Source organism: Tamandua tetradactyla, chromosome 21 (genome assembly GCF_023851605.1).
Source record: "Tamandua tetradactyla isolate mTamTet1 chromosome 21, mTamTet1.pri, whole genome shotgun sequence".
Classification (NCBI taxonomy): domain Eukaryota; kingdom Metazoa; phylum Chordata; class Mammalia; order Pilosa; family Myrmecophagidae; genus Tamandua; species Tamandua tetradactyla.
Genome location: NC_135347.1, coordinates 10,084,761 through 10,156,849, shown reverse-complemented (window position 1 = coordinate 10,156,849; position 72,089 = coordinate 10,084,761). Strand labels below are relative to the sequence as shown.

At 38.8% G+C, this 72,089-nt stretch overlaps 3 long non-coding RNA genes across 3 annotated transcripts in view; 1 reads left to right on the top strand and 2 right to left on the bottom strand.

Annotated features, from left to right (window-relative positions):
* LOC143665270 (uncharacterized) overlaps nucleotides 1-2,498 on the bottom strand; it is a 5,272-nt gene extending 2,774 nt beyond the window's left edge. The window contains exons 1-2 of the long non-coding RNA XR_013166822.1: nucleotides 2,283-2,498; nucleotides 1,033-1,228 (exon numbers count right to left, since the gene is read on the bottom strand). This is a non-coding gene — a long non-coding RNA (uncharacterized LOC143665270). The remainder of the gene's footprint in view (nucleotides 1-1,032; nucleotides 1,229-2,282) is intronic.
* A 36,080-nt stretch (nucleotides 2,499-38,578) lies between these two features.
* Nucleotides 38,579-48,128, bottom strand: LOC143665272 (uncharacterized). Its single transcript, XR_013166823.1, has 4 exons — nucleotides 47,596-48,128; nucleotides 44,161-44,260; nucleotides 43,508-43,565; nucleotides 38,579-39,105 (listed from the first exon to the last, which is right to left on the bottom strand). It is a non-coding gene; the product is annotated as an uncharacterized LOC143665272 (long non-coding RNA).
* Nucleotides 48,129-51,198: 3,070 nt separating this feature from the next.
* Nucleotides 51,199-56,791, top strand: LOC143665269 (uncharacterized). The gene is made up of 4 exons (XR_013166821.1): nucleotides 51,199-51,454; nucleotides 54,310-54,383; nucleotides 55,149-55,278; nucleotides 56,669-56,791. It is a non-coding gene; the product is annotated as an uncharacterized LOC143665269 (long non-coding RNA).
* Nucleotides 56,792-72,089: the final 15,298 nt, after the last annotated feature.

The following is a 72,089-nucleotide window of genomic DNA, read 5'->3' as shown; positions in this document are numbered from 1 at the left end:
ACAGATACTATAGGCTTCGAGGATGCAGTTAAGAACTTGAAACACTTAAATTGCCTTAACACTTGCTAATATATTTCAGTTTCACTTGCATGAAGAAACAAATAGCCAGGGTCCTGTTAGAAAAATTATTTTGGTAATACTTCTGATTTTTCCGCCTGGCTTTTCTTACAAATTCTAAAGCTATTTTCATCTGTGAATCACTGTTTCCAATACCAACTAATGATGATGGTTATTCTACCCACATAGGAACACTGCGGAAAACGTGCCAAATTAGTACCTTGCGTGGTTCAAAGGAAAATGGATTTGCATGCTTTACAGTTATACCCACTCAGATTTTCAGCATTTTTATATCAAATGCAGATCTTAGTATTGCAGGCCTATGAAAGGGGGACTTGTGCTTGGGATTGTGCTGTGAAGTCAACAGCAAGTATAAAGAGATGTCTCTTACCTCAAGAAGCTTTCAAAGAAGAAGCTTTCAAAACAGTTAAAGAGAGAAAGCTACACTGACATGTACCTATACTCACTGCTCCTCACATAATGGAGACCCTCAACACCTCTTGTGGACAATTGCGAAGTTTCATAATGGTTTTCTCATCAAATATTCTAATACTTTCCCAATAATTTCTCTGCCAACTAGAGCTTTGAACAAAACATTCTGTTTTGGATTACATCACACCCTTGCTTAAAACTGTTCAGTGACACAGAAAACAAAGAATAAAATTCAAACTCAGTAAAACATTCAAGAAATCCACATCCTGGTCTCTGCACGTCTTTCTAGTCTTTTCTCTGGTTATCCCCCTTGCCCTGCTGATTTACCGCATCCCTTCAACCAAGTCAAGGTATCTACCGTCTTGGATCACATGTGGCTGTGTTGTTTCCTACCCCCATCCCGTCTTGTTGCGTGGATTGTTCTCCTTTTGGGGCCTCTCCCAAGTCCCCACTTTCCTGATCCCAATCTGCCTTGTTCCTTCCAAATAGTTGCTCATCTTTCAGAATTAAATTCCCCATAAATTCTTTTCTGCTCCCACTCACCCTTACTCCAATTTCCAGTGGTAGAATAGATCATCCTGTCCTTTCTGTCATCACAGTATCCTCTGTAGTCTTCCATCAGACCAGCTATGCTAGGTTAGGAGATCCCTTTCTTTTCGTATTTGTAACTCCTCCCTGAGTTAGAGGCCACATCTTCTTTGTATTTTCCTAATCAGTCTTGAAGAACATTAAAACATTGCTGGAAATACGAAACGCAGACATGAAACAAATGTAGATACCAGGCAACAGTACACAATGGGATGTGTATCCTGTAATATGCACATTGAAAGTTCTAAAAATTAAATGGTGTGGTGGAAAGAGGACACACCTAGGCTGACATCCTGACTTTTCCGTCTCCTACCTGTGACCTTTGGAGACATCAGTTCATTTCTCTGGGCTTCAGTTTCTCTATATGCTAAACTAGGATAATGGTACATGCCTCACAGAATAGTTGTCTACATTAGCAATGAAGCCATTTCTAAGAAAATGTTCAGCGTTCTCTGTTTTTGCTGAGAGAAAGTATATGTTAAGCTACTCAAGTACAACTTATTAGAGGAAGTGAGATTTGAGCTTTTGACCCTGATTAGCAAGAAAGGTTTGGATAGACAGATTTTGACAAAGAGTGCCATGTATGGGAAATAATTTGAGCCAAGGCAATTGACCTGCTTAAAACCATTCCCAGATTCATCTGAGATCTGGTATTCAGATGCTGTATCACCCTCCAACTCAGCCCGTCATAGCAACATGAGAATATTTATACATGAACATAGCCCATTTTCAAAACCCAAGAATATTGTAAGTCAGAGAGTAGACATAAAGTAGCAGAAATGATATTTAAGAACTCCTTCTTTAATGGGGGAATGTTTCCAAAAAATGACGTTGGAGGGTATTAGGCTGTTCACTCATTTATACAGAAGTAAGCATTACACTAAGAGCAGAGCTGGTACAAAGAGCATCTACCAAGATTTAAACAAACACAGGGTAGGTAATAATTTCCATGTGGGATGGTTCGAATGTTAACAGAGTAGTCTAAAGCAATCTCATTTACTTTTATGGTTAAGCATTCAAGATTATCTTTTTTTTTTCACATCTCAATGTTTTCATGGATGAAAGGAAGCCAGTATAGCCTGGAAAACAATTTACAATGATGTGTAAAGTAGTTACACATTCCAACAAGTCTGCTTGTTCAATTATTCCACCTATATCAATAGCTTTTAGTGGCATTTGATGTATAATAGTTTCAATCCACTCACCCACTTCAGTTGGAGGAGACCAGGTACTATCCAAATAGAAAAAAGTTGAAGTTTGATTACAAACTCAAGACTTTGTCCTGAATGTTTCCAGCAACAGCTTGTCATTGAGAAAGGGTGCTGTTAGAACACTGACCTGCTATCACTCTAATGCCAGTTCATTTTGTTTATATCTGAAGTTAGGTCTGTGCTATCAGAAAACCAAAGGAATTGCTTCCTTTCCAGTTCTGTTGAGATAAATAGAACAATATGTAATTTGATTTAGATAGAAAAAAATCTAAGTTGTAGGAAAAAGCTTAAAGACACAAATGACAATTTACACAGTACATGGAATATAGTAGGAATTTAATAAATTTAAAGAGAATTACAAATAATTAAAATTTTAAAATCCAAAGATAGGAATATGGAAGGGAAAGAGTACAATGTTGATGAAACACTTATTTTCTTTATCATTCCTGTTGGCTTTTCATCACGTGAAAAGATTCTGAAATGAGCTTCATGTATTACATGTAGTCTAATCTACATGCAATATCCACATTGATTCTCTTAAAATGTTAAGTGAGATCTTTTCAATTCCCAATGCCTGCCCATGCAAAAAAAAAAAAAAAATGTTAACTGAGATCTTAAAATGTTAACTGAGATCCTATCACTCCTCCGCTTAAAATTCTCTGATGGAATCTGACCTTACCCAGAATCAAATCCAACATCTTCAACCCAGGCCCAAAAGCCTCACCTGAATGTGTCCAGTCTCACCTCCCACCACCTCTGCATGCTCACTCCATTCCAACCACACCCAACTTCTTTCCACACACCAAGCCAGCTCCCACCGCAGGGCTTGGCTCATGCTGTCCCCTGCCTAGCAGGCAGTCTCTCAAGGATCTCATGATTCAGGTCTCTGCTCAAATGTCATCTACTCAGAGAGGCCTTTGCTGCCCACCAAGTCCAACAGAGAACCTCCACTGCTGTTTTATCTCCTTGCCCTGATTACTTTTCTTCCTAGCATTGCATTTATCACTACAACACATTAGGTTGCATGTGTGCTACTTAGCTGTTTCTCTGTCTCACCCATGAGAATGTAAGCTGCAAGAGGTGAGGTGCTCTATTCCAGAGCCTGGGACATTGGATTCCACATAGCAGATGCTCAATAAATGTGAAAGGGAAGAAGGGAAGAAGTCTCCCATGTGTTCTAGTCAAATGTTTGTGTCTTTGCTTCCCAAATGATTGGACACGTATATAGTTTGGACAGCAAATTTTCATCTCCCTTGATTGGTCTGCTAGAGACTGTAACATTAAGGGAAGGAACATGGGCTTTGGAGTCCAGAGCACCAGGATTTAAATCCCAGTTCTGCCACCAAGTTGCTTTTGAACTTTGGACAAGTTTTTAAACCTCTCTATTCAAATTGAGTTGATAAAACTTTATTAAATACACACAAATAATGGGTTAAGTACTGGGGATACTACAGAAAAATTAAGAGGATTAAATCAGCTAACCCCCATTTTTAAAAAGAACTTGGCAAAATATGTATACTTAATAAATGTTAACTCTCTTCCCTCCGTCCCCTCTACCCCACCATCCAGCAGAATTATATGGTATTATGTCCAATAAATGCACCTAGGATAAGTGAGCAAATGAATGACTCATGTGTATATGGAAGCCTATGGTGATCAAACACAATAGCTCACTGTAAATTTACAAAGAGAAAGCACTTTGAAAACTGTAGCACAGTACACAAATAAACTGAAGGGATTATCATTACCTTTGCAAACAAATTATTTTAGCCCTGTGTGTCTATGTCTTGAATTTCTAACCAAGGCAATTAGCTTGACTACAGCCTAAGGAGAGAGGGAGCCAGAGTAAATAATAAGCCAAAGGTGAAGATGGAGTAGGAAAAAAAAATAACAGTTTCAAGGAGAATGGTTACACATGAGAAAGCATTCCAGGTTTCAAACCAGATGCCTGAATGTTAGATAGGGTTTGGGCTGGCCAGAGGATCCAATACCTGTGCCATCAGACTCACAATGACCAGAGTTTCCATCTTTGTAGGAGATGAAATTGATGCAAGCAACATTACACACAAGCACAAACTGCTCATAGCCATCTTTCCCAATGCCATGGGGCCATGATTAAGTGCCGGGAAGAATGAGACAAATGATATAGTAAAAATCACCCTACCATTGACAGAGGTGAGAGAAATATAAGTAACAGGAGAGCTCAGATCATGTTTATCATCAGCCTACCATGGGCTGAGCCTGAATTGCCTCCCTCAAGCACATGTTGCTGCAGGGAAGGAAGGTAACATTTTTCTGAGTTCCTGCAATATGTCGAGTCTAGTCACATATATTATCTCAGTTTTATCCTCACAGTAATCTCAGTAAGATTTATTAACCCCATTTTCTAATGGACAAAACTGAGACTTGGAAAATGGTTGAAGGCAGTAAAGCTTGAAAACAGCATTTAGCCCCCCTCATTTTAGAAAGAACCAAGTCACCCTTCACATTTAAAATTTTATAATTATAAACTTATAAAATCTTTACAATTGTATGCACTCTACATGTTTGCATGAGCATTCTCCTAATTTGAACTTCACATACACACTACAAGGAGCATACCATATCGTATTAGCATTCCCATTAGATAACTGAAGAAGCTAAGGATCAGACTAATTGAGTGATCTGCATGAAATTTCACAGCTAGCTAGTGGAAAGGCCGGGATTTGAACCCACTACCCTGATTCTGAGACCGATGTTCTTTACTCTAATAGATAATTCTCTATTTTTCAAAAGAGGATGAATTTGGTTTGAGTAAGATACATGTACTTTAAATGTGAGCTGGGAAAGGAAACGGTTTCCACCCAAAAGAGAAATTGAGAGTCTTCCTAGTAAAATCCCAAACCCCATAAATTATTGAGGTAACAAAAGCTCTAAAACCTCCAAATCTCAGTGGCTTGACAAGCATAAGGTTATTTCTTTCTCAGGTAAAATTCCAAAGCAGGCTTCTGGGACATGGTGAGTCGAGGCCCAGGCTCCATCTACATCTTGCTTAGGTCTCATGATTCACTGTATTCAAGTAGAAGGGAAGAAAATGTTCATACATCCCCTCAGCTCCATAGTCCAGACCATCCCTATACAAGTGGGCCAAGTAGTCCATGGCTGGGCCACCACTTCCCAGCAATAATTCCATGGTATGTGAAGGGAGAGCATGAGTATTCAATGAATAGCGAACCATCTCTGGCATACCCTACTAATATGACTGGTGATGAAATGGAGAGTGGCTGTGAAATAATGTCCTTAAAGTCAGAAGTCAGCTTAGATGGTTTTATAAAGTCAGAAGTCAGCTTGGATGGTTTTTTAAAATTACTTGCTACTGTTTTGTTTTCTTCTGAACCATACAAATGATAATAAATATATACTTGCCCCAATGATAATGTACTCTTATCCATCGGGGAGTATGAGATCACCTGGGACACATGTTAAAAACATAATAATAGAATTAGATTCCCAGAACCCAATCCGGCTGTTTTTACACAGTAAGTCTTCATTTTTCATATCATCCCATGTGATTCTGATGCCTCAGGTCCACAGACCGTACTTGACAAAGTATTGCTATAGAACCATAGTTATATCATGACTAATGATCACAGGATGACTGCTTAATGTTAGACTGGAAAGAGGAGAAATGCAAAGTCATCCAAAAACCTCCTCACAAAACACCAGCAGGAATTGGCAATAGAAGGAGCAGGAAATCTATGTGGTTTCAGATTTTCCACACTCAAGCATATGCCCACTCCCACCAAAGGTTCATTTTGCTCTCCAGGTTCTATTTTCTGGTCTCCTTGACAATGTAGAAACAATTTGGCTATTTACAGAGATTTAGCTAACTCAAAATGGCAGGAGTTACCTCACAAGGACAAAGGAGACAAAGATGGATTGGGTGGATATAAATTCTAGAAAAATATAATGTCTGTATTTAATAAATTCTATTTTACCTACAATACTGCAGCTCTCTCCAGAGCAGAGGAACTAGGGTACGCAGCATGGGTGGCGCTCAAGCTATGAAACAGTTGTTGCTCATTAACCTTGTAAAACATGACATCTGATTCCTCCTTAACATGGGAAACAAATCACTTCTCCTATCAGGCAGTAGCCCCAGAAGCCTTCATACTATTTTAAGCCTAGCGCTGTGTCCCAGAAATCATCCTGAATGATATCAGTGGTGATCCTGAGGAATTCAAGAACAGTCAGTGAAAGTAATTCAAAATACTTTTCACTTTGGGTATTTTTAAAAGACCTTTTTATTGGAAAAACAGAAAAGTCTGTAAATATCTAGAATGCTTAGCTTCATCCTGATTTCCAGGTTTTGCAAGTATTTATTGAATGAGATAGGATCAAAGGAAAGAAAGACATTGAGAGAGAAGATGGGGCAGGAGGCTGGAAATAAAAGTGAAACCAACCCATGTCACTTCTCTGGACATGCTAACAATGCTTCCACCTATCTGGGGTCTCCTCAAGTGTGATGATTAAGATGAGGGTCCAGGCTGGAGAACCCTGGAAGACAACCCACTAAAACATATTCATCCACCTCAGAGCCCCAGAAAATTCTCCAACATGGTGGATCCAAATTTTTGTCCATGAACTTCTAGTTCTCATGGCATGTGGACTTGCCACACCTCTAGCACTCACAACCATTATCCTGCCACATCCCTCACAGCTCTATTCTCCCATCTACCTGACCTGCTCATGTTATAACACTTCTCTCTTTTTTAGCAACTAATCTCCAGCCCTTCACTTACTAGGCATGACGGCATTCCCTGTCTGTTATGGTCTCAAGCAAACTCTAGGTCTCAGGTACTTTGGCAGGCACTTTATATCTCTCATTTAATAATCTTCACAATAACACTGCAAAATGGATATTATCACCATTTTACAAATGAACAAAACAATATTAAATAAATTATCCAAAGTCAAATGGATTGTAAGAAGTGGAACCAAGATTCAAATTCAAAGGCCTTTTCCAATTCCAGAGATCCTAGCCTTTCTTTTATACCAGAGCCGCTAATATATAAAACCCCATCCTTAGGTGGGGTTGGAATGTTCTGCTCTGCCACAGTCAGATGTACCAACCTGTCCAAGAACAAGCAAACACACTCTAGGAGTGTGGGATGTAAAGGTGCGTAACTCATTCCCAAGCAGAGAGCCTGAGTTAGTAGGGCTGACAAGGTCCTGAGGACGGCCAAGATCTTACAGAAAGTGGCTTTTTCTTACTGCTCATGTGCAGGTTCTCTTTTTACTACTTCTCAATTACCTACAGAGAGATACATAGGTATGGATATGAGGACAAGAGAATAACTGTGCCTCAGCATCCTCATCCATAAAATGGGCCTAACGAAAGATGCTTAACTGCCTCTATATGATTGTTGGGGGATTAAATGAGTTAATATATTACTATTATCATACTTCTCACCTTCATCATCATCATCATCATCTTCATCCAGATTTTAGATTTATGCCACTAACAAGTCAAAAAAATAAAGCCCAGGAGGTCTCCATATACAGGAAGGGGCTCTAGAATATGTCCCCTAGACAAATTACCTCTTCATGTTCCAGGCCTTCTTTCTCCTCAAACCCAACACTGGTTGGAAAATGAAAACTCTTCTATTGAATTTTCATTGCTTCATTACACATCTTTAATGTTATGTTTCTCCTGTAGGCATTCAAGATAATCCAATTCCCAACCCACACTTCTTTTAGAGTTATCATTGCATAATTTCTCTTACAATGAAAAGACATATTGTACCCCACTTTTAGGAATATCTTATAAATGCAATGCAGCCTTCTTTATAAGAAGGTAACTCAAAATATATCATGCTACTTAGGGTTCTATCCAAACTCTTTTATCAAAAATGGAAGGAACTCACGTTTAAACCAATAATATGTTTCAAACCCCATTTTTCTCCATCTCTTCCAGACACTCTTTGTTGCACTTATTTCCATCCTAAATGTTTTCTTTGGAATTTTGGCTGTGCTTTTATTTTATTCCCTTCATTGTCTCCGACTGCCTCCAAATTTTCCTAATTTTTTTGAACACTTAGGGCCAGCTGTTCTATTTCTTTGCTTATGCTCCCTATCTCTCCTCAGCGAAGCTCACCCTGCTGCTTCAATTGTCTTTGTGAATTTCTTCCCCTCCCTCCTGCAGCTTTCTTTCTCCTCTCATGATGACTCCCTCTGCTCATTCATGCCCCATATGCTGCCTCTCTCTCATTTCCCCCTTTAGCTGTAGAAGTAAGAGTTGGGCTAACACTGCTTATCTCCCTTCTTCTTGTCAGCACACAGTTTCATGCCTCAATATAGTTGAAGCAATTTCAACCCTTCTTTTCCACTAGTGTTTTGTGATTTTCATCCTTCTGTTGTGTCACTTCCTACTTCCTCTGCTGCAAAGCTCCAATCTCAGCCTAACTGAGATTCTCCTCCATTTCATCTTTGTCCCTTCTCTGGGAGCTACCAATAACTCTCACTACCTAAAGTCTGCAATAGAATCCTCTCTACTAGGCTTATAATGTAATTAATTTCTTCATGGCTTACTATATGAGGAGAGTATTTCTTTCTTAGAATGTGTGTCACTTGAGTACAGAGGCCTGAAGTCGGGTCTTAGCTATGCAAATATGCAGGGCAGATGTCAAGAGCTACGAATAGTGCATGGGTTTAAGTCTTAAGCCCAGGGTTTAACACCTCTGATTTATTTAACCTCTCTGGGAATAAGTAATCTCCAAAATATAGTATTCAAATTATTTTCCCTTATTCCAATTATTTTGCTGCATAACAAACCACTCTGCACTCGGTAGTATAATAAAATAATAACCATTTTACTATGCTCATGGATTCTGTGCATTAGGAATTTGGAAAAGATGCAGCAGGGCAGCTCTTCTCTGCTCTATGATTTCTTGGACCTCAGAGGGAATACTCAAACAGCTGGAGCTAAAAGAGCTGTAACTGGAAGATTCAATCAAAAGGTCTTCTTCACTTAGATGTCTGGTGACCTCTCCATACGACACAGATTTCCTCACAGCATAGCAGTCTTATTTTAGTTGGATTTCTTACATGGTGACTCATGACTCTAAAGTGTGATGCTCTTGTCTGATAAGGTAGAAGCTGCATGGCATTTTATGACCTAACTTTAGAAGTGAAGCATTGTCCCCACCACTGTATTCTGCAGGTCAAAGTACTACCCAGATTCAAGGGAGAAGAATTATACTTTACCTTTTGCTGGGAAAATGGCAAGGTCACAGGATAAAAGAAAATGAGAGGGCAGTGTGATGGTGGCTCAGTGGCAGAGTTCTCACCTGCCATGCCGGAGACCCAGGTTCGATTCCCAGTGCCCTACCCATGCGAAAAAAAACGAACATGAGGGATGGGAGATACTGTGATGGTCATCTTGGAAAATATGAGGTCACTTCCCTATTTTCCATTTTAGCTCTAAAAATCTGATTCTAAACTTTACTTAGACTCGTAATAGATGCTCAATTAAAACTTACCCTCTGTTTTCTAGAAGACAGCTTAAGAAATATGGGCTATGGGTTTTTATAATTGCCCTTCTATGATGTGATATATATATATATATATATATATATATCACATCATAGGTGGACAATTCAAAACCATTCTTGTTCAGGCAATCAGGTCCCTGTCACAGACTGATGTCTCATAAATGTAATTTGAATTCAAACAAAGGAGGCTTCATTATCAGGGCAGTCAATGAGAGCCTCACAGAGCAGAACTAAATTTACTTACCACTAACTGCTTATATTACCTCATTTAATCCTCATAATAATCCTGAGCAGCAAATATCACAATCCTACTTTTAAAAGTATGAAGCCATGCCACAAAGAGTTAACAAAACTGACTTAAAGTCAAATGGGCTAGTTATACCATTCTCGGTACCCCGATAGAGGTCGTGGTACTAGAATGAACTGGGTTTGAGGGCGGGCTGACTGTGTAGGATTTACCATGATGAGATGAATGGAAAGCATGTTCTTAGTTTAGGGAATGATATCACAAAACAGCAAGAAGTAAGAAAGAGCGGGATAAATGAGGAGGGCAGCAGTGGGGCTTGGGGTCAGTGCCAGGGCTATTTAAAGAGGAGAACTACTCTTGGGTTGCAGTAAATCATAATTTCTGTGCAGCACAGCAATGCCGGCATGTAGCAATATATCACCTCAGGGTGCTCTACCTCATCAGAGAAAAAAAGCATTCCCACACTTTGGCATGTGCCACTCTCTCTAAAGGTTCCCAATTGTGGAATGTCCAGACTAATTTTCTTGTTAATCATTTTTGCCTACGGAGTATAAACAACTGGCTCCTCACCATTACCACGCAAATTGCTATTATGATTTAGTTTGGTATTTACAAAATACTTGTCAATAATTCAACATCTAGCTACAACTCTCTATCCCCAAAGAGGAAGTGGATAATAACTGGTCTCATTTTCTTTTGCCAAATGCAGATGTTGGACATTAAAGCAAAGACGGATATTAAATTAAGATTTCGTGATGAATTCCTGAAGCCACACATTCCCTCACCACTTCATTTTGTAAAATCATTTTTAAATGTTGGACATGCATATGCTTCTTTAAAATTTTATAACTCCATGTATTTCTCTCCCCAGCTTTAATTGTTATATTTTAAACTGTTATAGATGAAGAATCCCAAAGAGAATTGGAGTAGAAGAGAAGAGAACTAAGCCAAAGACATAAGCCCATTCCTTCTCTGGGGCTCAACTTCATTCAGGCATATATTTAGCACCTTCTGTGATGAGAGCCCTCTCAGTCTGTAGATGGCAAAAAAAATCAAGAAGGGGAGAGGAGTGGGGTAGTTCTGAAGTCTGCAAGATGTTTAAATTGCACATTCCTTCTTCCCATAGACACAGTCACAGGAATCTGGACCTGGAAATAGGGAGGGTTTCTTAAGATAGAAGTCCCTGGCAGATGTCAGAGCAAGAACTGGCTCAGATCCTTCTGTTTGTTGCTCTCATAGGCTGCAGAAATCTCTGCCCTATTAATATTTCAACCCCAGTCCTGAATGTGACTGTAACCTCCTTTGGGTATGACTTCAGATGTGGGGACTGAGGTTCTCCTCTTTCCCCCTCTCTCTAATATACATGTCATTTCTCAAGTGTAGGAGGAATACACTTCAGTCCATAATACGTAAGTAACTGTTTATCAGCTAGAAACATTAAACACATGGACTAAGTCTGTGCCTCTTTGCCTCTTAGATCTGTGAAGTGTGATCCAGCCCAGCTAATGAGATCCTGAACCAAATGTAGTGAGTGGTTACTCTCTAAAGATCTCAATCTATGACCTTAACAATATAAAGATAGCAAAAATTTTTTATCAAGCGTGTAAAAGTCATAGATACCTCACTGGATCTGCATAAAAACTATAAAAAGTGCCCACTATTAGTATTGCCATTTTATTAATGAGGCTCCAAAAGGTCCAAAATGTAGCTAAGTAGGTGACAGAGTGGCATTTCAAACCCAGATATCTTAAAACCTATGCTTCTAATCATATCCAGCCTGTCTTGCAAACCTTGAGACACTGTAACTCAATGCTTAAACAAGGGCAGGCTGACCCAAAAAAATAAGCAGTGAGTGAAGCAATATGAGGAAGTCAAAGGAATCATGTAAATGTTTCCTGTTCTACAGGCCTAGGTATTGTCAAGTGAGACAACCATAGAAACCAGAATAAGCAAATAATAGCTCAGACATAATCAATGTCGCCAAGCAGTCCAACTGACCCTGAACATCCTAGAGAGATTCAAGATTCTTCCAAGAATCCCAAAATTCATCAATTCCCCTTTCAGTGTACAATTTTCCTTGTAAATCATGGCTAACTATTGCTTCCTAAATGGGATGGTTTCATGCCTGAACAGACAGGCTGAGCGGCAGATGGGTTTGCTCAATCACTAGTGACTCACTCACCAATAGCTCCATAAGGATTAAAATTCAGCCCTATGTACAGTTCTCAATCCCCAATGGATGCTGAGAATAATCTAGGATTTTAAATAGACCCATGAATGATAATCCAGGAATCTCAGAGATTATATGTTAAAGGCCAATAGGAGAGAGACAAATAATCAAGGACAGAACCTCAGAGATGTCTTCTGAGTGGCTTGCCTACTCTCTCATACACTTGCAGATCTCTATTTACACCTACCTCTGAGGCTGAATTATGTCCCTAGAGACTCTTTTTGCCTTCCTTTCAGGCTTCAGTTCTCTTCATCAAAAGTGCTTGGGCCCTATCAGGTCACACACAGAGCATTTCACACCTTTCATCAAAGTTGTACAGAGGGTTATCAGTCACTGTTAAGGACAGATGCTTTCTGTCATAATGGGCCAGATTTTCAAAAGAGTCTCAAATGCAAAGCTCCCAAATGCCTTGCATAAACCTGGTAATGGTCCATGCAAATTGAATACTTAGTGGGTCTGTGTGCATTGCGTTCCAGGGACTGCCTTTGAAAATTTAGCCCCATAACTCCAAAGCATTTGTACTATCGTAATCTGTCATCATTAGCAACAATGCTTGACTTGGCACTCAACATTCTTATTAACCACACAATTCCGGATGCAGGCGATGTTTAATCACTTTTACAAAAATACAGCTGCGTTAGTGGGGGGCTGTCATTTACTGCTCATTAATGATTGATTTTTTTAAAAACCATCTAGACTGGTTTCATGAGAACAGCAGATTAATGATAAAGAATTCATTATTGGCTATTAAGGGATATTAAAATGGAAAACTTTTACAAGATGTGTCCTGTCTCACTGCATTTAGACGACTGAGTCTCTTTTGCCAGTGTGGAATGGAAACAAACAAAAAAATCGTTCTTCCAGAACTCTGGCAAGGAGATTAGATGGACAATAGGTGGGGTAAAGTGATAAATTTAGGGAAAACATCTTTTTTTTTACTGTAATAAAACATTGATTAAACTTTACAACAGCAATAATTTACCCCAAATAATTACTTCAGCTATTGTCTGACTTTTTAAGGGCTGACTAAGCTGTGGGCACCAATTGATTCTGTGCAGATTATTAATAGTGGGCTATTTTTTAAATGTATAGCTGTTTTTCCATATCTTCCACACACTGGAAGACACTAATTCCTCTCCCAAATTGCACACTTAATTAAAGATGAGTACCAACGTTATTTTATGGCTAAACTTGCCTTCTACCTTGAACTCCAACAGCTGGTTCTGCTCCATCAAATGTCTCCTGGACATACCATGATGTAAGGCATTTTACCTTCACCTCCTGTATTAGGGTTCTCTAGGGAAACAGAACCAACAGGAGATATCCATAAATATGAGATTTTGATAAAAAAAAAATGTCTCGCAGTGGTGGGGATGGGCAAGTCCAAATTCCATAGAGCAGGCTGCAAGCTGGGAACTCTGATAGAGGTTTTCGATGAATTCCCCAGGAGAGGCTAGCTGACTGAAGCCAAGATGGAAATCCTTCCTTCTAACTGCTGAAATCATCACTTCTCCTTTTAAAGCCTTGGATTGGATGATACATCTCTCAATGTTGAAGGTATCTCCTCAGTTGATTGTAGATGAAATCAGTCACAGATTCAACCTATTTACTGGTCATTAAGTCCATGGAACATCCTCACAGTAACACTCAGACCAGTGTTTGCTTGACCAAACAAATAGACACCATTACCTGACCCAGTTAACACATGAGCTTTATCATCACGCCTACTAACAAAGATAGTACGCTTCAAAGCCTGGTAAACATTAGAAATATCAGATTACTCAATTCCATGACCTCCCTGGATGACCAGTTCTGGTGTTCACTATGTCCACACCTGGGGCTCTTTATTTCCTCACTTGCTCAGTAGCTTCCAGGATCCAGATCTGAAGGAGGTTTTTTTTAATAAATTACAACTCTTGTTCTCCTATGCAGGTTTACCCTTACTCCAGGTTCTATAAAACTTTTGCCTTAGTTCTTCTAAACAGTGTTTTGATTTTTTTTTTTCTGTTTGACAAGTGTAACATGTTTTTGATTTGGAAAATATAGGAAAACACAGAGAAGAAATGTAAAGTAGCCCCATACCCAGAAATAACCAGTAATAACAACTGCTAATGTTTCGTATTTGCTTCCAGTATTTCTCCTATGGGCATTATTTCTTAATAGTCGTATGACCTTGGACAAGTTACTTATCCTCTCTGCATTCACTTTCTGAAAAATAGGGAAATAATGACACCTGCTTCCTAAGGTGGTTATGAGAATTAAATGAGTTACTATTTGTAAAGCATTTGGAAGACTGCCTAATGCACATTAAGAGCTATGTACACTTTAGCTACAGTAATTCTATAAATTACTGAGTGGGAAATATTTATTGTGAGGGGACTACAAAAGGAAGGAAAACCATAGTAGTTAACTAATAACAATTTCAGAAAGTCAAAATCCTCAGGTATTCAGATGCTGCAGGTCCAGGGAATACATTTGAGAATCACACTGTCTCATGGTAATATAATTATAATGAGAAAAGTTATCCGCACATAGGAAAACATTAATAAGAGGTGGAGGTGTATGGTTTACGGAATTACACCCTGTGGGAAAGTATTGGAGAGGCTTGAGACTGGTGTGCTACAAATAAGGAATGATGTGATGAGTGGAAATCATGACATATTAAGTAAGAGTTTTGTGCTGACCTATCACTTCTCCAGCTGACTGTGGTTCAAGACATTGCCAGGTAGTAAATTTTTTAATTATATATCTATATTGTTTTGCTCAGGATATTCTAGCTTCATGTTTGGAAGGAATCACCAGAAACTGGAAATGCAGGCCTAGGGAAAGGAGATACTCAGACTTCCTGTGCCTGGTTAAGTGCTCAGGACAATTAAGGCAGTCTACTATTCCCTCTGAGTTTTCTATCGTTCCAGAATGTCCAAAGGATGGAAAAATAGAGTCAACATGAATATTTGTGTATTTTAGAAAGTTGTCATCGAATTATTTCTATTGTTTTGTTTTCATCTTTTTCTCTAAAATATTATGAAAGTTGCCAACTGTCTTTTAAAAACTTTTTAATCTCAGTTATAACATTCTATCATATGGTTATACCATAAATTTTAACTGACCCCTTCTGTTGGATGTTTTAAATTGTCTAATTTCCTCTATTATAAATAAGTCTGAACATGTTCTCTTAAGCCTTTTATCTTTATTCCCTTCATGTATACTACCAAAAATTCTCTGATTTAGAAGTGTGGGCCATAAGCACAAAAGGTTTAGAATCACTGCATCAGAGTTTGGGAATAACATTAGAAATTCCTGAGTCATTACAGTAAGTTTTCTAATGTCTATTGTCCAACAAAAGTAAAAATTGCCAGACTCCCTGTGTTGGAAAAGCCATCCCATTGCTTATCACACAATACTTTAAAGCATTTGTCTCGGGTGGGCCATGGTGGCTCAGCAGGCAAGAATGCTTGCCTGCCATGCCAGAGGACCCGGGTTCGATTCCTGGTGCCTGCCTATATAAAAAATAATAATAATAATAAAATAAAAATAAAGCATTTGTCTCAATGATATTTGGGTGCTAACAGTAACTCTACAAAATGATTTATCTAACTTCACAGTAAATTTCAATTGTGAAGATACTAATATGTTAGCTTTTAATGCTGTTAGCTGTCTGAAACATAAAAGTTTAAATGAATGTTCTGAATTAATGAATGATTGAATGCTGAAGGGCCATTTATCAGCATGACCAGAAATCTTTGTTAATATTAGTTAAATCTCACAAAAAAAATGGGAAAAGTAACTTAAAAGAATCATGTCTTTGGTTAATATTTGCATTGCTAAAGTCCGTTTGGTTTTCATATTTTCATATGTATTACATACACACATATATAATAGGCTATCTACTTTGGAAATTGAATGTCATAAGACCTATATTTTGAACATAAAGAGGAATACCTTTTTAAAAGAAAACAGTTTTCACCATCCATACTAGATAATTATTGAACACATATTTAAGGAATATCAATTTGTAGGGACTCTGCACCATTTGCCTGCCTTGGATGTCCTTGTGTATTATCTAGCCTGAGTTCTTGCCAAACAATGGAATATGAATGAATGTGGATTTGTGAATTCTGAGAGAAAGTCAATTTTCTAGCCACTAAAATTAGTCTTTGACTAATTTTATGTGAAACATGTACTGAGTGTCTGTTGTTGGTAATGATGGCAGAGGCTGCCAAATCATGTTCTCCCTTCCAGAGTGTACACGCCATTATCACCAGGAAGCAGCTGCTCAGACAAAACTGACATTCCTAAGTCTAGGTGGGACCATGTGACTCATTCTTCAACGGTATGTGTGTGAATGGCATATAGGAGAATACAATTAAGGAGTTGGAGTTGGTATGCCTCACTCTGGTGGCATGGAGCTATGTACCCCAGAAAAACATGTTCTTAAACTCACTCCATTCATTTGGGGAATGAGCCCTTTTAAAAAGGACCTTCTTCAGTTAAGGTCCAACTGTATCAGGTGGGTCTTCATCTTATTACTAAAGGCCTTATAGGAAAGGCCACAGAGATGGAGAAAGCCAGAGGGAGCAGCCAGAAGCTGGAAGTCATAGAACCAAGAAGTCGTGAGAGGACACCAGGTGCATTGCCATGCGACAGAAAGGCCAAGGACCAAGGATTGTTGGCTGCCAACCTCTCGACACCACAGTCTTCTGGGAGAAAGCATTGCCTTGATGACGCCTTCATCTTGGATGCTTCATCCTACCTCAAAACCATGAGCCAATAAATTCTTGTTGTTTAAGCCTACCCATTGAATGGTGTTTTGCTTTAGCAGCCAAGAAACAAAAACACTTCTGTTTCCCTGCTGTTTCTCTTTCTGCTGACTGCACACATTTAAGCACAGAGACACTGGAAGTCACTTTGAAATTGGCAAAACCACATTATGGAAAGATACTAGATTACTGAATTACCACCTGGAAAAATGCTACCCATATAAGCCAAGAACACCTGTTTTGGATTTCACTGAGTGAAAAATAAATTTCTATCATGTTTGGACCACTATACATTTTGAGTTTATTTTTACAGCAGCTAGTATCACCCTAATAAAAAACAAAAAGCTGTATCTAGCCTTATCACATCTGATATATAAAGCCCTTTACTGATGGCTTTATAAGAAAAGTTTGTTGTGACTGGTCTGAAAAGTATATAATTTCTAATAATTCAAATTAAGAGACAGAGAAGACATATTTTTTAATAGCTGAAGTTCAGATATATATTCTAGAGTGAAAAAAAGTATTTCTCAGAGTTATAAAATCTCTAATGGAAAAAAATTTGAGTCTACTAATTAGAATTAGCTTGTGTTTCAAAAATTAAAATTCATTTTCATACTTTCAAATAACTGGAGCTCATCTCACCTCCCTAGTGCTATGGTAAGATGTAAGTGATGCCTCTTATTTGCTCTCTCAGTTTTTTTCACAATATCACTTGCATAAAGCATTTATTTTATGAAGCATAAGTGATTCACACCCTGTTGTTTCCCATCACATGGAAAAACCTAGACAGTAAAACTTAATATATCAGACAGAAAAGGAGTATGGATTTTTGTGGAAGAAAAGGAAATGTCTTCACATAGAGGATGGTGGCGAAAGCACGTGTATACACTTAGGCTGGATTGTATGACGTGTGACTAAACTATTTAAAAATGGCTAGAGAGAAGCAAGTAGTGGGGAAAATGTGGAGAAAGAGATGTAGCTATTCACTGTCGGTAGGGAAATGAGAGGTGCAGCCCCTCAGAGAGGAGTGTGGTGATTCCACAAGAGGCTAGGGGTGGGTTTGCCTTATGATCCTGAAACTCCATTGCTCAGTATATATCTGGAGGAACCGAGTGTGAAGACATGAAGGGACATTTGCAAACTGGTGCTTCTGGTGGCAGTGACTGTGATCCACAATGATCCACAATGAATGGAGGTGGTCTAAGGATACAATGGACTACTGAGCCACTGCAAGAAGGAATGAAGCTGTGAGGCATGCAACTAGATAAATGAAACTTAAAAGCTATATGTTGAATGAAATATAAGGAACAAAAGAAGACAAATAGTACCGTGCCTTAATTATATGGACTAACTATAGCATAAAACTCAGTGAACTAAAGTTGAGAGCATGGAATATCAGGTTGGGGCTGATGTTGTAAATGGTCCTAGATTGTAAGCTGTTAACGGCAGTTACGTATATTCAGGAGGTGTAACTGTTAATTCTAAATCCTGAGATACTGAGCTGTTTGGTCTTTCCCAGTAACTTCAGGTATTTATGTGACACCCGAGACTCAGAGGTAGAGCGCTGAAGCTATGAAAGTCAGCATCGCCCCATACAGAAGCTGTTTAAAAAAAAACAGTTGAAAAAGTGATTATACATAGAGATATGAATCATCTTGACATGGATAGGACTAAGGTATATCAGAAGACCTGGAAAGGATGATATCATCTGGATCTTAAAACTTCACCTTCTCTGTAAGACTAATGGGAAAGATATTATTTGGTGCAAGATTTATATTTTGGGTGGTGCATTTCCTAATTTAACTTGTATGGTCAGTTTAGTTGAACACCATAAGTACAGGGAATCTTGAACAGGGCATGAGATTTTGTTGGTTTGTCCAGGTTAGTGTGATGCCCCTATAAATCCCAGAGTGATCTGGACAGTGAGTAAAGACTTGCAGGGTTCCCTTAGGGGTATGGGGACAAAGGGGGAAAGAGTCAATGTCCCCCTTTGGAGAATTTCTGATGCTCTCGCAAGCTGTGGAGATGACCAATCCAATAGGCCGAGCCCCCGATCTTGGGGTTCGTCCCTATGAAACTTACCCCTGCAAAGGAAAGGCTAAGCCTTAGGCCTAAGAGTCACCCCCAGAGAATTTCTTTTGTTGCTCAGATGTGGCCTCTCTCTCTAAGCCGACACGGCAAGTGAACCCATTGCCTTCTGCATGGGACATGACTCTCAGGGATGTAAATCTCCCTGGCAACATGGGACAGAAATCCCAGGATGAGCTTGGACCCAGCATCAAGGGATTGAGAAAACATTCTTGACCAAAAGGGGGAAGAGATGAATGAGAAAAAAAAATAAAGTGTCAGTGGCTGAGAGATTTCAAACAGAGTTGAGAGGTTATCCTGGATGTTATTCTTACACATAATATAGATATCCTTTTCAGTTTAGGGTATATTTGAGTGGCTAAAGGAAAGTACCTGAAACTGTAGAGCTGTGTTCCAGTAACCTTGTTTCTTGAAGATGATTGTATGGAAATACAACACTTACAATGTGACTGTGTGATTGTGGAAAACTTGTGCCTGATTCTCCCTTTATCCTGGGGATGGACAGATGAGTAAAAAATATGGATAAAAATATATAAACAAATAATAGGAGGAACAAAGGTTAAAATATATTGGATAGATGGAAATACTAATGGTCAATGAGAGGGAGGTATATGGGGTATGGTGTGTATGACTTTCCTATTTTTTCTTTTTATTTCTTTTTTCTGGAGTCATGCAGATGTTCTAAGAAATGATCATGGTGATGAATATACAACTATGTGATAATATTGTGAGCCATTAATTGTATACCATGTATGGAATGTTTGTATGTTAAGAATGTTTGTGTTTGTATGTTGCTTAACAATAAAAATGTTTTTTAAAAAACTTAATATATTACCAGTGAGGTTCCTTTTCTAAGGGAGGGTTTTATCTGAGAACCAGAAAGTAAAACAGAAAATTTTATAGTGACACTACTGGGTATTAAGGAAAGCCAATGGCAGGGTGGGAAGAATCTCTGAAGGCCCTCAGAGCTCTAAAGAAAATTACTTGTATGCTCGCCTGCCATGCCAGAGGACCCGGGTTCGATTCCTGGTGCCCGCCCATGTAAAAAAAAAAAAAAAAAAATTACTTGTAAGTGCTTCTATGCAATATTAGTGCAAGGAAAACAGCTAGCAGAAAGAAATATGCTAGGCAAGATAGGTTCTCATTCAGGAGCTTTTGATCAATTAGATACTTGACTCTAGATGCAAACTTTTGCATCTTAGTGTGCTCTTTTGTAAGTCATAAATAAATGTAGAAATTTCAGTGATCCCTTCAAGTTTAAACCAGAACTTCTGTGAAAGCTTAACACTTTTCTGGAAATGACATTTGTGAGGTTTGAGTACCTGGTAGATCTAAAAACCGAAGGATTGTGTAAGCATGGTCTTACACAGGTCTGCCTTCCTGACTGCAACAGCAGCTTTTCAGTTATATCCAGGAAGCGGGTATAAATGCAGCAACTGGGGAATATAATTTAATCCATGGAACAGTGATTTCACTGGCAGTTCTTTTTCAATAATATAGTTATTGTAATGTGAGGTATAACCCTTTGGAAATATATTTTTTTCTTTTTAAAATGTTTTCATTCACATTTATTCAAAATTAATTAATTAATTAATTAATTAATATGGAAATTTCACAGAGGACCACCACAGATGACAAGTTAGTTACTTCTGGAATCTTCATTAATGTTTCAAAGCACTGATATTAGAAAAATCCTAATAGATTTCTAGTGTGGAAGACTCACTTTTAAACATAAATAGTCAATGGATAAAGCAGAAAAGGCATTTCCTTCTATAAAATTAGGCTTACATCTTTTTATGACTATCGTTATATAAATAATAATATCAATAATTGTTCATCCATAAACAGTGACTCCTTGGGCTTTGAGGCCTTGGAAAACGTATACAAACACACACACACACACACACACACACACACACACACACACACACACATATATATATACCCACACACAAAGCTTTGAAATGAATATTTAAGCCATGTCTGCAAACACTTCAAACAACAGAGTTCAGACAGGAAACAATGACAGACCTTTAATGATAACATTAGCGGATTTCATAACAATATTTTAAATCATTTCTAAATAACAATATTGATAAGATGACATTTCAAAACCACCCAGGACACCTCTTTAACAGCTAATTAAAACTAGGGAGTGGATGCAGCTTTTATCATTCATAGTTTTGTAGCTCTTGTCGTCCCACAGTGAGTGGTTTTACTTCATTACTAACTCTGATCTGACATTGTTATAAATTATCACATCAGATTTTATCTACTAGTAACAACTGATACGGAAGATATTGCCCTGCATGCATAAATTTTACCATACTAATAAAGTTCCCTGTTACAAAATGCAAAAACACATTACCCTGTCTAATGCAGTCTAATAAGCATATTTATCATTATTGCAAAATGATGATACACCAGCATTTCATTTCTATTTCAAAACTTAAGTGGATAATTATTAGTGCTCTTATTTGCATTTTAATTTTCCCCTTACCACTTCTTGATACCTCAATTCTTCCCTGTTCCTCCTATAATAAATCCTACCCCTGTTTAAAGTCTTCATTCTTGCCCTTACCCTCTCTTCCTACTTCCTTGTCATTCATCATTCTTTTACCTAGTCATACAAAAAACTGCTGACATAGGTAATACATCAAATTGCTGTGTCCATGATAATTTAGACTCCACATAAGAGTCACAGTTATTGACTGTATTCAAATACATTTATTTAATTGGCTAAATCTTAGATCTTGGAGAGACTGGATTCATAACCTATTTCAAATCTTGCTAATCCTTTCTATTTTATAGAACTATGATGTCTCTTATTAGTTGTCTCATCTCCAGAACAATAGTCACAACTACTTCCTGAGTCATGCTAATAAGCCAAATCTTTGATATTGAAGCTTGCACTTATAATACTTCTGTAACGACTAAACTAAGCCTAATTATAATTAATGCCTAAGAATGACCCCCTGAAAACTTCCTTGTTGCTCAAGTGTGGCTCCTATTTAAGTCAAACTCTATAAATAAACTCACTACCTACCCCTCTACATGGGTCATGACTCCCAGGAATAAGCATCCTTGGTGCCAACTGATTAATACTAAAAGTTGATTAGCAATGATTTTGGAGAAAGATTTTAATCAAAGGGGGTAAATGTTAAAAGAAATAAAATAGAATAGAGTTATTATGGTTAAGAGATTTAAAATGGAGTCAGAAGGTCACTCTGGAGGTTACATTTATGCAGGTCTCAGCCAGATATTACAAACTGCCAATGTATGCAATGCCTTATGCATCAATATTCCTCAAAACTCCATGGACAATTTTGAAATGAGAATCCAGGATAGAAGGAGCAGAAAATATCACACTGTGCCTTCCCATGTGACAGAGGAACCCCAGATGCCAGCAACCTTCCCTCAAAGAAGGTCTCTCCCTCTTGATGCCTTAACTTGGACATTTTCATGGCCTTAGAACTTTAAGTCTGTTAACTAATAAATTCTTTTTGTAAAAGCCAAAACAAACAAACAAACAAAAACCTTGGACATTTCAACCATAAAATAAAACACAAGATAAATTAGTTAACTAACCTGAAGGACAGTTAGAGCACCCCAAATAGCTACCAACCACAAAACTTGTGTAATTTTTTTCTTTTTCTTTAAAGTCCTTTGCCTAGAAATGCCAGGACTGGGCATGATTTAGGCTGCTACCTGAATCTGTGTTCCCTGAACTACAATTCTACGTAAGACCCCAAATAAATGTCTTTGTTTCCTTGCATAAAAGAGAGAGAGGGGGAGGGAGGGAGGGAGAGAAAGTAACAGGCTATAATCTGCAGTTAGCCTAATAACATAGCTAAACATCAACAAATTTCCCCATGAGTAATTGTAATTGTACTTATTGTAATTTATACACATTCTGTTACCTGGGTGTTTGCATAACAATGCAAGACTGCTCATTTCCAAACATTGGACACTGTATTAGAAGAAGCATATTTATCTCATAGTTTCCACCAAATTCAGAAAAGTCACTGCTAAACCTAGCTGACTCCCCTGGAGCACCAAGCATGAAAGGACTGATGGAAACAAGAAACAAAGATGCACATGTGACTAATGATGACAAGCTGGTATCCTCAAGGCACGATCCCCAATCCCCGGCATAGAGTAAACAATCTATAACTGTTCGTTGAATGAAGGAGGGGAGGGAATTCTGTTCTCTCGCTCAGAAGTAATAAGCATTCTTTTTATGGTTCCAAGACCTGTTCTAGGTACCCTTTCCCTTTCTACCTCCTTCTCCCTTCCTGAGCTTGCCAAGTATCATTTCCATGCCTAAGTAAGGAGTCCAAAAGAGGGGTGCCTTGCTTTCCCCTTAATTAGTACTTCTCACCTACCTTCAGTAACTTCCCTTTTCTAACATTCATTTTCCACACACTACCACTGTCTGAACTATACTCAGCATTTGGATTGCTTGATTTCCTCCCTTCTGACCCCCAGGTTTCCTGGTGGCTTGTTCTTCTTTTCTAAATATGAATATATTATAGTCATTAAATTCTTGGTGGAAGGATGAATCATGTAATTAAAACCAAAATATGTGGCATTTTGCTCTCCCATCTCCAAGGACTCATCACCATCATCAACTCTTTATTAAAGAAAGGCCTTGACTCTCTATTGGAGATGGTTTCCCTGCTGCTGCTGCCAGCCTTGGGAAGCCTCATCATGCCACTGGAAAGAAGAAAGAGTAACTGTGGCTCAACTAAACTTGAAACAAAATAAACGTATTGCCATCTTCCACTGTGAAAGCAGAGTGGTCACATACATGCCTGTCAGGACAGCAGAATTCACCTGCGTACCAATGGCCCAGGTCTGTCTCAGCTGACACTCATTGTTAAAGGAGAGCATTGTATGACCTCGTGGCCCAGGTCTGTCTCAGCTGACACTCATTGTTAAAGGACAGCATTGTATGAACTCGTGACCCATCCTGTTCAGCAGCTGGGGGTCTATCCAGGCTGGCCAAGCAGGGAGGCTCAACACTGTCTCTCTCTAGAGAAATGTGACATTCACACGTGTGATGGAGCACTGGCTAGAGGCCTGGCAGACAGTCACGGGAATAGGGAGGATTTCTAAGGCTGAAAATGTGCACCGACAGCAGCCCTGAATTTGCTCGGGAAACATGTGTGCTACAACTGCGCTGTGTGAGGCCTAGCTGGGGCCCCCACAGCTTGGCAGGATCTCCAGTGGGGGACCAGCATGGATGTGTGCAGATCAGAGCTGTAAATCTGGTAACAAACACTCCTCCGTGGCCTTACAAAGACTGTGAAAATACAGGCACTTTCAAAACTGGCAATAAAGAGGGAAAGCCATTTAGAAAGCTAACTGTCATATAGAATTGTCTCTAGGCTTCCAGAGTATGCACAGGCCAGACCCGACTTCCCCTTCAGTTCCAAGAGGCAGCTGTGTCCACAAGGCATATCCCGCTAACCCTAGGGAGAGAGCTATGCCTCTGGAGGTGAACAAACTAATCTGATGACAGATTCTTGTCCTGCCCATAATGCTACCTATCCAAGGACAACTATAAAATTTATAATAAAAACTTTTTTTTACATTTATCCAGTTCAGATTTTACCCTGTTTCATTAAATCTTATATTTGCCATTATTGGCAGGGTCACAATCAAAAAGCCACAGGTTGGCTAAGGAGAAGGAGGAAGTGGAGTAGGTAAGAGGAGACCAGAACACAACTGACTAACTGTACTTTACAATTCAGGACTGAAAACTTTATTGACTTGGCCACACACATACTCAGCCTGTGCTCTGGGTTTTCATAGGACTTTCATTCTGGAATCCAATTCCAGATTTTATAGCTTCCAAGGTTTTATGGTCCTTCCCAAGAAAGCTTTCTTCATCTATTAATATGCATTATGGTTCCTCCTCTGTGAATGGTGATTCTTAGGAAAGCCAAACTATTGTGTAATACATATGTCGTTTAAATGTGAACTTTTCCATGAACTGGATAAATCTCTTTCTGGTGCGTGCGTGCAGGTATTTAATCAAGAACATATTCTGATAGTTTAACCTGTCTATTCTCCTCAGTTTGAAGAAAGAGGGAAAGAAAGAGATAATATTCAAAATGTAACTTTCATTTCAAATAAAGTCCTCTATTACTAGTCTTGTGGTTTTTGAATAGACTATTGATCTGCAATTATGGCTCTTTTTTGGGGGTGTGGAGAGGTACATGGTCCGGGAATAGAACCCAGATCTCCCCCATGAAAGCGAGCATTCTACAATTGAACCATCCGTGCACCCTGCAATTATAGGTGTTTAGCAGTTAATTTGCCTAAATTTAATCCTACAGTGACACCAGAAAACAAGAATAACAAACCCTCAGGCCCATTACTCTGTAACTGAAATGGCCAGTTATTTTATTTCCACCACTTCCCTGCTCAATCCCACTTCTACGCGTCATCCATCTAACAACTCACCCACCATCTTCCCAGGAAAATTCTGACAACCCAAGAAAGCATACGGCCCTAATTTTACTGTTCAGAAGATGTTTATCAATTAACATTATCTCCAGGTCTCAACTAGGAAGAATGACCAAATTGCAGTAATTCTGTCTTCCCCAGAATATTTTGAGTTCATTTTCTAATTGTGCTTTGTGTTTTATATTCGGCTTCACTGCAAATCATTAGCAAAAGTGTAACTATCCACATTCAGTGACGTGCTTATTTTCAAATAAGCATCCCCACCTTTAACTGCTCAGATGACCACCATGCAAAGTGGATTAACCCCAAGCAATGATGCTTTATAAGAGGGCTTTATAAGAGGGCAGGAAGACTGCAGCTGTAAGTCCAGTAAACAAATTCTTTATCAAGTAAGAATATTTTCACTGCATGCTGAGTTATCTCAGTAAAGTTTTCAAAACTATATGACTCCCAAGGAACACGGAGTGCCGTAACAAACATACATACATACATACATACATATACACTATTTGCAAATTGGGAATAACATTTTCTTCTGGTCTCTTTCATAAAAAGAACTGTATGTATTTTCTAATATTAATAATAGCAGTAGTAATAATAGCGGCAAGTATTCTTTGAGTTCTTATAAAGTAGCAGACGTAAATTTCAATGTGTGCACATTTCTCAATATGTGCAATCTCATTTAATCTTCACAACAACTCTGTGAGGTAGGCACTATTATTAATACCACCTACAGAAAAGTAAGCTGAGTCATATGTCTATGTCACAGAGATAATCAGGGAGTCAAATCACATCTTTCTGGCTAAACAGCCAAGTTCTTAACCACTCTGCTCTAGGGCACAGAATTAGGACTAGTACTAGATTTAGCGTTGACTCAAAAAATTTAAAATCTATAACACATGATATACATATATAAAATTTAAGTAATTTTAATGCCAAAATCTTTCCCATTTCTCCAGTATAATATACACCTAATTTGTGAATTGAAACTTAATTATGCACACCACTATCAGTAAATTACGAAATACTCAAAACTAACTCCAACTCAGCCTCCATTCTAGTATTAAGAGAGAGGATGCTTATGCATTCTTATTCTGGCAATTAAGGAAAAGCGTGTTTTCTAAAGTGAAGGTTATTTTGACTTTGATAAGTCCATTGCTCACCGTCTGATCATAAAGGGCCAGAGCTGGGGATGAATAACAGAATACGTTTTCCTTCACTTCAGGCATGATGGCTGTGCCTCCTTGGCTGTAAATTTTCCAACACTTGATGGCCCCAATGTCAGCAGCAAAATGATGCATAATAAACACAATAATACATTACATGCCACTTCTTGATTTGGTGCAGAGTCAGAGAAGGAAAGAATGTACTTTAGAATGGGTTTTCTAAAATAAAAGACAGTATGAATTGGAGAGATCTGAAGAGGAAAATTGGAACTTGTTTTTCATTCCACTGTCCCCAAACTCACCTTTGAAATTGACAATCTGGAGTGCCGTGAACCCCTGTAGCACCATAGCTGGGTTGATATCAGGAAGAGCAGAGTGCGCCAGCTTTCATCTAGCCAGCAAAAAGGAAACAGCTTATTTTGAACAGAAAGGGGAAAGAAAAGATGTTTGATGAAAGCCAAAGCTGCCTAAATCCATTGACAAAGAAGAGACAAAGGGAATGCATTTGTGAAATAATGTGCAGACCTAAAAATAATGTTTCAATAATTTTTTTAATTGTTCCACTTCATCCAGAATGTTTTTGGCAAAGTCCAAAAACTTGCTTTAGAATGAAAAATGAAAATGCTATTCTAAGACCTGAACTATAAATGGTATTTGTTACTTACCAAGGAAATTATAAACTACGAAAAGGTAATGGGGCAAATGATCAACACATGGCTTTATCTGTGATGACTATCTCTCTGCCTGCACCCAAATCAGAGATGTCTAATGTTGACATGAGTCTCAGAGGTCAATGGGTCCAACCCTGATAGTTCATAGATGACAGGCTTCAAACTGTTATATGACTTGACCAAGGTCACGCTTGGAGATGCATTATTTTCATTGAATAACAAATGGCAAATGCCCCAACAGCAAAAGAGATCGGAGGTCAAATTATGCAAAACTTCCTTTAAGAAAAATGATGGTAATTATTGTTCCTAGATTCACTTATCTACAAAAATATTCTCTCAGGGATCCAAGAAACATATACATACAATGTTTCCTAAGACAAGTATTACTGTTTTTTAAAATTAGACATTCTGCCAAATATTTTTTCAGTATCAGTTTAGAGTTTCCCACTCAGTTGGTATTCCCAGAAAGGATAATGAAAAAGCAAAGGAGTTAATCCCAGGGAGCAAAAACAAAGCCAAACATGTGGGTACCTTCTTTCACTTAGACCTTACATTGAGTCTATAAGTGAAAAAGCACCTGCATATCATTCAACTAAATGCTTATCGTCTTCCTCAGATATGCAGAGCTTGCAGTAGAGTAGGACAGATATTTTTCTGGTTCCCCTGCATTCTGCCTTCTCAATCAGGAGCTCAGGGAAGATGCCACATTGGGATGGAAGATGGAAGAAGCTGGCATCCTCTGGGTTGTTTGGTTTTTCTGTACCTCATATTCCCAGAACCTGGCCCACACCAGATGACAGGAGACCTGCTTCAATTCATAAGAGAGTCTGCCGAAGGCTACTTTCCACTTCCAGGGCCCCTTGGAAGATGAGATGGATGGTTAACAAGCCAGAGGCTATGTATGACCCCTTCAATCTTGGACTTTCACATAGAAAATATTAAAGTGGGTATTCAAAGTGGTAAAAAAGACCCCTTCTGACACCCAACTTTCCTTGAAATAGCCTCTCCCACCATCATAACTTCTCCCCAAAATAATCAAATTCAAGATAATATTTTTTTTCCCAAAGCCAAGTGCACTATTAATTGGTGTCCCCAGGTGCTACAACAAGTATTAACGATTGTGGAATGAACCCAACCACTATCTTTATAAGCCTCTTATTCATTTATATTTTTGAAAACTCAAGTCTTGAGCTTCTAGTCAACCAAAATATCATATAAGATGTTCCAGGTTGCAGTTCTCCCACAGAATCTTTGAACAACTAGCAATAACTGGCAAAGCCATCTTCTGCAAAACTCAGGAAAACATTTTAAGGTTTGCAGTAATTCAGTGAGTGCTGAATCAAGAAAACACAACTTTAAAAACAGTAGGAGAAATTCACAGTGGCCTTGCTAGTCATTCCTCCATCCCCTTTCTAGAATGTTGTAGAGCTAGTCCGTGCTGCAATTATGTGTCCCAGGCCATGTTCCAGAGTAACAGAGAAACCCTTATGCATATACTGAGGTGCCTGTATGGCAGTGCCAAATCTATGAGGTGGCAGCCTAAAGGATTGAGCCAGAAGATTCATCTCTGTTTTATAGTCCCAGAACTTACCCTGCAGCCAGAAGCAGCCTGCAGACAGCTAAAGAAGTGTAAGAAACAATTAAGTCAATGCAGCCTGGGGAAAAGGATTACCTGCTTTAAGTTATATAATAGAGTACCTGGGAGAGGGAGAGTCTGTATCATAGGGATGAGAGGGGTCATTAAAATTGCCGCAAACAGAGGAATTCCTAAGGCCACAGACAAGCCCAAATCCAGAACAAGATTCAGACTCAAAAAAGAAAGAGAACACCCTGCACTTCAGTCTCCTTAAGCTGATCTTTTTGATAGGAGGACTAAATGCCGAAGGAGAGCAGTAACCAATGAAAAGTCAATTTGCAAAGGTTGTGAAAGGTGTTTTTCTGCTTTGCTTTGTTTTTCTTAGGTCCTAGAACTCAAGGAAATCTGCCACATCACTAGCTGGGTACAAACTTAAGGAACAGACAAATCAAGGACCAAATCGCAAAGTTAACACTTTAAAATGTTAAAATGTACAGCAGGCAACAAAAGATTATAAGACAACAAGGAAAAAGGAAATGATGTCTCATCCAAGGGAATAAGATAAAAATCTAGAAACCATCAACAAAGAAGATATTTTGGATATACCATACAAAAGCTTAAAAAGGAAAGAAAAGATCATCAATATGCTCAAGGAGATAAAGGAAAATGCAGAGAAAGAGCAATCAGTATCAGATAAACAATGAATGAAAAATATGAGAATCTCAATAAAGAGATATAAAGTTTTTAAAAGAATCAAACAGAAATTCTAGAGTTGAACATGATAATAACTGAAATGAAAAAAAAAATGTCTTACAGGGTCTCAACAACAGATTGGAACCATCGTAAGAAAGAATCAGTGGACTTGAAGGTGAGACAATGATCCAGACCAAAGAGCAGAAAGAAAAGAAATTTTGTGAATAGAGACTAAGAGACCTGTGGGACACCAGCAAGCATTGTGGGAGTCCCAGAAGTAGAAAAAAAAGAGAAAGGAACAGAAGGAATATCCCAAGATAACAGCAAAAAACTTCCCAAATTTAATGAAAGGCAAGAACATGTGAATTTGAGAATGCAGCATATTGTAAACAGGCTAAATTCAGTGAGGACTATGCCCATGGTAGCCATACTATATATATGGTAGCCAAAAATCAAATGTGAAGGACAAAGAGTGTTCTGAAAGCTGCCAGAGAAAAGCAACATATTATGTACAAGGGGAATTCGAAGAAGATTAAGTGCCAACTTCTCATCAGAAACCATGGAGGCAAGAGGAACAATAAGACCACCTATTTAAAGTGCTGAAAAAAACAACTGCCACCAAGAATTTTATATCCAGGAAGACTGTCTTAAAAAAATGAAAGATTAAGAACTTCTCAGGGATACTAATTCTTACAGAGTTTATAACCATTAGACCTGCCCTAAAAGTAATGATAAATGGAGTTCTTCAGATTGAAAGAAAAGACAGTGGATCAAAGAGGCATAAAGAAATAAAGACTTTCCTAAAAGTAATTATAAATACCAGCACTATTGAATTGTACTTTTTGGTATATAATTCCACTTTTTACTTCTCACAGCTCCTAAAATACAAATGCATAAAGTGCAATCATTAATCTATGAAATTGAAATACAATGCATAAATATAGAACCTGTAATAACAACAATGAAAAGATGGGAAAATAAAGAGGTATAAGAATATTGTATGTATATGCAAATAATGCTAAGATGGTAACAAACAAAACTCAATTATTATAAATTTAGGATGTTAAATTTAAGCCCCATGGTAACCACAAGGAAAACAACAACAAAAAGAGTTATAGAAGGAAATGAGAAAAGACTCAGAATGGTACATTTCAAAAAATAAAATAAATATTAAAGTAGGAATTAACAAAAGAATTGAGAACAAAAAGATAAGACTGACAAAGACCAAATAGAAAAATGGCAGAAGAAAGTCCTGCATTATCAGTAGTTATTTTAAATATAAATGGAATAAACTGTCCAATTAAAAGGCTGAGATTGGCAGAGTAGATTTAAAAACATTACTATTTACAAAAGGACTCACCTTAAATTCAAAATATAATTTGGTTGAAAGTGAAATGATGGAAAAACATATATATCATGTAGATACTAACCAAAAGAGAGGTGAGGTCATGAGGGACAAAGAAGGTCATTATAAACTCCTAAAGGGGTCAAATCAATAAGAAGACATAATAATTATAAATACCTATGTTCCTAATGGCAGAGCCCCAAAATACATGAAGCAAATATTGACAGATTTGAAGGAAGAAATAGACTACTCTATATTAATACCAGGAGATTTCAATAAACCACTTTCAATAGTGAACAGAAAATCTAGACAGAAGATAAATAAGGAAATAGAATACCTAATTTATATTTTAAACCAATGAGATCTAACAGATATACATAGAACACTTCATGCAAAAGCAGCAGAATAAACATTATTCTCTACTGCCCGTGGGACAATCTTCAGGATAGACCATATAACAGGTCACAAAACAAGTCTCAGTAAATTTTAAAATATTAAAATCATACAATGCATCTTTTTTTTACCACAATGGAATGAAGTTAGAAATCATTAACAGAGGGAAACTGGAAAAATTCACAAATATGAGGAAAGTAAACAAAGGACTCTAAAACAACCAATAGGTCAAAGAAGAAATCTCAAGGAAAATCAGGAAATATCTTGAGGTTAATGAAAAAGAGAACATAACATCCCAAAACTTTTGAGAGGCAACAAAGGTAATGCTGAGAGGGAAATATATAGTTCTAAATGCTTACTTTAAAAAAAAAGAATGCTCTCAAATCAGAGACCTAACCCTTATAACTGGAAGAACTAGAAAAAGAAGAGCAAACTAAACACAAAACAAGCAGAAGGATGTAAATAACAGAGATTACAGTGGAGATAAATTAAATAGAGAATTAAAAAAACAGAGAGAATCAACAAAACCAAAAGTTGTTTCCTTAAAAAGATCAACAAAATTTGGCAAACCTTTAGCTAGACTGATGAATAAAAAAAAGAGAGGACACAATTGACTTAAAAAATGAAAAAGGGAACAGTAATACTAACCTCACTGAAATAAAAAGGACCATAAGAGGATATTATGAATAAATGTATACAACAAATTATATAACCTAGGTAAAATGGACAATTCCTAGAAACACACAAACTACCTACACTGAATCAAGACAAAATAGAAGTGCTTAACAGACCAATAACTAGCTAAGAGATTGAAGGGGTGATCAAAAACATCTCAACAAGAAAAATCCCAGGAACAGAAGACTTCACTGGTGAATTTTACCAAATACTAAAAAAAAAAAAAAAATCTGCTCAAACTCCTCCAAGAATATAAGTGGAGGAAATACTTCCTACCTCATTTTATGAGGTCAAAATCACTCTAAAATCAAAGCCAGATGAAGCAACCACAAGAAAAGAAACTTATAAACCAACATCCTTTATGAATGTAGATGCAAAAATCCCCTCGGAATATTGGCAAGTTGCTCCAACAGCACATTAATTAAATGTATTGTACACAGTGTTCAAGTGGGATTTACTGCAGTTATGCAAGGGCAGTAAATAAGAAATAAGAAATATCAATCGATGTCATAAAACACATTAACAGAATGAAGAAGGAAAACCACATGATCATCTCAATTGGCTCTGAAGGGACATTTGACAAAATCCAGCACCACTTCTTTTTTTTTTTCACATGGGCAGGTACCAGAAGTCAAACCCGGGTCTCTGGCATGGCAGGTAAGAACTCTTCCACTGAGCCACCATGGCCTGCCCAGCACCACTTCTTTTTAAGATACTTTGAAAAGTAGAAATGGGAGGAAATTTCCTTAACGTGCTAAGGAACATGTGAAAAACCAACAATTAAAATGTTACTCAATGGTGAAAGACTGAAAATTTCCTCAGGAAACAAAGAGACCCACATCACCGCTGTTATTCAACATTACACTGGAAGTTCTAGCCAGTTCAATTAGGCAAGAAAAATAACTAAAAGGCATCCGAATACGAAAGGAAGAATGAAAACTTTCTTATTTGCAGATGACATGATTCTTTATAATGAAAATCCTGAAAAAATCTGTAAAAAAATCTACTAGAAATAATAAGCACATTCAGCAAATTGGTGGAGTAAAAGGTCAGCACACAAATATCAGTCGTGGTTCTAGGCACTAGAAATGATAATCTGAAGAAGAAATTAAGAAAACAGTTCAATTTATGATAGCAACTAAAAGAATGAAATATCTAGGAATAATCTAACCAAGGATACAAAGGACTTGTGCACAGAAAACTGCAAGACATTGCCAAAAGAAATTAGAAAAACAACACAAATAAATGGAAGGATAGTCTGTGTTCATGAATTAGAAGACTAAATATTTTTAAGATATCAGTTCTATCCAAAGCAATTTAAGATTCGATACAATACCAATCAAAATTTCAACCACCTTCTTTGCAGATATGGAAAAGCTATTCATCAAACATATGAAGGTGTACAGGGCCTTGCTAGTTTGCAAGCTGCCAGAATGCAATATACCAGAACTGGAACAGCTTTTAAAAAGAAGAATTTAATAACTTACAAGTTTACAGATCTAATGAAATGAAAGTGTCCAAAATAAGGCACCAACCACAGGTTACCTTCAGTCAAGTAAGGCCAATGGGTCAGGAACACCTCCATCATCTGGGAAGGTACATGGTTGGCATCTGCTGGTCCCTTGCTCCTGGGCTCCATTGCTTTCAGCCTCTGTTCACTTTTCTTCTCCATGGCTGTCTTTCATCTCTTGGCTTCCCTTGGTTCTCTCCAAGTTCTGGCTTGTTTAACATCTCATGGCAGCATCTGCTGGGCTCCAAGCATCGCCAGACATCTGTGTCTCTGTCCTCTCCCTGTCAGTTCTTCTCTGAAGTTCCCGTCTGCTCTGTCATTTCTGGTTCTCTCCAAAATGTTTCCTCTTTTAAAGGATTCCAGTGAACTAATCAAGACCCACTTGGAATGGATGGAGTCACATCTCCATCTAAATAAAAGGTCACATCCACAATTGGGTGTGCCACATCTCCATGGAGGCAATCTAATCAAAACTTTCCAGCCTACAGTATTGAAGCAGGGTTAAAAGAAATGGCTGCTCCCACAAGATTGGATTAAAAGTATGGCTTCTCTGGGGTATATAATACTTTCAAACTGGCACAGGGCCCCAAAGAGACAAAAATGTCTTGAAAAACAAAAGAAAGTTGGAGGACTCACAATTTCCTATTTTAAAATTTATTTCAAAGTTACAATAATCAAAAGAGTATGGTATAGGCACAAGGGCAGACATATAGACCAATGGGATCTAACTGACAGTCCAGAAATAGACACTATATGTATGACTAACTTATTTTTGACAATGGCGCCAACATCACTCCATTAGGAAAGTATAGTCTCTTCAACAAGATGCTGGGAAAACTGGATGTCCATATGCAAAGGAATGAAGATGGACGTCTACCTCACATAATATATGTAAATCAACACAAAATGGATCAAAGACCTAAATATAAAAACTAAAACTATAAAATCTCTAGTAGAAAATATTCAAGATCTCATATTAGGCAATGGTTTCTTAGACTTTGTGCTGGTTTGAAAGAATATATGCCCCCTAAGAAAAGCCATGTTTTAATATAAATCCCATTTCATAAAGGTAGAATAATCTCTATTCAATACTGTATGTTTGAAACTGTAATGAGATCATCTCCCTGGAGATATGATTTAGTCAAGAATGATTGTTAAACTGGATTAGGGGATGACATGTCTCCACCCATTTGAGTGGGTCTTGATTAATTTCTGAAGTCCTATAAAAGAGGAAACATTTTGGAGAAAGAGATTCAGAGAGAGCAGAACAATGTAGCCATGAGATGTAGAGAGTCAACGAGCCAGCAACCTTTGGAGATAAAGAAGGAAATCACCTCCCGGGGATCTTCATGAAACCAGAAGCCAAGAGAGAAAACTAGCAGATGACAACGCCATGTTTGCCATGTGCCGTTCCAGCTGAGAGAGAAGCCCTGACTGTGTTCACCACATGCCTTCTCACTTGAAAGAGAGACCCTGAACTTCATCGGCCTTCTTGAACCAAGGTATCTTTCCCTGGATGTCTTTGATTGGCATTTCTATAGACTTGCTTTAATTGGGACATTTTCTCTGCCTTAGAACTGTAAACCAGTAACTCATTAAATTTCCCCTTTTAAAAGCCATTCCATTTCTGGTATATTGCATTCCAGCAGCTAGCAAACTAGAACAGACTTCATGCCCAAAGTACAAAAGAAAAAATGGATAAGTAGAACCTTATCAAAATAAAAAATTTTTATGCCTCGAGGGCTTTATCGTGAAGGTAAAAAGATAACCCACTAAAATGGGCAAAAAAAACTTGAATAACTTATATTTTTCCCAAAAAAACATAAATAAGTATATAAGTGGCCAAAAAGTACATGAAAAAACTCTTAGCATCATTATCCATCAACATGCAAATAAAAACCACCATAAGAATTGAGTGCATAGGTGGTTCAGTGGTAGAATGCTCGCCTAACATGCAAGAAACCTGGGTTTGATTCCTGGTTCATGCATGCCCCTCCAAAAAAAGAAAACCACAATAAGATACAATTTAACACCTACTAAAAAGGCTACTATTAAAAAATTGGGAAATAACAAGTGTTGGAGAGGATGTAGAGAAAGAGAAACACTCATTCATTGTTGGTGGGAATATAAAATGTTGCAGCCATTGTGGGAGACCGTTCACAGTTCTTCAAAATATATGTACAGAATTACCATGTGACCTGGCAATCCTGCTTTTAGATATATGCTCAAAAGAATTGATAGCATGGACTTGAAAAGATATTTACTCACTGATTTTCATAGTGGCATTATTCACAATTCCCAAAAGATGGAAGCAACCCAAATGCTCATCAAATGGTGAATGGACAAACCAAATGTGGTATAAACATATAATGGACTATTACTCAGCCATAAAAATGAATTAAGTTCTGATATATGCAACAACATGGATGATACTTGAAGACATTATGCCGAGTGAAATAAGCTAGACACAAAAGGACAAATATTGTATGACCTCGCTGATATGAAACAATTAAAATAAGCAAATCATAAAATCAGGAACTAGAATATATGTTTCCAGGAGCCAGGGTGCTTGTAGGGAATAGTGAATTAATGCTTAATTGCTATAGAGTGTCTGCTTGGTTTATGGAAATGTTTTGGTAATAAACGGTGGTGATGGTAATACAACACCGTGAAAGTAATTAAAAGCACTGAATTATATATTTGAATATGGTTAAAAGGGAAAATTTTAGGTTGTACGTATGTTACTAGGATAAAAACAAAAAATAAATAAGACTGAATAACACAATGAATACTAACGTAAACTTTGAACTATATTGTGGTTAATAGTATAATTATAATAATATTGTGTATCATTTGTAACAAAGGTGCCAAACTAATCCAAAGAGTTAACAAAAGGGAAAACTGTGTGTATGCGGATGGCAGTAACGGTGATAATAATAATGGGGGTGGAACCTATTTTCTATATAATTTTTCTGTTATTATCTAGTAAAATACAAAAAAAAAATGTGAACTCTGGAGTTAAAGCCAACATTTAAACTGTTCTCCATCCCCCAACAAGACCCCTTCTATATCCAACACAATCCCATGTGTAAACAGGACTCTCGTTTAGGAATTAGAGTTTCTGAAAACCTTCATAGAAGATTTTCCCTTTTTCCCATATTTCTTGATCTTCATTTTCATGAAGATATCAGAGTTTGGGGAGAATAAAAGGATAGCAATGATATTAATTAAAGAGCAACCCAGGGCGAACATGTGGACTCAGTGGGAGATGTCCACTCCCAATTTTCCTTAGTGCTTCTGGGTGTGAGTAGCACATCATGTGTGTATGAGCCTCAGGTCTTTCTTAGCACCAGCAACTGGAACACATCTCTTCTGCCAACCGGCAGGCTCCTGGAGTTTCTCAGTCATCAGCAACAGGAAAACCCTTCAAAGGAGCAGGCCAGAACCATCACCCTAATTCACATGCACATGACTGATAAAAACAAAATAAAATGCCATTTTACTGCTCAACTAGTTTGGATAATGTGACCCGTATTGGGGCTCAGTTGAAACAACCTGATCAAAAAGTCTCACACAACAATAGGTCTGCCTTCCCAGGGACGGATTAAAAGAACGTGGCCTTTTCTGGGGTACATAACAGCTTCAAACCAGCACAACACTGCACACACAATATTTCGTTTATTCATCCCAACAATCCAACAAGGTAGGCATCTTTATCCTCATTTAACAAATGAGAGAAATGGAGACGTAGAGAGCTTAAATATACTGGACCAACCAATATCATGGGGGATAGTCACTGGAGTCAGTTTTTAAGTCCAGATCTGCTTATTTCCAGATCTCTCAAAATACATTATGCAAGGAAGTTCAACCCATACAAATTGTCTTATTACTTTATCTGCACCCATATAGCTTGTTTATAGAGGTAATTTTTTTTTTTTTTTTTTTTTTTTTTTTTTTGCATGGGCAGGCATCAGAAATCGAACCTGGGTCTCTGGCATGGTAGGCAAGAACTCTGCTTTCTGCACCACTGTGGCCTGCTTGAGGCAATTAATTTTTAAAGTAAAGATGGCTAAGCTGCTTCAGGACAGGAGCATTGCTTCCTACATCTCCGTATGACCCATAATGACCATTAGCAGATGCTCCTGCACATGCCATGTGTTCAAGACAATATTGGCTGCTAAATGCAAGTTAAACGTCAAACCTATTCCCAAAACCAATATCTGCTTTCTTTACTCTTGCACATCTCATGAAAGAAGATTGACAAGAAAAATGTTTCCTTTAGAGATTCTCAAGAAAGGCAAAGCTGTCAACCTGTTTTCTTATAAAGGTTGGTCTTTAAGCAAGGAAATAAAAGAAAAGCTTACACCTGCATGTGCAGATAATGGTCAGCAGGGCTCTATCAGCTGCACATGGTCCCACTCAGAACAAGTTCTTGACAGGACCATGCCTGCCAGGGAAACAGAGAACCTTCATTTTGCTTAGAGACAACACACAATTCTACAGTCCCATTCCCCATTACTCCCAAAGATAAATTCACAAGTTGTCAAGTTGTCTTACTAGTATCATTTTACTAAAGATTCTCTCTCTCTGTTTTTTTTTGGTCTCTATTTCCAGCAATGTCTGCTATTTGAGGTATCACTCTCTTACTCTCGCTCACACTCACACACACACACACACACACCCTTCCTATCTTGAAAGGTTATATTCATTTAAACTCTCCTTTAAAACTTCTACACAGGGCACTGAAGGTCACAATACATTGCTTCCTTAGAACCGTGCTATGATTTTCTTCTGTGGTGAAAGATTGCTCCTGTCACTGGTACTTCCCAGAATCCTTTCTAAGCTTTCTATAAAGCACATGAGCTATGTTTTTAATTGGGCATTTCATTAGAGAAGAATGAGGCATAAAGGAAAACAAAATGGCCTGTAGTCATTTGTTTTGAGGACATCATTCTGCCATCAACATCTGAACCCTGATGAAGTACAGTTTCAATTTCCCTTCTCAACCATGGGTAAAACAATGTTGACAACACATATTTCTCTCTGTCAAAACATTTCACTTACTCGGCAATCTGTAGGCAGTTTGAGAGTCGTATCACCAATGAGCGGTGCCATAGTATCTTTCATTATTTTAAAAGCAAATCGACAAGTGCCTCAAGAGAGGGGCACAATGTGGGGCAAGACCCAAAGTGAAAGCAAAAACACTGCAGTTTCAGCAAGCAAAGAGGGCACGTAAATAATGGGCCTCATTACCAGGCCACAGGGAAAGATGGGGCAGCCTTCGTGCCATTTCCTCTTGAGAGTTTGGCTCCATTGCCATTGGATTTCGGTCTACTGGGAGATTACTCAAGAATTCTGTGAGCTCTCTGTTCAGTTGAAGTACTGGGCTTTTGTTCACATTTGAGAAACATATGCAGAACTATTGAACAAAATTCAACGATCATTCTTGGATAACTTCTGGAGGAGGAAAAAGGAAAGTGAACGCTGATTAAAGAATTGTACCCAATTGCTAGAGAAAGACCAGCCCAGCATGTATGCCTTCCGTGGGGAAATAAAAGAACAAGGGACTGAAACTAGACATATACTGACAAAATTGCTTATGGCTCCCACAGAAAGATGTTGACTACAGTATAATCATCTCAAAATGGCTATTCTCAGTGAAAAATATTTAAAAGAGATAATACTCAAGGAAATGGCGATGTGCTGCCTGGATAATGGTCTCTGGCTGCAAGACTAATACTGCAGGGCATCAAGGCCATGGCTTTGGCAGAAAACAAATACTGAGCAAAGCTGAAGCACTTATTGTCAAGGCCAGAGACCATTTCTTCCATCACAAGGTTCAGATTCATAGGCATTATTGTTAAAGCTCATGAGAGAAATACACTCAAACAGCAAATAGAGTCAATAAAGTGTCCTCCAGCAATCACCAGGCTCAACAGTGGGCAGCCACGCTTCTCCCAGGGCCTGAGGGAGTGCAGCGATCATTGCCAATTGGCTGAGCTAGTAGAATTGCTCAGACCTCCTACCATTCATCTCCAGCCTCTTTTTCAGTACATCTTGCTGGGTTTTGCTAAACTTATTTTCACCCATTTATAAAAGGTCAACTAGGCAGTATGTTGACTTGACAGTAGTGAGTGTTTTTAATATAATCCCTAATTATATTAGTCGACTGTGTTTCACAGGAAGTGTGCAGCTTATATTTCTTGTAAAATTCCTTGATTTATCAAGTTGGTGCCAGCTATTATCACTTGAGCAGAGATCACTATATACTTTCAAAATATCTTATTCTCTCTACAATCATCCTGAGGCTCAAAACTGTCTGGAATGCCAAAATGTGCTTCTTTCTTCTGTCTCTCATTAGGATGGGTTAATTAGCTTCAACCATCATGCTATTAGGCTGTGCTATAATGCAGGCATCAAACTTTACCATGACAGTTGATTCTGACTATGTTCCTAAAGACACAAACAGGTATGGCTAAGATGAATTGTTTTGTTTTTTCTTTTTCATGTTCTCACGAAGAGTAATAGTTAGGTGGTAACTAATTGGGGGGGCAGAAGGTGGTAATCTAGGAAGGTCAAAGTCCAACCTATGGTTTGAGGCAAATTGACCATATAATGGCAAAAGCAAAGTCAGCTAAAAGGAGAATAGTGAAAAAAGGGGAATGATAATAACAGTCAATTTTTGTTGTTCTCAATAGTTGTGTTCTATAAAATCACTGCAAACACTGAATTAGCAAATACTGAAACATTGCTCCAAGTGGAAATACATGGTTAGGTACCTGTCAGTCTCTGGTCTCAACATTTGTCTACTGGTCAATACATAAACTTGTTTTATGTGTGTTTGTTTAAGGGCACAGTATTTAATATTCATTGTTGATTCATTAGCATTGAACTCATGGCCAATAGCACTATAACTCATGACTGAAGGAACTTTATTTCACACATTTATTTTCTCCATAAGGCTCATCATGGCCTTCTTGCACTTAGAAACAATAGACAGCACTTCAGCACTATGGTTGTAGGCTATTTTAAAGAGTGAAATCACCAACAACCAAAAACCAAAAAATGCAAAAAATGTGGCTTTAAATATATCACAAAAAGGACACTTATTTACAGTGTGAGAGCTGAAACAAGAAGACAGTGTCAATTCATTCAACCTCAACTGGGAATGTGTATACCAGGACATTAAAATTTTTCACCACTTTGAGCATGTCTATGAATTACCATGAAAGCACAGCAAGTGTTGATTTGAGGTACAGATAAATTTTAGCAAGTAGGCAAATTTGCAAATAAAGAATCCATGAATAATAAGGATAGACTTTATATAAAAAGATCAATATATATTTCATAAAAGAATGTATGAAGGATCTCTTTTCCCCACTGTATTGGTTTGTGAAATTCTAGTGAATTGTAATATAACTGTATGGGATGGCTTTCATAAAGGGAATTTATTAAATTACACATTTATAGTTTTAAGACCATAAAAATATCCAAACTAAGGCATCCAGGGAAAGAGAACTTTCCTCAAGAAAGGCCATTGGGTACAGAACACTGCTGTCAGTTGGGAAGGCATGTGGCTGGCATCAGCTGGTCCTTTGGCTTCTTATTTAAAAAAGCTTTCCTGTATTTTCTTTCTGCATTTCCCAATGTCTAGGTCTCCTGTTGGCTCTCTCCAAAATGTCTCCTCTCTTAAAGGACTCCAGTAAACTAATCAAAACCCACCTTGAATGGGTGGAGTCACATCTCCATCTAATCAAAAGGTCACACCTACGATTGGTTGTGTCACATCTGCATGGAAAAAATCCCATCAAGGTTTCCACCCCACAATATTAAATCAGGATTAAAGAACATGGCTTTTCTAGGGTACACAACAGTTTCAAACCAGCACATCCACTGTTCCCTCAATGCACATATCTACTTCTGTGTGCTGGTTTGAAAGGAAGTATGCCCCCTAAGAAAAGCCATGTTTTAATATAAATCCCATTTCATAAAGGTAGAATAATCTCTATTCAATACTGTATGTTTGAAACTGTGATTGGATCATCTCCCTGGTTGATGTGATTTAGTCAAGAATTGTTGTTAAACTGGATTAAGGGATGACATGTCTCCACCCATTTGGGTGGGTCTTGATTAGTTTCTAAAGTCCTATAAAAGAGAAAATATTTTGGAGGAGGAGAGATTCAGAGAGATTTGGAGAGAGCAGAGGATGCTGCAGCACCACGAAGCAGAGAGTCCACCAGCCAGTGACCTTTGGAGATGAAGAAGGAAAACGCCTCCCAGGGAGCTTCATGAAATTGGAAGCCAGGAGAGAAAGCTAGCAGATGATGCCATATTCACCATGTGCCCTTCCAGCCGAGAGAGAAACCCTGACTGTGTTCGCCATGTGCCTTCTCACTTGAGAGAGAAACCCTGAACTTCATCGGCCTTCTTGAACCAAGGTATCTTTCCCTGGGTGCCTTTGATTGGACTTTTCTATAGACTTGTTTTAATTCTCAGCCTTAGAACTGTAAACTAGCAACTCATTAAATTCCCCTTGTTAAAAGCCATTCTGTTTCTTTCTGCATTCCGGCAGCTAGCAAACTAGAACATTCTGCCACAACACTAAGAAACATTTTAATTCTTAACTCATATTATGCAAGTAATCCTGGTGGACATCCTACTTTTAATTATGTTCAAGTTATCCTGTCATGGTCTTTTTTTTTTTAATTAATTAATTAGTTAATTTTTATTTAAAAAATTAACTAACACAACATTTAGAAATCATTCCATTCTGTCATGGCCTTTTTATACTGGAGTAGTGCCAAGATCAAAGTCTTCATGGCTATAGCCTTTACCTCCTTTACTTCCCAGAGCTAGAGCTAAGTCAATCCTGCAATAAAAGGAGCTAAGTTCTCCAGAGCATCCCATTCATACCACAATGGGTCTCTCTAGGTTTTCAGGAAAGATGTACGTGATTGCCACAGAGAAGTAGATAATGATTGATTCCCATGGTACGGCATCATGAGGGTGGGTGTCCAGGGGTTGAGATCACTTTTGATTCTATGCATTCTACTCCTTATCTAGAGCAGAGAAAACTTCCTCTAGAACAAGTGTCTTGTTATCTTCTAGTTTACTATAACTGTATTTAACCTTTCTAAATAAAACAATGGGAGAAAAGTGGATCATGTAAGTCCCAACAAGAGAAAGGGTTGGGGCCAGGAGATAGATATATAATTTTGGAGCTTTGAAAATTTGGATGGTTTATTGTATTTTAGTGGGCAAGGTATGTTTTATTTTTTTCTTAGAAAAGTTGTAGGTTTAAAGAAAAATCATGCAGAGTTCCCATATACCCCTCACACCCTATTATTCACATCTTGCATTAGTATGGTGCATTTGTTACAACTGAAGAAGAACATTATTCTATTTATACTATTAGCTATATTCCATGGTTTACACATAAGGGATCACTGTGTGTCTTGTATAGTCCTATGGTTTTTTGTGTGTTTATTGTTTTCAATTTTAATTCTAGTAACATGGTTTATTTTAAAGTTTCAAATTTCTTAAATATCAAATGAGGACTTTTGCATACACCAGTGAACTTAATAAAAAAGTTTTTTATTGCAAGAAGATAAAACTGGAGATATGCAATAGCCTCAGGATAAAATATACTTAGCTCCAACTTAAGGGTCCAGCTTGGCAGTCATTGACTATTTCAAACTTGCCACACATGACTTACTCTCCCCTTTCAATTTATCTGAATAATGCCTGATGACTCAATTGCTTTTCCTCTTAGACTATTTTATGGTCAGCTTCCAGTGAGTGGCCAATGACTGATATTTTTTCATTGTATTTAATAAAATGATGCCCTTTGGCTACTTACCTCATCAATATTGGAGAGAACTGTCATTCTGAGCAGTATTCTCAGCACATGGATGTTCCTAAACCAGTGCATATTAAAAGATCAAGAAATCAACAGATGAGTCCTCAAGAGCAAACATTCCCCAAACAGAGTAAAAGGTCACATTTTTAGGCCTGCTTTTTCTCTCTTTCCCTGCCAGTCATCTATGGATTGTCATGCTAACAGTGAAGAGATCCAGCTCAAGCACTCCACATCAAAGGCATACACTACTGGATAGTGACTGACAAACCCTGTAAGATCCTCCTTCTTAGGCTATCTGAATGGGAGACCCAGGAGGGATAGAAGAGAAAAGTGGAGAACAGGTAGAGGCAACGGGCAATGGAAGCCACTAATCAACAGAAGCCATAGGATGGGGAATATAGAAGAGATGTTTGTCAGAAGCCTCAGAGGGAGAATCAAAGGAGACACAGCTGAAACGCAGAGACCCACAGGGAAGATACTTGGTCAAAGAAGAGTGAACCGTATGCTTCAGTTGGATTTAAACATTGTCCCATTCTTTGGAGAGGCCTTATAGAGGGACCATTGAGATGGCTTTTCCTTCTCCCTGTTCTTAATATTTGAACTAACTCAGGAGTCTCTCCTTACTGTGTGGTGAAAACATAACCACTGCTCACTGTGTTTGGTAACTCTTTGGGGATTGACTTCAAAGCCTGAATCAGATTCCCTTGAATGGTGAGATGAAATCTTTGATCTTAGGCTGCTTGATTTTGGAAGCTAAAAAAAAAAAAAGTAATTCAGAATCAAATCTGAGGAAGAAGGAAAGCGATCCATTTGAAGAATCCTTTTTTGTGAACCAAAAGTAAGACATGATTCTATAAAGAACCAGATTGTAAATATTTTAGGTTTTTTGGACCATAAAGTCTCTGTTGAAACTACTCAGCTTTATCATTGTAGCATAAAAGTAGCCATAAACAATAAGTGAATGGATAGATGTTGCTGTGTTCAATAAAACTTTTTTTTATGGAAACTGAAATTTGAATTTCATAAAATTTTCATGTGTCAGAATACATTATTCTTCTTTTGATTCTTTTCAACCATCTAAAAATGAAGAAAAAAAAAAACATTCTCACCTCCCAAGCCATACAAAAACAGGTAGCAGGCTAGATTTGACCTATAGGCTATATTTTGCTGACCCCGATTCTAAATAAATGACAGTGAGAGTGAGAGTAAATTTGCATGTGCGTTTGCATGCACACACAAGTGCAAATGTGTTAAATTGGCTCTGAAGACAATTCCAAAGAAGAAGCTCCTAAATGTTTAGCAGGCGTGATCTCACTGGGAAAAGATGATAGCTTCCCAAGGAGATTATATTGAAGTGCAAAAATTATTACAATATATAAACTCCTTAGGGGCAGAAACTGTGTCTTATGCATTTTAGTTTCCCTCATTGTGCCTTACAAATAGTCCACATTCAATTTATTTTTTGTCAATTGAATGCGCTTTAATGAGTTTGTTAAAAGCCTTCTCATTACATGATAGTCATCCCTTGAATACTAACTAATGATTCAAAGACATCTTGAATAATTTAGATCAATATACCTATAACAAAGTATTAAAACATTATCCATCATTACCATTTTATTTATTCTTTAGAAACTTCAATTTGGAAACTTGTAACTTAGTTTTAAACATAACTTCCCTAATATTACTAGAAAACTAAAACACTTTATTTCCAAATTCCATACCATGTTATCAAAATTTTAGCCAACAATAAAAATGCACTATCAAATTTACAATATGCATTTACCTTAAAAAGCCCTATGCTCAAAAGTTGGAGGCAATAGTTAAATTGTGTTTTGACTCAACATTCATACTCTTACTATAGATTTTTAGCATGACCTCCCCATTTAAGATCCGAAATGTAGACAACATTAGAAGGTACATATAACATCTCAAAATCTCAGATTGTTAAGCCCAAAACATGTAACACAAAGGGAAAGGAAACTTTCCTTCTTTTTATTTTTAAGTTTCAGGAATTTCACCTTCATTCTCAGCTTGAGAAGGGTACACCTTAGGACATTTTCTAGATGACATCATGGGAAATAAGCTGACTTCAACAAAATGTTTCAAAGCATTCACATTCTTTCTTCTTCCTCTTCCCGCCCCCCCATCCACTCCCCACAAATACACACATGTACATATGCATATACATATATATTCTCTTCCAAAGATAATCGACATGTTATGAAACTTTCTCAGAAAGTTTCTTACAGATACAATTTTCCTTCACTAAAGAAAAGGTACAGACACCAGGCCCCAAGAATGGTGCAGATTGTCATGATGCTATAAAACAAAAACAAGAGCAAAGAGCCTAAGGAAATAAGCTGTACTTCACCAAAGGACTCCCTAGTAACCAAGCCTCTCCTCAAACACACTACAGGACCCTCCTCACACAGGAACAACCAGCTACAAGGGGTAGTTTTACATGAGAGAGAATGCAGTCCTGAGTGGATGGTCAACCAGGTTTACCATGCCAGGAGGGCCATGTGCTGGTTTGCAGTTATGAAGCCTATTGTGCAGCGGGTGGGTGGCAGCCAGGGACCACTGCAGTGGTTTCCTATCAGAGCTGCCTGCTTCCACTTTAGTCGTCTTCTGATAGTCTCTTATAGTCAAGTCTTCACAGAGCAGCCAGAGAAATTCCTTCAAAACCTAAAGCAGAACACATCACTTCCTTTATCAAAATCCCCCAATGACTTTCCATTACTCTTAGGATAAAATCCGAACTTGTCACCGAGGTGAGCTGGCTATTTTCCTGCGAGCCCTGGGAGATTGCCCTATAGGCCTCTTCAGTGGATGCTGCGCCTGTCTGCTGGAGTTGATTTGGCCAATGGAAGGCAGCTATGGGAGACCTGAAAGATGAAGAGGAAGGAAGATCCAGTTTTCCCCAGCCTCCACCCTGCTGGGTCACTGTGGTTTAGTTGCATCCCTCCGTAGTCAGAAGCTGCACCTCCCTTGCCCACTTCCTTTTGCCAGACCTGGGGTTCTGACTCTTGTAGCCTTTCCCAAACCCTGCCCACATCACAACTCTATCCAAATTGCCCAGTTTGATTATGTCCTTGATTTCCTGCCAGGACTCTGGCTGATATATCTGGCCTATAAGACCCTAAATGATCTGACCTTCATCTACAACCACAGCTTTGTCCTCTTAAACTTACTCTCACTCACTTTCTCGCAGCCACCCAGCCTTTTTTCTGGTCCTCAAACACTCAAAGCCTGTCCTTATCTCTGGTCCTTACTCTTGCTCAGATTTCCCCGCTGCCACATATTTACATGGCTGGCTCCTTCTCATCATCAGAGAGCAAATCAAATATCAACTCCTGGTGCCTTCCCTCACCACCCACTTCATCCATCTCCAGGGCATTATGCTGCTATGTTTTTTATACCATGCAGCACTATCTGAAATGCCTTTGTTTCTTATTTAGTTTCTGTCTCTCTCCCCTGGTATGTATGTCCCAGACAAGGATCTTGCCTATCCTTTACACCCCTCTAAACCCAGAACCCAGAACTATTCCTGCCACATAGAGAAAGCAAAATCTTTTTGTGTTGAATGAATAAATAGCATATGATAAGTTCCTTCTAACAAGGAAGAAGTGGAATATGACAACAGAGAGGTCAAGTCGAAGTAAAACATTGAAACTGGAATGGGAACTTCAGTCTTTCAAGAGTAGCAGATAATTATTATTCTTATGATGAATCTTTTCTTCAATAAATATCTATTAAGGCCCTACAGGTGCCAGTCATTGGGAAAACAGTAGCAGGCAAATTGGATCTGACCCCTGCCTTCATGGAGCTTACAGATGCTCGCAAAGAGGGACAAAAAGAATAAGAAATATAATAGGGGAAGAACCAGGTGAATATCAAGCACACAGAGAGCACTTCATCTTATCCACATAGTGTCATGGAGGATTAAAGTACAGTCTTCTAGACCTGGACTGAGCAGTCTGAATTTGGTTCTCATGATGGGCAGAGCGACAGGAGAAAATAACATTTACCAGATAAACCCTATACTATATTCAGTGAGTGTAGGCATTTAAGAACTTTTCACTTACATATCCGCTCAGTCCTTGTCCAGGCCCACCATACTGAGGAGCCTCATGTTGCTTGAGGACAAATCTCCCTTGTTTCTTGTCTAACTCTTTCTTGTTTATAGGTCTTATCTCCAAGTCTCTTGTAACTCTTTTAGAAGTCACATTCTCTTCTTCATTCTCCCCCACTCACCATAAAACCAAGCACAGTAAAGGGAGTCTTCCTTGTCCACCTGTGCCCAAAATATCAATAAAACCTTTCAGGGCAGTAACATGTTCATTAACTATAACCAATTATACACACGGCCTTGACACAGCTAGAAATAATGGGTTGAATCTGATTATATAATTCCATTTAAGACCATTAATAGAAATATTTCAACATTGTATTGAAATAAATCCATGATCTATTTACAATACCAAAATAAAATGTTCTTCGCTCAGTTTCTTTGAATAAGGAATTTGAATCTAGTGCTGGTCATTTTGTGAGTGAATAGTGAGAAGCAAGGATGGCAGCAAGAGTGCTGACTCCTAGCTGTGTCTTCAGATGCCCAGGCCTGGCGGTTAGAATTCCTTCAGCCTACCAAGGCTTGTTCGTGACATCACAAAGTCAGACCCATAGCACATTAAAATCACCCATGTTTCCCCACTGACTTTCCATCACAGAAGTCAGACTTTTAGCCCGCCTTCTACCATTTTACAAGTGAGGCAGCTGAGGGCCTGTCAGGTTAAATAACTGGCCCAGGCCACACAGCTGTGAGCAATAGAAAGCGAATGAGAGTGGCTTTTGTTTTTTGAAATAACTCAAATGTTTGGTCACTGGTCTGTTGTGCCGGGGAAATAACCTCTCATCTGTTATAACTTTCTTCTAAAATCTGTACCCACACTCCTGAGGCAAATTGGCTTAACAGAACTTCTTCAGGCATGGTTGTCACCTTGTCTGAATAGCATGAAGTGATTCTCAGCAAAGGAAAACAAATGAGGAGTTTCTGGCTCAGTGCTGAGGAAAGTTGAAGCCCATTCAACCCGCAGCTTTTCAGCATTGCTAGCGTAGCCTTTTGACGGCGATTGCTTCAGCAAGCATTGTAGAACTGCATTAAGTCAGGATCAATCCGTTGCACTGTTCTGAGCCTACAAATGCACGTTTCAATGGATTTCACAAATGACTCACTAAATCAATCTCTTTTCTCCAAAAAGTACAGCTTGAAAACAGGGGAGTCAGTCTTATTCTGAGATGTAGCCACTACTTGAGCAAAAAACAAATCTCCTTTTGTGCTGACCTCAATTTTTCCCATACTGTCCCTTCTTATTGCATCAATAAAGCCCATAACAAGAGTGGAAAGGGAAATTCATCTTCCACCCTGACTGTGGCTTTGAATATGGTTCCTAACATTGATACCAACTCTCACCCCAATCCCCACTGTTGTATCCAGAAAACACTTCAGGCAATGGCTGGAAGAGACAATTAAGGGTAAGAAGAGAAGATGTAAAAAGCAGAACAGAAGTATTGTTTATAGAAGTTATCCTGGAGAACACTAACAGAAGCAAAGTTGGCACACTCCAATGCCTTGGGTCTACATGCCATTAAACCAGGATGACAGGGACCAAGTGTAGGTGAGGGGTTTAGTAGGAGAACCAGGCTAGAATGTCCTTGCACTCTGCTCTAATGTGCTCTAACATGGAATTAAAATCATGAAGAAGGGTGCAGTTATAGCATCCTGCATGCATGGAAGTTTCACCCTAGCCAAAACTGGTTAAATATGTTTTTAAAGATTACCTAGGACTTTCCCTATCAAAAGCAGCCCAGCTATTCTGCACTGATATACCAGGAACTGGACAGTAACAACTGCAGTTGTTTTGTGGCACATGTTGGACACCAGAGGGTACAAGCAGAAAACAACCTATTCTTTCATTTATTATCTATTCAGATCTTATCCACAGATTCATTCTTCCCTGTCTCTTGGATAAAGTCTGGCAGATCCATTATTTTTTCTTTAGTCTGGTTTAGGCAAAAGAACAAAACAGACTTAGGCTCTGATCTAATTTAGAGTCCCTTTGCTCTGCTGTGTGTTATTTTTTAGACCCAGAAACATGCAATGGGGGAAGGAGGCTGTTGAAATGCTTCTCTTTTTACTTACTTGACTCTCCCTATCCTCCTCCCTTAGTCCATAGCCAAGGTTTCTAACATTTCCATGTTTGAGCCGAAGAGAAAAGCACTGGGAAAAAGTGTTCGTCTTAGCATGGCTGGTTCTTTTGTGATCTGACATTTGGAAAATTATACCCTGACTCTTTGCTTCATGGGCCCTTTGGAGGGTGACTCTGACATTTGGAAAATTATACCCTGACTCTTTGCTTCATGGGCCCTTTGGAGGGTGACTCTCCATCCTTGAATGTGAATGATGTCTTCTCCAGCTGGCCTGTTCTGACCCTCTCCACTTCTGCCCCCAAGAGCCTTCTCACATAAACCTCAGGTGGTCAAATCCAAATGAGCCTCTTAGGTAGAGTCCAAGTCTAGCTACATCTAGGCCAGCTCACCTCCAGAAAACTCTGACATTGGGTTGTGCAATTAGAAGACGGAAGTGGGCTTCCAGTGCACCTTTCCTGTTGGGCAAAGGGGACATTGCTGCCAGGCACGCAGGTCCAACCACCTCCTCTAACCTTTAGATTTCTCAGGAATATGCTAAGCATCCATCCTTGATGTCCCTGCAAACTCCACAAGGAGGCTATAAATTCTGCCAAAAAAACTTCTTAGAGCAACCCCCCCTCTTTTCTTATTGGAGTAAATATATACATATGTATTTCCCATTTTATCTACTTTCAAGTACAAAATTCAGTGCTATTAATTACATTTACAATGATGTGCTACCGTCACCACCATCCATTACCAAAATTTTCCATGACCCCAAACAGAAACTCTGGTCCTTTAAGTATTAACTCCCCATTTCCCCTCCCCCCAACCCCTGGTAACCTGTAATCTACTTTCTGATTCTATGACTTTGCATATTCTAGTTATTCCATATAAGTGGCTTATTTCACCCAACATCATGTATTCACAGTTATCCTTCTTGTCTCTCTCTTGTCTTGAGAAGAAGGCAGCATGACATGGGGCAAGGGACCACAAAGCCACAGCTCTCTAACAATCTTTTTTACTAGGGAACCATCCTCTCTTATTTGGCCCCAATCTCTTATATTTTCCTCTGCATGGGTGATCTGGCACTCACATTGGAATATGGAGGGTTATCATTCTGTTCTCAGTCTTTCAGACTTCAGTGGAACTCGGAGAAAAAGAATCTCATTTTGACAGCAATTACACAATCCTGACATCAAATGAATCCCTTACTTGAGTGGAAGTGGGGATGAAAAAAAGAAGGTCTTACTTTTATAACCAGCCCCTTCCACTCACATATGAAATATTCTGCCTTTAAACGGGTCATAAGCCCTGTTATTTTACACTGCACCATTACAGATGTCACAGAATAGCACCAGGTTCTTAACAGGATCTAATAGTGTTTTTCCTTTGGTCTTGGTTTTGATTACCAAGGTCCACAGTTGAGAATAAATACAACAAGCAAACCACATTCTCAGGGCAGAGAATTTGTATTATGTGGTCACAGTTCCATTCCACCCCACATTGCTTTCCATCTCCCTTTTCCTCTCCCCCCTCCACATGCCTCTCTCTCTCTCTCTCTCTCTCTCTCTCTCACACACACATACACACACACACACACACACACACACACACACACTCACACACACACAGGACTTAGTGAACAGTATTGCAGGTGAACTAGCACCACCAGCACTGGAAGCAAAAGACTGGTTGAAGGAATATCAATGTTTATTGGAAGAGACCATCCTTTCTCAACACCTCCCCCAAAGCTAAGTAAGAAAGACCTCAGTTGAATCACTGGGGTGGAAGACACTGGCAGTTGTCTCACCCCACATCTATTATATGGGCTACAAGAGCCAAACACTCACTGTCTCAGTTTCTTCTGTAACTAGAGGTAGCCATGTGAGATAGATCTAGCCAGCAAGACCTAAGGGAAAATCTGATGGTACCAGCCTTCCCCCTTCTTCTTTGTCTCAGATGTGGAATGTGATAGCTGTACCTCCAGCAACTGGGGAGGAAGTACCAGAGACTGGCACAGGTACTGGCCCTGGCATGTCTAAGTTACTAAACTGATTCCAAGAACCAACTAGATAGGTAGGAAGAGCCCTCCATGGTAAAAGCATGGGCTCTGGGATTAGCTTGATTGGGACAGATCCTGGCTCCACTGCTTAGTGGTTAAGTGATCTTGGGCTAAAACCTTACCTTCCCTGTGCCTCAGCTTCCCCTTCAGTCATCATGAGGATTAAATTAAATAACGCTAACAAATGGCAGCACTCAATAAGCACTCAACAAATGTTAGCTGTATTATTCTTTTAATCCCACTCTATTAAAAGTTTATGCCAATTCCCAAATGAGAGAGGAATTCAAAAGTAATATAATCCTCTGCCAAAGCACACGGTGCAGAAGTTTACATTCTACAGGCCCACTCATGGACAGAAGAGAGCCTAACAGTGAAGGGAATCTTAGAAGTCCTGCCAGCCACCAGCTGAAAGAGGGGAGACTACGGTTTTCTACCTGCAGCTCAGTGACCATCGCTGTTCTGCTGGTCTCCAATCCCCATACGCTGAACACAGCACCCTGAGCTTCCAGGTGCCACCCAGACCACAGACAGGGTCCTTGAAGAACTGCTCTTGTCTTTCGCCAACCACAAATATCATACTCACGGGAATGAGATGTGAGAGTTCCTAGGAGACAAGACTTGTGCTTAATTTTCTTGTAACTGCTAAGCATCTTGCTCAGCTCAGGACATGAATACTCTTAATAAATATTACTTGAAAATTAGGACCAGGAAAACATAAGCAAAACGACTGCCCTAGGAATTAAGGGTCATTAGAAGGAGTGTATCATTGAGTTGCTCTCTCTATTTATGGATTGCTGAAGTAGGGCTACAGGATTCAAGGACATGATTTCAAAGACAGAATGGGCACCTAAGGAGGATAAGTGAAAAATCTAATGTTGGCTGTTACCATGACATCTCATTACAGTTCCCTTTGGGTAAGATTCAATGGCAGCTCTCTAGGAGTATTTTTATAGTGAGTTAGTAGATAGGAAGGAAAAGAGGGTCCCTGGGCTCATTCAAGTACAGCGGTGGAAGAAGGGGGAAGGATTATATTTACATAGCTGGGGTAGGGGGTAGGAGGAGATGGGACAGGCAAAAAGAGGAGTGGAGACTTAAGAGTTGGAAAGTGTGCCGGTTTGAAAGGATAATGTGCCCTAGAAAAGCCATCTTTTAATCCTGATCCATCTTGTGGTGGCAGCCTTTTCTTTTAATCCCTGTTTAGTACTATAGGTTATAAACTTCATTAGGTTATCTCCACAGAGATGTGACTCACCCGGTTGTGGGTTTTAACTTTGATTAGATGGAGATGTGACTCCACCCATTCCAGGTCGGTCTTGATTAGTTTACTGGAATCCTTTAAAATAGGAAGCATTTTGGAAAAAACTTGAGAGAGCCACGAGAACCATAAGAGCTCAGGCCACTAAAGACCTTTGGAAATGAAGAAGGAAAATGCCCCTATGAGGATCTTCAAGAAATAAGAAGCCCAGAGAGAAAGCTAGCAGACATTGCCATGTTTGCCATGTTTGCCATGTGCCTTTCCAGTTGAGTGAGAAACCTGAACTTCATCAGCCTTTCTTGAGTGAAGGTAACCTCTTGCTGGTGCCTTAATCTGGACATTTTTATAGACTTGCTTTCATTGGGACATTTTCACAGCCTTAGCACTATAAACTTGCAACTTAAATTCCTTCTTTTAAAAGGCATTCTGTTTCTGGTGTATCACATTCCAGCTGCTAGTAAACTAGGACAGGAAGAGTATGACGAGTGAACTACTTGGAAAAGAGGACAACCTACCTAGCAGAGACAGGTTTGGTGTCAGTAGAAATAAAATTGGACAGTGAGACAGATGGAAAGAGCCAGATGAAAATAAGCAGCAAATTATAATAAATTCATGGAATGAAGAAGACAGCCTGAGATTTTGTACATTTGTCCTGTGGTCACTGAGATTGCTGACAGTTTCCTATGAATCTGAAAAGATGGTCAGGATTGTTGTGTTTACGTCGAGTGTACTGGAAATATTTTCGTGGCTCCAACCCAACAGGTAGAATTTCCGGAAACAGCCAAGTACTGTTCTTTGCAATTAGAAAAATTAATAGTATCTCACAACTGTCCTCTGGAATAGTGTGCCCTGGACTCGTCTTGTTTTTGATATTGCAGAACATTCCTTTTCTTATCAAAGGCAGCTAACTCAGCATACACTCACCTTATCTCAATCCCTGTCACTTAGAAGGGCAAGAGTGCTTCAAGTAAGAAAATAAAAATGCTGCTAATAGGAACTGACCGTGGAAAAGTGGGATGAATTGGAGCCTTACCTGATTTATCTTCAGTAATAGCTTCTAGGAGAAAAAAAGACAACAGTAAGAACGAATTACAGCACATGTAATGTTTTGCTTCAAAGAATGCTTTGGCTCATTTTCCTGCTGCTGTGCATGCAGCAAATGAGAAAGTACCCAGCTGACAACTTTTCTTCTGATTTATAGGAAAGGTCATTTCACCCTAAGTAAGGACTTTGCTAAATATGAAGCTCTCCCATCCTCCCTACCCTTCTCCTCATTCCCTTTGTGTTTTCTAGGGTACCTGGAGATCATGGACTGTGCGGCCCCTAATGCAAGAGCAACTGAAATGTGCTAATGACTATTTGCTAAGGTGATTTTTAGCTGTGAATACGCAAAATTTTATATTAGTAATTCAGATAGTATATCTAGACTCTCATAATCAGTTTGAATATAAATATGATTATTTATTTGTTAGGCATGTAGCTGGAATATTCATGCAATTAAACAGTAAAATACTAGTTGGATCAATAACTTCATCTAATCTTTATAGCATTGACAAAAAAGAGGCTGGATTCTGAAAAATGTGACAATATTAGGGAAATATAACACATTTTCCCTCGTTTGTTAACTTCTGAATTTTAGTTATATAAAATTTTAGTTCATATAATATTGGTTCAAGTTTTTTTTAACAAAATACCACTGCCTAGAGCTATTATCTAGAAATATTTCTCAAAATATATCCCTTTAAATGTAAATAATGACCTATTTCTCCTTCCAAATACTTAATGACATCATTTGCAATTATCAGCAACTCCCAAGGATAGAAAATAACACTTTAAAGCAATCACCTTCTTTAGAGGTAGAACCAAAACAAACTAAAACAAATACCACCAGAACCATAATTATCAGAAAATGAATAAAAAGAAACAGAAATATTTATACCTCTTCAGGAAGACAGAACACAAAGAAAAGCAGGAGAAACCCTTGTACTTGCCCTCAAAAAATTTTGCTGAAGTCTCCAGAACCTAACACTCTATAACAGTTTCTATATTAAAATAGTATATCACACCTGCCAAGAGACCAAGGTGAAAGCAGAAGGTCATCAGCAGTCTTTGTTGTATAATTCTTTGTCCAGTAGCAAAGTTATCAAGGAATAGGTACCTGCAAGTGAGACCTCGTGGAAGAGGTTGGGCATCGTCATCTGGCATGTGCACCTGTCAGAGCTGCAACAAGGGACACCATACCTGTCCAGAAAACTAGAAAAGGTGGGTAAAATCATGCTCACTGCAGAATCTCAGTAAAACCGTAGACTATCTGCAGCTCAACCTAGTGCTATTAATATTCCTTTTTAGGTTTTAAAGGCTTATTTTCGATTCAAATGATTATTCTCAAGATTAAATTGAGCCCATTTTGAAAGCCAAATTTCATGAGACACTGCATTCCAAGACAATGTTTCACCCTGTACAAATGTAGTCTTTCTCCTGTTTTCTCTTGATCCAATTCCATCAAAGCAGTTCGGTTCTGTAATTCTATTAAGACCATTATTTCTTTTACATTTGGCATAACCACTTGACTTATATATTAGCTAGTGTGGAGGGAATAACCTTCCCTGAAGGTATTTCTGCCTTCTAAAACAAATCATTTCAGATTTCCCTTTGTTATCTGCTATGGCAGTTTGTTAATTTGGACCTCAGAAGATCTTGTGTTTTCTGGGATCATTTTACACTTCAACAATGCAGTCGCTTTGTATCAGAACAAATCTTTATAGATCTCTAAAAATAAGTTGGCTTTTCACATTCACTGAGTTTTGCTAAATCCCTGGCACCTGAGAATTTTGGTGGTTCTCAAGGAATGGTCATCTATCATATATAACTTGCTCTTCAGATATTTTCCATGTTTAAAATCTATGAGTTTACTCATTCAGTCATGGCAGAATCATTATTTACTTCAGGTTCCTAACTGGGAATTCCATAATTTGCATTACCAGACTGAAGAGTAGACCACAAATTGTTCTGGTATCTCTCTTTCTCAAGTGTGAGCCTAAAAGTAGGGTGATATATTGGTGGAACATATCTCTGCAATATTTCCTATACTATACAACAGTGGCCTTCAAAGTAGGTTATAGATACCCCTGAGCATAACTCAAAGACATTTCAAGGAGTATGTGGCCAATTGCTTAGATTTTTAACTTCTCTATGTGCATATTCCTGAAACTGATTTTCATAATAAAGTACCTGAGATCATACTGGCCCTGCTCCTTTTGAAATAGAGCTTTTTTTATTTAATCAAATAAAGTTGATCATGCCAACTTTTATTTTGGTGCATTTTTCCATGTAGCTGAAAAAAGTGATAATATGAATGCTCTTTCAAGCAAGGCACTTCAACAATCTACCCTAATCCACTCCATCGTGGATGCATTCCACTAAAATTTATTTTATGTGTAATAATTCACCAAAATTTGCAATAAATTTATGTTTTTGCCTTATATGGTTGATAATTGCAATGATAACTCAATGTACAAAAAATATTCCCATCCTAGAGCATTAAGGTCATGGGAAATGTTTAAAATCTGAGGTGAAAGTCTTCCAAACAAAAAAAGATATCCCATTAGAATACATTTCTATGTAGAACATTAAATGGAAATATGATTTCTAGGACAAGAAGAAATGAAGCAAGAGCTTCTTCGTGCAGTTTTTGAAATGGATGATAGCGGCAATCAAATTACTGGGGAATTCACATTCATTGGACACTTTTAAAAGAGTGATATGAAAGTTTTATTTTAAGATGCAAACATTTACAAACACTGGAAATTACATCCTTTTGGACATTCAAATGTATGATGAGAAATTTTAAATGACAACTTAATGTGAAAGAGTGTACTTAATCTGAAGTATCTGCTAAAGAGAGAAAATGAAAGGGAGAGAATGAGAGCAAGTGTACGTGCAAACATCTATGTTTGCAAGATGACTGATAAACTGTCTCTGGAACCAGCCTAGTCTAGAAGGACTAAATAATTTTACATTAGATATTTTGGTTGTATCAAATAATCGCATATAAATATAAATAATTTGAAAAGGCCAACTTTGGTCAATTTCCACTTATTACATACAAACCAGTAGAGTCAGTATGACACGATTCACAGTTGGCCTAGACCCTGTACTTCTGGCAATCCCCTGAAGGGTGCCATGTGAAAAGAACAGTGAGCAGACTGAAGTATGTAGGTAATGCCAACTGAAACAGCAAAGAGTGGATATGAACATTTGCATAAAATGCTATTAAAAGGTTTCAGAACAGAATATTTGCTACAGAACAGGGATAAATCTTACTATCACAAACTCAGCATGAAAAGTCTAGCTTCTTCAATTTCTAAACATTTCAGCTTAGCTTTCAGACTCCAAGAGCTTTCAGACTCCAAGAGCAGAAAACCTGAGGATGTCCACTCAAGTAAAACTGGTTGTTCCCGGTGGTTTATTCCCCCAAACACAATCAGACTCCTTCGGGTAAATACATAGTTCTTATTCAGTTTTCCCCTTCTCCTCTCTTTTCTCCAGAAGGTTAGCTTCTGTAGAACCCTGGTATCAGGAGAATTGGGGCATCTCTGCCCTCACTGTTCCCTGCTTGCCTTAGCTGGATTTCAATATTCCAGAATGGAATCCAGTGCTGAGGCCTGCAATCCTGCTGTGGTCTCTGCTTGCCAATTCTTCCTGAGTCCTTCTCAGCCTAACCATGAGCCTATGAAGCCCAGCTGCCTTCTCTCAGCTGTTTTGTGTCCCATGTGGGGCACTTGGGCACTCTCAGCTGCTCCCTTTGTGTTAGGCTACAGCATGGGGGCCTACGTCATTGCCCTTCAGACCATGAACTTAGAAACCTCCCTCAACCTGTCCACTATCTGATACCTTCTGAATGTGTGGATGCTCTCAGAGGCTGGTATGATCCTTGGATATGCCTGGGAAAAGAAAATACAGGACTCCTCTGCTCTTGAATAATTCACAGTATGTCTGAGCTTTGGTTTCTACTACTTCCCTCCTTACCCCAAACTGTCTTGAAAGTTTCAAGCCCAGGAGAAAGCAGATCACAGGCTCTCTTCACAGAGGTGAAGGCCAATGATCTATTCTATTACTTTCCCTGCCACTAGATCTCCTCCTCCTTCTCCCACTGGTCAACCCAACCTTCTTTCCAGATTGCAGGAAAAATTACAAGAGATCATCTTCCGAATCCATCATTATGCCAAGACCTGAGTTATTGATTCAAGACAAGCATCTTTTCTCAATGTTATCTTCTCTATCCTTCATTTGTAAAAATATATTCTAGATGTTCAAAAACTAAGAGTTGGACTTTGGGTTCTTTTTATTTTCTTTGTATTATCTCTTCCATGACAATAATGTGAATAGTAAGAGTAATAGAAGTTCAGTTCTCCCATCTATTCATTCATTCATTCTGCCATTTCTTTCAACAAATATTTATCAAGACCCTGCTTCATGTCAAGTGCTGTTCTAGACACTAGGAATACAGCTGTGAACAAAGTTGCTGACTATATGAAACTAACAACCTAGTGGAGACAAGAGCAAATATGTAAATAGATAAATGACAATCATAGTTCAGATAAATGACAGTCATACATGCTGTAAAGAAACATAAAGCAGGGTAAATGGCCAGAGAGTGAAGGTGGTTCCATTTTGGACATGGTGATCAGGAAATTTCTCTAAGGAGGTGACAAATCAGGGATCTGAAGGGACGAGGGAGTAAACAATTCAATTTCCTGGGCCAGTGCTTTCCTGGCAGTGGAAACTGCAAGTGCAAAGCCCTAAGGTTAAAGGGATACCAGTTGTGTTCTGGGCATGCCAAGAAGGCCAGGGTAGCTGAAACAAGTGAGCAAGTTCGAGGCATGTGGTAGGAGATTAGGCCTGGTGGTGGGTGGGGCACCTGGAACCTAGGATACTAGAAAGCACAGAGCTAACATCAAAGTTACTTTCACTAAATAGTACACTGCTGAGCCTACACGTTATTGAAGGATAACATGTGCTACAACACTATTTTGAGAAAGAAAAACAGAATAATGGGGCTACCCCATGAGAAGAGAGAGGGAGGGAAGAATAAGAAATAGATCCAGTAACACAAGACAGAGTGAACCAAAAAGGCTGGCTGAAAAGATTACAAATCCAACATGCTCCAGCAGAACAGGAGTGGGTTGAGATCAGGACAGTCATGACAACCTTGCAAGGTATGTCCTGGACAATGTAAGGTGCCTGCTCAAGAAGGTGAGTGAGCTTAAATCCAGCCTGACCTCCTTTTGACACCCTGTGTCCTGGAACAGGGCTGCATTCACATGGAGAAAGGATGCCTTTTCCAATTCACATCAAGGTGTCGCACAGCCCAGCAGTGGCCCTGGATGAGTTCTGCACTGCCAGTGGAGCAGCAAACAGGTTTCTAGAAATCTATTTATTGATCTATATCAAGAGCCTTCTAATGCTGCATGCTTTTTTACCCATCAAACCCAGTGTACGGAATTGGGGGGTGGGCAAGAAGGGTTCTTATACGTAGGTGCCATTACTCCATGCCTGCTCCGCCTTCTACATTTTGAGTAGCTTATGGCTATCTAGTTTTAGGTTTTCTACTCCCCCACCCCTCCCTGCCAGTCCTTTCCTAGCCTGACACACAGTGTATTGTGTGGTGTTTTTGCCATTATGCTATCAAAAGAGACCAGTGAAATATTTTAAGCTTAGACAAATGCTGTGTCCACATACAGAAACCAGAAGCCAAAATGGTCAAACCAAGATTTGGATAAATCCAAAGGCTATAACAGTAATAAAATGCGAGGCAAACTGAGATGACTACCAGGTATAGGGTTCAAAAATCCTTTCAGAACAGAAAGTCAGAAGCTAGAGGAAAGAGCAGGCAGTAGTGTGCACAAGGGCCAAGATGAAATTCTGTGGATGGTCAATTGTTTTGTTTTTGTTTTAGAGTAAGCAGGTGGAAAATTTATTGCGAACACATGTGAGAGTACATGTGGGCATTCTTGCAAAGACAGAGGTGAGAAAAGTGAGAGGCCCTGGCAACGTAGAGCCATTTGTGGGTTTTTTTAAAAAACATTTTTTATTGTGAAATATAGCATATATACCAAAAAGCAATAAATTTCAAAGTACATTTAACAAGTAGTTATAGAACAAATTTCAAAGTATGGTATGAGTTACAGTTCCCCAATTTCAGGTATTTCCTTCCAGCTGTTCTAACACACTAGAGACTAAAAAGAAATATCAATATAATGATTCAGTAGTCATACTCGGTTGTTAAATCCTATCCTCCCATTTATGACTCCTCCTCCTCCTTTGATCCTTCTGACAATCTTTAGAGATATTTGGACAATGACCCTTCTAACTTCTCCATGTTGTAAAGGGTGTTGACATTATGGGGTAGGAGGACGCAACTAGTTGATGCTCTTGGAGAGACTAGTAACTCTGGGTGTCAGGGCTTATCTGGCCTAGGAACCATCTAGAGGTTTTAGGTTTCTGTAAAATAAACTCAGTGAGTGAAACTTCTATAGAGTCTCAGCTAGAGCCCTGGGTATTCTTTTGGGTTTGCAGGAATATTGTTGGTAGGGGCTTGGATGGCCAGTTTTGTTCTGTCTTTTATCTACAGCAGATCCTCATGTTGGTATCCCAAGCCTTAAGAGCAGTGTGGCTCATTCTCTTCACTTTCCCTATTGCTCTATTGAAGAGGACAATTGATGACAAATCATAGAGACGGTAAGAATGTTTCATCACATAGTCTATCTCCATTCATTTGGTAATCACTCTGTAGCCCGATGCTGAGCTAGATTATTAAGTGTCCACCATGGATGAAAGGACAGAGAGTAGCAGCATTCTTCTACAGGACAACCATCTTGGTAATATATGCAACACCTGTGCTTTACTGATGCCTTAGAACAGGGTAAATGCTGCTGGATAGGTCACCTAGCCTGAGTGGAGCCTCAAAGATTTTCTATACATAATTTTCTCTAGTTGGAGAGGGGAGGATGTGGGAACAACAAGGTGATGTAATTGGTGCCCAGTTGGCAATGCTGCCACCTGAGCCCCAATCCAGGTTCATTAGTCTGGACACTAAAAGAATGTAGAGATGAGAGGGACAGTAGGAATAAATAGTAAAGTTTATTAAAGAGAAGGTGAGAGAGTACACATTAAAGCCTCAAACAGGGACATGCCCAAGGGGGGGACCCATACTCAGTGGCAGTGGGTTAGTTTGCTTTATAGGAAAGTTTTACTGTGGCAGGTCTCTATAGCAACCTTTGAATACTAGGTGTCTTCTTTGTCCTAGGAGGAGATAGCTAACAGAATTCAGGTTTGTTGTCACGTATCTAAAATTTTTCTTTTGGCAGATGATTAACAACTCTTATGACCCTACACTTCCCATTATTAACTAAGAATTTTCTTTGGCCCAGAACTTTATAAGCTTTCATGGTTTGGGGAGGAGTCAGTGGTTTGGGGAGGAGTCAGTGGTTTGGGGAGGCTTCAGGGCTTTAGGGAAGTTTTTGTCCCTGAAAGTTTGCAGCTGAAGTTTGCAATTTGCATTAGTTCCTCTGGAGTGAGATAAGAAACAAGGGACTTGCAATTGTTTGTGAACTCTTTCAGAGCTGAACAAGAAACCAGGGACTTAGAGTTGTCTTATTTCAATGGGATCTGGCAAATTCATGTCATATGTTTCCTCAAAACCAACAGTTGTCACCAAGTAATGTCATGTGTAGTATGTGGCTTAGATTCATGAGGAATTACACTCAGAGTGGTGATGGAATCAGCTTTCCCAGAGTTCCATGGCTGTGAGGAAGGAATGGGTAAAGAAAAAGGAGCAGAAGGGGGTGAGGGGTGGATGCTGAGTTAGCAAAAACAGTGTTCACTTCAAGTAGCAGGGAACTGAGGCAGTGACAAAGTTAACATTCCTTAAAAATGCTGTTAGGAAGACAAAATAAAAGCCTGTCCACTAGAGTTAAATAGTGAAAAGAAACAGGTAAATTAAGTCAATCAGCCAGTCCATGAGTTGTTTTTCAGCAAATTAACCTAGAATGGAATAATTGGTAATAAAGAAGGAATGGAATTTAACAAAGATTTCATCATTGTCCCTGGGGGATGACCTAGCTGTGCAAAGGCTGGATGTCATTGTAGAGAAGCCTTTCAAAGGTCACTTTTAAAGCAGCACAGTGAGTGGTTGGAGGTGGAGATCATGATTACATACCCGCAGGGCAAGGGGGAAAAGTTGCCCTATTGTTACACAAATGGGTTCTGGTGGCTTGGGATACATTTCAGTGACAGTATCATACATGATTCAAAAACTGCAGTATCTCAAAAGCTTAGACAGAAGGAAAGATGACATGCCTCAAAGAACTGCATTAGATAATTCAAAAGTTGCTGGAGTGATGACGAAAACACTGATGTCAAAGAGTATGTGAAAAGTATGGAAAAATGAAAGTAGGAAAAAGGCATGTGTGCCAGTTTGAAAGGATATATGACCCTAGAAAAGTCATGTTTTAATCCTAATCCCATTTTGCAAAGACAGCCATTTCTTCTAATCCCTATTCAGTACTGTATGTTTGAACTGTAATTAGATCATCTTCCTGGAGATATGGCTCATTCAAGAGTGACTGTTAAGAGGTCCACCTATTCGGATGGGTCCTGATTAGTTTACTAGAATCCTATAAAAGAGGAAACGTTTTGGAGAATGAGAGAGATTCAGAGAGAGCAGAGAAGAATGACATAACCATGAGAAGCAGAGAGTCCACCAGCCAGCGACCTTTGGAGATGAAGAAGGAAAATGCCTCCCAGGGAGCTTCATGAAAAGGAAGCCAGGAGAGAAACATAACAGATGACACTGTGTTCTCCATGGGCCCTTCCAGCCAAGAGAGAAACCCTGACTGTGTTCACCATGTGCCTTCTCACTTGAGAGAGAAACCCTGAACGTCATCGGCCGTCTTGAACAAAGGTACCTTTCCCTGGATGCCTTCGATTGGACATTTCTATAGACTTGTCTTAATTGGGACATTTTCTTGGCCTTAGAACTGTAAACTGGCAACTTATTAAATTCCCCTTTTAAAAAGCCATTCTGTTTCTGGTATATTGTATTCTGGCAGCTAGCAAACTAGAACAGCATGTCTGTAAATTCAAATTGTTTTATGTTGTCATGTAACTGTAAGCATGTAGTACACCTAAATTAAACATAATAACTAGACTTCTGACTGTTTTATATATATATCTCTAAGAACTTACTTATTCAAGTTTGAAAGAAAAAATTAGATATCCTCATAGGGAAAAATTGAAGAATGGTGTACAGGATGTTGACAGTGAGTAAGAATAGATTATACTCCTGTGAGCCCATACAACAAAGACACATGGTCTGACACTGAGAGTCAGGAAAGCTGTCCTGAAGAGGTCATGCTTAAGCTGCTGGCAAGATATAGGGAGAGGAGGTGAAGAGGAAAGGATCTTCCAGCCAAAGTAAAAAGCAGGTACAGAGTCCAAAGACAGGTGGAGGCCCAGCACTTAGGGTACTGGCAGAAGGTTGTAGCTGGAGCAGAGATAAAGGAAGGGTAGAACAAGATGGGGCTGGAGAGTCAATCACAGGACAGATCATGCAGAGCCAAGGAGGGATGCTAATCACTTCGTCTTCAACTAAAAGTTAAAAGAAGTCAATTCAGGGGCACCTATTACAATTAGTCTAAACAAGAGATGTTGGTAGGTTAGAAGACAGTGACCAGGTTCGAGATCATGCAGGGTAGTGCAGGCCACAGTAAAGATTGAATGAGGGAGGTGGGGGTATTTTGGTTTGATGTGGTTTGGCTTTTTGTTCTGTTTTGCTAAAGTACAACAGCAAGCCACTGAAAAGTCTAGTGGTGGAATGAAATGATCTGACCTTTTTAAAAACATCAATGCACTTTTTAAATATGTCAATGGGTTTTTAAAGCACCAATTTAGTTACAGGAATGAAGTGCAAAAGGAAGAAAGTAAAAGGACCACCATTACAGTGGTCCTGGGGGGCTTGGTCTGTGCTGGTATAACTGAGAAATTCAGATTTAAAGGATGATTTTGACTGCTGAATCATTATATAGATATTTCTTTTTGATTTCTGGTATATTGGAGAAGACAGAGAGAAATATCTGAAATCTCTAAATCTAGTTGCCTTGATCTCTAATAATGATTGTATAGCCCTTATCTTCTGCCCCCATGAATGTAAAAACCTTGTAACTAACCTTCATTTGTTTCCAGTTATCCAGTTTTTCAACTTTAGAGTTTTGTAATCACTAAAGACAGTTCCTAATGTTTATTAATGAAGAGTCTCGGTCAGCCCAGAACTAACCCACCCCAAGTCCAAAGTTCTCTTGATAACCAAGACTGATCTAACCAAAGTAGGCCTGCCTGACATATGTAGTAACTTAGACTTTAACCTACAAGTCACCTGTACCTCATTTCGCCACTTTCTTACATATATTCTGTGACCAAGCAAGTAATCAATCTGTGCGAGATCAATAATCAGAACCCCTTTAATTATATAATCTGGAGCTACTGGGCTCATAATTCTAAACTCTGCCCATCTTTTTTTCAAATAAAGTTATCTGAATTACTGCAGTTTGGGAAGACAGATTTTGAGCCTATAGGCCATCTGCTCTCCTACTACACACCTAGTAATAAACTCCTTCTCTGCTTGAAAGCCCAGTGTCTCAGGAATTGGTCATTGAGCCCGTCAGGTAAAAGAATCCATGGCCTCTGTCCAGTAATAGTAGCAGTGGATAAGAAAACAAGTAGCCGAACTGAAGGAAGATTTCAATTATACCTCCTAGATTTCTGCAATACCAGGATGGTGGTGCCTCTCACGAGAACATCTGGAGAGAACCAGCTATGAGGTAGGAAAATCACAAGAGAGAACAGTATAAGGGAAGCAAAATGAAACTTCCTTTGTGCCTTTCCTTTCAAAGGCAAAATGATGAATAGCATATTAATATTCTGTATATTATAAGCATGGAAACTTTACATACACAAAGGAAACTTCCAGAATTCCAATTTGGAGGAACACCCAAATTGTTCCATGGAAAGTGGAGATCAGTGTTTACACCTGGCTTCTTTTGGAAGGAAGAAAGTATTTACAGTACACGAAAGAAAGCCCATGGTCCTCACCATGTAATGGTGCTTTGCTGGACACCTATGGTCAAAACTCTGACCCTGGGATCCAGAATTCTAGGGAAGGAGATGAAAGATTAAAACAATCTATTGTGGCTCATCAGAGAGGATATCCCTCAAAATCTTGATGGCCCTGAAAGATAGTATCCTTTTCCAGAAGAGAAGGATGGTTTTCATATAGAAATCTAGAGCCCAAGGAGCAAATTTTCATGTTCATTATCTGCTCTGAAGGCCTCTCATATGGTCCAACATTTCTGATCCCTGGAGAGCCATGTCTAAGATAGAAACTTGGGAGCAGATGGACGATGTCTTTGCCTACAGCATTTAGAGACACAGCATTAAAACCGGGGACAGCACCCACTTAGAACACCAAGCTATGCCACCACACAGAAGCTGAGCAGATGATTTCCAGTATGGAGGAAACGTGGATTTCATTAAATGCTCTTTCCTGTGGGAGAAGGAAGAGAGAAAGTGCCTCTCCAACACATTCAGCAAACAAGGAGTTAAGCATCTGAGCCACCTTCCCAGTGTGTGTATAGTAAGAGTCAAGGAGGTCACCATGGATACATCTGGCTGCATCTGCTTAAGTTATTTGTATTGAACAGGTTGCTACAGGGTGTTTTTTTCTAGTCTCATTATGTGTGTGTAATGCCAATTAAATAACAGGAATGAAAATTAAAAAGGAGAATATCTGCCCCTGCTGGGTTTAATCTCATTAGTGCAAAGTCAAATGATTAGTCCTAAAAAGGGCTTCAAAAGACAGCATTAAAGTTGCAAGTATCTTTTTTTGTCACACCAAGAAAATGAATCAGAATTGGTTGACTCTATTGAAGATACCAGAGTTATTTCTATAATGTTGTTTGACCAGCATCAGGTCTCTACTTAAATGAACAGCAGGCAGACTACCATGACACATCCTAAACTTCAAATCCATAATATAAAATTACCCTGTCAGTCATTTTAAGGGCAGGTGTCATGTTTACCTGAGTTGATTGTGAAACTCCGTAGATGCTTTCTTTACAGTGCTTGATGGCTTACATTATCTTCAGGCATCAGACTCTCTTTTTCAAAATAATTAAACCAGCCAGCTGTAAATTAAAGGAAAAATGCAAAAGAGAAGGGCCCATCCAAGCTAAGCCTCAGAATGCATTCAAAATGAATGGCTTGAGCAGCTAAGTACATAAGCAGAGGGCTGGCTCTTACCTAAATTCAGAAAGAGTATCAATTTCCATTTCCATCAGAAAGTTTGAGAAATGTCAACTACAACTACTGTAACTTAAGGTGTTTTCAAGGTGAAGACTTAGAATTGTTGGTTCTGCAAAAATGATCAACCCCAGAAGCCTTTCTTCAATGATGCACTGACATATAGTTTTACTTTCAAAATGCTTTTACACCTTACCCCATTTTATCTTAAACGTGAGAGGCAGAGAAAACAGGAAGCATGCCAATATTTCAGGAGGAGAAAGTGAGGTACAAATATGGAACCCAGCTCTCTGGACTATCTTTAGTTAATTGCCCCACTGAGTTGGCCTGAGCTATCCCAAGGAGAACCAGGTATAAACACTCAAACAGTTATCTGGAAAAATCCATCTGGAAGGAGGCAGGGTAGCCTATATGGTGTTATAAAATGAATCACATTTTTCCAGCTCCTAACCAATGAAAAGTAGTCTTTCAGATCAATCAATCTCTCTAACAACCGGCCAAAGGTAGGCCTCAGGGGACCTCTGAATCCTCTGAAATTTTATGCAAAACTGTATGTGCCCATATGAATTCTTCAGAGAAGAAGGTGTGTAAAGGTCATCAAATTTCCTACTTCTACAACCTGTAAAGTTTAAGAACCTGGATCCATTGGAGGGGCTATAAAGAAAGCCAAAGCATTCCATGTGAGTGAGGCATAAGGAGCAGTCAAGAGAGAAGGACCCTGCATGAGGCACCAAGGTCCTACTCATGGAAGATGACTCGTGGTCATCTCTTCACAGCAGTAGAGATTCCAGGAGGGTGGGCACTGCTCTGGAATGGGGAGATGACTGGATTTAGGACTCAGGCATAGGTTTTGCCAATATTAATCGTATGATCTTGGCTAAGTTAACATCTCTTTTGTTGTTTCCTCCTTCAAAAAATGAAAAGAATCACTTCCAACTCCCAGGGTTGTTATGTGGATTCAGTGACGTACTATAGGTAAATTTCTTGAAAAACTGAAGACCTCAATAAATATTAGTTCACTTCTGTCTGGTAGCCTCAAGAAAGAATAATAAGACCAAAAGAAGAACTGACCCTGGTTGGCCTGGAAAAATTGTTAGGAATCAAGAGAAGAGGGCCTCATGTGGGCTGACGAGAGATCAGAGGGGAAAAAAAGATACACACATGTATTTAGAATGACTCAAACAGAAAATGAAGCCTCAGATATCTTTAGACTAGCCAGAATAGCAGATTGGAGTCTGGATAACAGGGCTCAAAACCAGATCTTGGGATCCCTAGTCTGGCCCTCTTCCTTTTATTCCTAAACTCTTGTCCCATGCTTCTCTGCTGTCTCATGTTTGCATTCTGTCTCTCTCCCTGCAATTTTAAGGCTAAAAATAGTTTCCCCTTAAGTGAGCAGAACTACTAGCTCTCAGCTACAAAATGTAACATACCTGTATAAAATCATATCCATAACACAAGTCCAATCTCAGAGCAAAATGAGTGACCCCAGCAAAGAGACTATTACACCTGCAAATGATGCCACACAGTATTGTGAGTGCCCAGCAGATAAAACACTAGCAGGAGAGCACTCCATGCTGGAAGGGACACAAAACAGGTGCACTTGTCCCCCACCTTTAGGATTTTGTGACTGGTTGGTATTCTAGCATAGGACTTTCTGATATTTTTCACTCTCCTTGCACTGGATTCTTTAGGACAGCTTGACAATCCCCTTAAATTCCTTGCCAAGGAAGTGAAGGCTCTAGGGTCCTGTTCTTGGTGGTTGAAGTAGTTGAAGGCCAAGAGTATGCCCGGGAGGCTGACAATGAGTGGCCTCATCCTGACCAGGGGAGGAGAAATGGTGAAGGGTGTCTCACCAGGAGCTGTTGCCAGGAGCTATGGCTTCATGGCTTTTGAAGAGTATGAACCAGTATAATCACTGAGACACAGAACCAAGGGTGTGTCATCACGCACACTTGCATGTCCTCAATACTATTTGGGAGATATTTTTCTTTCTCAGAACTTAAATGATTCAATCCCTGATCAAGATTTTTTAAAGAAATAAAAGAAACAGATGGTTCTCCCCTTCCTTCTTCATTCCACCCAGGTAAACTTATTCTGATGTTGATATGTCATAACTCATGCATATTTGTATACTTTCACTTCATCTGCATGTTTCTTTATATAATTTTTACTGGAGATAAAAAAAATAGAATGGATAAACTATGGTTTATCATTTGAAAAAATAAATCCAGTCAGTCTACCATCCAGCCTCTTCAGAGGTTCAGCAAAACTAATAGCTGAGTACCTGGATTTATTAGAGGTAGCATGATAGTTTCTCACATTCTTTCCTAAATGTATCTACTGATTGTTAACTCTCCCAGTTCATAAAAAATGCATGGGCATGTGCCTACCCTGGAATTAAAGTGACCCAGAGGTAGCAGATATGAGTAGCACTGTGCATTCCTCTGGGGACTGTCAGAGGATGTAGACAGCAGAGGGATGGGGACCAATGAGGTTTAGATTGACCAGAGTGGAAAAGCAAGTCTACAAGCACTGGATACCACAACTGGGCTGGGAACACAGGGCAGAATGGAGGGCCGTGGTCTTTGCCCTTAGTCTCCTGGTACAGGTAAGGCTCAGAAGTAATGAAGCAAAGCAAAATGGTTGGAGGGCGCCCTGTTTCCTGGCTCCCCACAGTCTCTAAAACTGGTGTGGCCCGGGCACACCTCTGGCTTGCCCTATTCTTGGTACTCTGATACACATGGATATTTTCTACCAGGTGAGGCTGTGAGAAATTTACCTTCCTTTTAAATAGTTTGTTATTGTTTTTCAAAAGACAACACAGAAACTTCCTGTTGGATTCTCCTAGTGCCTGTTGCTGGGAAAATGTGACATGCAATCTTTTTTGATTTTGGCATAGATGTTCAGAAGTTAAGCTACTGTAGTAACCTCATACTTTCTTCCATGCACATAGTAGGTGCTGCGGAAATATCTGCAGTCTTGGTGGGATTAGAGGTAATTCTTGTATCAGAACACGTTGACATGAGCTCAAAATACATAAAGTCAACTAGGATGCTTTTGACCTTGTATTAAATTTTTCAACAGAAATTCCACACTCAGCAAACCTACCACATCGTTACCTCCAACAAGAAAATAATTGTGTCACATTTGTTCTGCCAAGGGGTAGCAGAGAACAACAAGGCCTCTGTATACAACTCTGAAATGGTACCCCCAGGACATGCCATGCAGCTGGAGGACTTAAAACTTTAATCAACACCTCAAATCCTTTTTGGATATAGGGAATCAATTATATACAAAGTAAATAAAGGCAAATTTATCCAACATGCAGCATTTGGGAAAGAGGTGACATCTTGGGAATTCACCCAGGCCTTCATATAGGGAAACATAATCACTCCACAGCTACTAAAAAGGTCTATGGGGCTACAAATAACCAGCCACTGGCAGACATGAAGCTCTGGGCCCTTGGCAGGAAATACTAGCAAATGGTTAGAATTTGAAGTAATAACAATCATGATAAAAACATTTTAAGCACTTGCTATAAGACAGGAATACTCAGGACTATTTCCAACAGATATTAATATAGACTAGATGTACCACTTAAGTTATTATTACCTTATTTAATCCTCACAACTTTATGAGGTAGACACATCATAAGGCACAGAGAGGTTAAGTAACTTGACCAAGATCACACAGAAAAAAGTTTTAGAGCTAGAATTCAAGCCAAACCCAGCAGTCTGTTTCCAGAGGCATGCTCTTATCTACTCTATACTATCTTGGGGTCTTTTGTTAATAGCAAACTTGCATTTAGACCCTATTTAGTATACATGATGCTGTTAATTCTTCTAATGGTATCCTCTCAAAAGAAATAACTTTAAAGAACAGCTTTAAAAAATCTTCTTTCCTAGTCCCAATTTATTCTTCCCAAGAGCACCATCTTCCAGAAGAGGAACATTGGAAATAACCATACATCAGAAACCTGAAGCAATGGGCTCAGAATACAACACTATTAAATAATCTCAACGTGGGTTAGTTTTCAAACATTTAATATTTCATCACCAGCAATGTTAGCCTCTATAACCTTCTTTGGAACAAATGTGAACTTTTTTTTTTCCCTTGGAAGTATAAACAACTATGCTTAACATGTACTGACTGCGACCCCCTTTAATTCTATATGTCTTTCATCACAACGATGATCTTGAAGTATAAAATACATGTGCTCACTTGGGAACTGAAGAAAATTAATTCCCAGCAAATTTTATCAATGACTGTCACTCACTTTCTTGCTTAAAGGTTTTTTCTGTTGTTGCACAGACACAGCATTAAATATTGCTCTGAACGGAGATAGAAAACATATTCCTATTTTGCAAGACACAAATCTAAAGAGACATCAGATCTTGGTTAGTATTGTCATAATTGCATACTTGCCCTTAAAGTCCAGCTGTGAGTCATGTTCTTACACGGAGTTATGTATGACACAAGCCTTTTTCCAAACTCAGTACCTGAATACCCTCTTCTCTGTATTGTTTATGTGACAGCTGCTCTCAGTCTGTCTCACTGCTCTCATATCAGTGCCTTTGCTTCAAAATCTGCGTAGTATTTTTGATCAGACTAAATCACTCCTAGATATATTCTCCTTGAGGACAAAAAACCTATAGTTTACTTTGTGTATCTCATGATGTTAATATGCTAATACTATGCACTTAAATATATATAATGACTGAATGAATAAATCATCTGTCTGTGCCACCAACCAGTCAATAATCTATCATTTCTCCCTAAAAGTCCACTGCACTGCTGCAAATCTATGTGAAGCTTCACTGCATCCCTACATTTTTCTTGCCCAGTGTTCTTTCACCAATAAGAGACAGAGCACAGAGAGCCTCATTTCAGTCTTCCAGATGACAGTGGCTTAAAAGTAATATCCAGGAGCAGATAAGCGAAGACAGTCATCTGATGATACAATTTTTAGGTAATGACTGCTTGAGTTCTCTCACCCAGTTATCTTGGCTTTAGCCCTCAAGATGTGAGCTCAACTTCCATTCAAGTCAAACTTTCCCAGATTGACCAGGCAAGAACTAAAAAATCACAAGGGAACTGGGTCCTCAAGCATTGATGGACAGCCTTGGCTACCAACCTCAGGAAATAAACTGTTACTACAAAGCCTTCAGAGTACCCAAGAGAGAGTCTGTTGAGCCAGACGGGACACTACAGGAGGGAAGAGCAGTCCTACAAGAAGGGCGCTTTGACACATAAGGAACAGATGGTCCTGGACACTCTCCACCCACACTATTTGTTCAACTGAGCACAGAAAATGTTGTGTTCCCATTCTTGTCACAGTAAATCCAGAGCTTTTGGAGATCACAAAGGATACAAACAACTGTTTCACTATTCCATTAAAAATAATGGCTTGCACTCAATAATAGGTCTTGGATAATGGCAGAGAATTTGATTTAATCTAAAAGAATAGTTGTCATGGCTCTTACCCAATTATTAAATGATTATCCAAAGAAAGTGCAGAATTACCATCATTATCCCCAACACCTATTATATATAACTATAAGCCCAAACACAAACTGGGTCAGTAAAATCTGCATAAGTACAACATACGCTTTTCTGGAGTTGAGTCCTAAGAAAATGTATTCCAAATATTGCATAAATTTTGTGAGAGACTAAATTTCACTTAGCCAACAATTACTGAGGAGCACTCTCTACCTTTC